Genomic DNA, 72,089 nt, shown 5'->3' with positions numbered 1-72,089 from the left:
GCTCAAATTGCCGAGTCCAGCTGAGCCCTAGGCCATCTGGGTCTCCCCTACCCCACCTTCTTTGCAAACCTCCTCCAGCCCAAGCCTGGAGCTTCAAAGCAACTGCACTGCCAGTTACTTACCAGTTTCCCCTCCTTCAGACACAAGCTCAATGGAGTCAATGCAGAGAACTGAATCCACCTTATTAGTCACCTCCTATCTTTGGCCCATGCATCTTACTGTCTCAGGTGGGAATCTCCTGCTCTTGTTCTTAGCTCTTTAGAGCTTCATTCCCTGGGAAACCCTAGGTCAACTCAAACGTGAGGGAGACATTTAGATTGCTATAAAACTAAACTTCATTTTTCTTAAAGATTTTATTTATTTATTTATTTGAGAGAGAGAGCAAGTGAGAGAGAGAACATGAGCAGGGGGAGAAGCAGAGGGATAGGGAGAAGCAGACTCCCTGATGAGCCGGAACCCGATGTGGGACTCAATCCCAGGACCCTGGGATCATGACCTGAGCCGAAGGCAGACACTTAACAGACTAAGCCACCCAGGTGCCCTTCATCTTTAGGAATAAAATTTAATATTCCCAGTTGTCTGATCTGGTATTGTACAAACCTTATTACAACAAAGCTCCTTCAGGTCTGTGGGCCAAGAAACTCTACCTACATACATAGGTAATACATACATATTATACGTAATATATGTATATAGTTTAATTATATGATTATTCCCATTAAATGAGACAATTTAGTCATGTTTGAAATAATGCAACATGAAAGAAATGAGAAACCATGGTTGTCATAGCATGGTACAACTGAAAGACAATAAGTTCCCAGATATTTTTAGTTTTTCAAAACAACACTATTTGCTGAGATTTCTTGACATTTGCCTTATGCAAGCCCTGAACTAACTTTATTATCTCCAGGAAATTTTATTTTGTTCTCACATCAATCCTGCAGGTTTGATAATATGATGTACATTTCACACATGAGGATGCTGAAGATTTCTCAAAAGTTGGGAGGATTCAGGCTGGAATCAAACATAGATTGAAGGGTAGATCCAGGGATCATGAAGAGTTTACTGTGATTATTATCTTCCAGTAAGTGTATTTAAAATATCTTCTTGGGGGTGCCTGGCTGGCTCAGTTGGAAGAGTGTGTGACTTTTGATCTTGGGGTCATATATTTGAGGCCCATTTTGGAAGAAAAATTACTGAAAAAAAATAAACTTTTAAAAATCTATCAATCAACCAATCAATCAATAAAACATTCTCTTGGGCCTGGACATATAATATTTGCATTGTATTTCCAAACAGAAGGTATTTAAATTTGGAACTCTACATGAAGGAGCCATTCAGAGTTGATCTAAATCTTTGATAAACTGTCTCTGAATGTGGTCTGAAAAATAAAGAATCTGAAAACCCCCTTCTTTCCAAAGACAGGATAGGTACTTCTTTTACAGAAGTATTTGTCTCCACAATCAGAGCTCTGTGATGGAAACACGCAATGGACCCAATACCAATGGTCCTTCTAAGAGAAGAAAATGAGGACTAGGTTGTTCATTTTACTGAAGAAGACAAAATCTTCAAATCCTCCTGACTCCCCTCCGTAAGAAAACTACTTTGACAAAGAGATAAATGATGTATTGATAAGGAACCAGATTTCTGCTGCATAAAATTGACTTTGCATTGAAGTGTTGGTCCAGATAATTTTAGTGAACTTTTTTCTTGACCTATTTATCCAAAGTTGAGAATTTGGGACCGTGTTTTGGTAGAGAAGCTTGTCTTAAAGATGGGTCACATGCTCAGAGACTCCGTCCTCCCTACTGCTAACACACTAGCCACTGCTATGTATTACCAGGGTAAGGACTTTTTAAATCCTTCTGCTGAGACCTTGCTGAGTGAAATGCTTGTTACTGAAATCCCTGGTTAGAGAACTCAATGGCCAAGCACCAAACCACAGACCGCTGTATCCCACTCTTTGAATGTGTTGAAAAGAGAATGCTCTTTGAAATATACTGAAAGGAGAAAGAAAACTGATATTTGGCACCACTCTCATCACGGAGCTTACCAGAAAGACATTTTAGCTTAGAGATGGGAGCTGTACCAACGTTCATTCATTCAGCAAACATTCTGAAGGCAATTTTACCAGCTGCTAATTCCTTATGTATCCTGGGTTTTCTGGAGCTTTTTCTGGGCAAAATTCCTGACTCATACCTATAATCATTGTTCCATGACCTCTCATTCACGCCTCAACCCCCATTCATCTGGCTTTTGCCATGACAGTGAAAAATAAGCTTTGTGATTTGTGGTTGTTTACCCTGACAATCTCATTGCTTTTTGATAAGTATTACCCTGATTTTGAGCTGAAAGATAGGCACCTTGAATAAAATGACTGCGTTTCCCATCCTTCATTGTAGTTAGGGAAAACCATGTGACTAATTTCTAGCCAGTGAGAGGTAAGCTGTGGTTTTGTGGTTGTTGTTGCTGTTGTTGCCCTGGAATGTCTGGGAAGGTTGTATAGTCAGCTGACACCTCTGGGAGTGTTTCATTGTGCCGTTTCATACTTAGCCCACCTCTTGGTCTTTAGCAGACACTATCGCTGGAAATTCAGCAACCGTCTTTGATAACAAGTTAACAAGAAGACTATGGTAACAATGAAGAAAGATAGGATTCTGGGTCCCTGATATGTAAGTCTAGAACAGGCAAAACTACTTCAAAGTGAAAAAAGGCACATTAGTCATTACCTGGATCTGGGGTAGTAAGTTTGAGTGAAAAAGGGTATGAGGAAACTTTTGAGGTTTATAAAAAAAGAAACACTGTATCTTAAGTGTGGTGATGGTTATTAGGGTGCATACATTTAACAAAATTCATTTAACTGTATACTTAGAGATGGATGCATTTTATTTTATGTAAATTATACCCAAATATAGCTTGTTAATGAGAAAACTCACAGGAAATATTGTACTTAATTTTTTAATATTAGGACTTTTTGTTTTAATTTGGGGCAAGAAAAGAATGGCCATGACCATCAGTATTTACTGGAATACTGGAGATCCTTTCAGTGGTGGAAAAGAAAAAAGCAATTAAAATGCAAGGCTCTTAAAGAAGAAACAAAATAATATTAATCATAGGTTTGATTGAAGTTGTACTATTAGGTACATTGACTGTTGTATTTTCTATAATTTGCAGTATGCTTATGATGATGAAAAAAACCAAGGATGTTACATGAGATTGTTATCTAGTGCTTTCAGATGGTAGTTAAGAAACTATATGGACATTTTGACATCTGGCAAAAAAAGTTCTTTGATAAAATATAGCACCTACTTCTGAAAAATAAAAAAAAATCAATCAAACACAACGTATTTTAATAAAGTAGAAATATATAAAAACCCTTAACTTGTTCAAAGACATCATTTGAAAGTCAAAAGCACTCATCACATAATTTTAAATTTGTTATCCATTGTTATTAAAGGTAAATAAATTGTTATACAACAGTTGTCTTGAGATCCTAAACAGTGCAATGGAATAAGAATAACAATTTAAAAATAAAAATATTTGTAATGAAGGCATGATTCTAATTCTTTTAGGAAATTAGTCCATTTTTTTTACATATATCCAAAGAAATCAATCTTCGAGTTCTTCAAACTAAAAATACTGGAAACCATTTGATATTATGTGATTACACAGAAGTCAACTGTTTTCAGATATCCGAGCATTAACCAGTGAGAAATTTCAAATAGGAAAAAAAGTCCCATTTACAAGAAACCAACAGTACACAGGTGTGACATACAAAAAGAGCAAATAAGTTACAAAACACCTGAAAATAATGGAAATCATAATTGTTCAAGATTAAAGAGAAATATTTACTTTAACTGTTCATTGTCCCAATGTTTGTCGTGTATTAGGTGCTCAACAAATATCTAATGAATGAATGAATGTAAAAGAAACATCCGAATATATGTAGAGATTTAATTGGTCTTTCATTAGTAGACCCAATATTAAGTGACATGTATTATCTTCAAAACTATGTATAAATTCAATGCAATGAGATTCTACTGAATCTGTGAGCAATATGCAACTGAATATATGGCAATGAGACATTTAAAGTCTGTTGATAATATATTAAGATTTTGATTCACACTTGGAAAAAAATGCCTTTTAGTGAGACATCAACTGACAGTAATGTTGCTTTGGATCTCTATTTTTGAGATTCATAATGTGTTTGTCATACTAATGATGTAATAATTCCAATGAAAAAAATATACTTTTATTAGTTATTTTTTAATTAATGTATTAAATAGAATTCTGATGTAGAAAAGAAATCCTAAAAAATAACTGAGATGCGTGGCTTCATTTTCTTTTTCATTATTTATTTTTTTTCTTTTTCATTATTTTCATAGGGGAAAGCCAATAGTGTTTCAACCTCAACTATAATATTGGTCATTGGCAGAGGAAAACCTTATTTTAGATTAATGATTTTTCGATTCCAATTGTGCTAGTAGTAGTTTTTGTTAGTGTTTGTTACTAAATAATGGATTTTCTCTTTAATCAAGTATCTTTTGACATCTCCTAATAGGATATTTTTCTTCTATTTTCAGAAGCCAAAGTGTCATTGTTTTCTGTTTTCTGTCAGTGCTTAAAGCAGAATTATATCAGCTTTATTAAATTAATTGAAAAGTCCATCTTGTATGGTTAAAATAATTTATATCATTTAGAAATTATCTGTTCCTTTCAAGTTTAAAATTCTTTATTAAAAACACAGTAGTGATTATACTAAAATCAGGTACAACTGAATTAAGGCAATAGAAACATTAAAGAGAAAATGCTGCCTATTTTATAAAAATAACAAATGTAATTCACAGTGATATGATAGTTATGAAATTTTATGTCCCAAATGATGTAGTATCAAACTATATAAAGCAAAACCTAAAAGCAATAAAATGAGATGATGGGAAATAAAATTATACTAACAAACTTAAATACAATATTCCAGATATAAGAAATACCAAGTAGATGGAAATAATTTCACATATAAGAATATTTCTAACATCACTATTTATGACAGTGATAAATTTAAAATGTATGATAGAAGAGTCCTAAAATCATTATGATAAATCAATAATACAGGATACTATGTGGTCTTTTAAAATCATATCCTAAATAACACTTAGAAATATGAAAATATTACTGCAATATTGTTTCTAACTACAGTCTCTGAGAGATTCTAAAGCTACAGAAAATTATGAATGAAATGAACAGTACAAAGCCACCCAGAAATGATGAATATAACCATTTCTCACATAGGTCTCATTTTTACATGAATGGAGTACCACACACACACAGCACACACGCGCATCACACACACCACATGCATCACACACGTCACACACATGTACACGCATCACACACATCATGCATACATCACACGCACACATGTCACACACGTGCACGCATCACACACGTGCATGCATCATACATGCGTGCACACATCACACACATGTACACACACACACACATTGAGTCTCTGTACCAGCTCCATTTTCTTCTTTCCCTCCATTCGGGTAAGTAGTCACTATTAAAATTTCAGTGTAGATCTTTTTAATCCATTTTATATATTCAAATGCAAACACAACTCCAATGACACATAGTGTTTGAGGTTTTTATTCACATTAATGGTAGCACACTATAATAGTATCAACTACTAATTTTTTGTTTTTTATAATCACATTTCTGAAATCTAGTCACATGGGAATATAGTTCTAACTATAGCTGTAAATTCCTACAGAGATGGAATATTAATATTTTGTGCTTTTGCCCTGCACCACACTAAAATCACAGTATTCTGCTTTTATTCCTTTCTGTTAAAAGTCATCCTTGAACATATCTTTCTGTGCATGTGTTCCAGAATTCTCTAAGATATATACTTAGCAACAAAACTGCTAGTCTCTAAGGGATATCTGTTTTCCGTTTTCTACATACTGCCAAATTGTCTTTCAGAATGGTTGTACCAGCTCTCACAACAGAGTAAGAAAGGTCCCTTTCCTCACAGCCTAGTTAAATCCGAACGTGTCACACTCTCAGATTTTTCCCCCTCCTGAAAGGGAGTAAAATGTATTCAATGTTGCACTAATTTTCTTTTTACGAATCTCTAATAAATTTGTACATTTTCTAATATGTTTTTGGTCCTAAAGCTCACAACTCAACACCCCAACCCCCATGAATTGCAGGGACAACTCTCCCATTTTCTTATTAATTTAAATCTATCTTAGAAGTTCTTGGTATAGGGGCGCCTGGGTGGCTCAGTCATTAAGCGTCTGCCTTCGGCTCAGGGCGTGATCCCGGCATTCTGGGATCGAGCCCCACATCAGGCTACTCCGCTGGGAGCCTGCTTCTTCCTCTCCCACTCCCCCTGCTGTGTTCCCTCTCTCACTGGCTGTCTATCTCTGTCAAATAAATTTTTTTAAAAAATCTTAAAAAAAAAAAGTTCTTGGTATAGCATGGATCATTGTTTTTCTTTTATGTAACTAGGCAAATATTTTCTCCCGCATAGTGGGGCTTTTGTTTTCTTTACTTTGTTTCTAGTTTTGTTTTTCAATCCATAAGTTTCTCATTTTGATGTAGTCAGATGTTTCAATGTACTCAGGTCTACTCTTTTATAGCTTATGCTTTCGCTTGTAATGTTTAAGAGTTCCTTCCCTACCTTGATATCACAAAGGCCTTTCCATCTAAAAGATTTAATTTAATTTTTTTTTTTTTTTGCTTTTCACATGTAAGTGTTAGTTTCTGTGGAATAATATATTTTGTATTAACTATTTAAGTCATTTTATAATTAACCCAACCTATTGTATTGAATGTTTCATTATTTTCCCAACTTGGTAATGATACCTTACTCATTTAAACTTCGGGATATGATCATTTTATTTACTATAGTTTCATAATGTCTTGACAGCTGACCAATTTCCCCTCTGTTTTTCTTTTCTTTTACTATTTTTAAGTCCAGAATTATCTTGATTTTATGAACATTATCTCATATAAATTTTAGAATTAGTATGTCACATGTCTTGTCATTTGAATTGGCATTGTACTGAACCTAGTGATTATTTAGGACACAACTTATATTTGTTATGATTACTTTTCTAAAGTATTCCATGATGATCTTACAAAGGTCATTTTCAAAGATGTATTTCTTCCTACATGTATAATTGACTTATTGTAATTAGAATGAGATTTTAAAAATGTATTTCCTTATTGTTCATTGCTGATATATAGGAATGTTTTTTATTTTTGAAATGTGTATTTCCAGGTACCTTTCTGGACTACCTTAATACTTTTAAGAAAATATACATACCCCTGGGTTTTCAATGTAGATAATTATGTTCTGCAAATAATGAAAATATTTTTAAATTTTTTTCTTTCTGATCCTTTTTATTTTTTGCTTATCTTATTACATGGGCTAGGAATTATATTAACATGTGGAGAAGAACTGGTGACAGTAGTCATTTACGTCTTTTTTCTGATTTTATGGAAATGCTCTAAATGTCTACAATTACATGTACTAAAATCTGAAGTATTTAAGGTTAATATACTTTACCAGGTTAAGAAAATTTCTATTTCATTTTATTAAACTACACAAACTCATAAATGGAAACTGACTTTTTCTTTTGCTTCATTAGATCTATTCAAATAAACACATTTCTGATTTCCCTTAATCTACTAAAATATTGGGATAGTCTTTAATGTTGACCCATTATTATGTATCTGAGATGTCCAAGTCTGGGATAAGCTCTATTTATGATTTTAAATGATAGTTACAATTTTAAACAAAATGGTGAATTTTGAATTGCAGAGACTTCTGTTGGGTGTTTTGCATGACTATTTATAAGCCTTATTGACCTATAATTTTGCCTTTCTGAACTGCCTATGCCTGAGTCTGATCAATGCGTTACTATTCTCTCAGAGTTTGAGCTTTTCTTGTTTTTCCATTTTCTGAAACAGTTTGTAAAAGAGAGGGATTATATTTTCCTTCAGTTGTAGAAAATTTAGGGGTCTAGTAGCTTCTAAATTTTATGATATAAATTTCAAATATTATTAATTTAATGTCTTTATTGTTAAATTTTCAATAATGATTTTCTTTTTTCCTGATTCAATTTTAGAAATTTATTTTTTTGTATTTCCAATTTTATTTGTTTTCTCATTTGTTGCCATAAAGCTATTCTGTTATTATTTTAACCTCTCTTGACCTATAGTTATTTATTACTCTCCATTCCTTTTAATAGTTAATTTATGATTTCCTCCTATTTTTCTTGATTTGTGTTATTCTTCATGTCTTTTCTACAAAACTGTGGTTTTATTAACCATATCTAATATACATGTATATTTAACATTTTTGTTCATATCTACTTTTCCGTTTATTATTTCCTTCCTCAGCTTTATTTTCTATTTTGTTTAAAAAATCTTTTCTAGTACTTTTTTTAGTTGAATGCTTAATTCCTTAATTTTGAACATTCTTGTTTCTAAAAGAATTTCACTAAAGATCTATATTTCCCTTCAAAGATCAGTTTAGGGGGTGCCTGGGCGGTTCAGTCAGTTAAGGGTCTGCCTTTGGCTCAGGTCATGATTCCAGCCAGAGTCACAGGATCAAGCCCCGCATCCAGCTCCCTGCTCAGCGCACTGAGTCTCCTTTCCCTCTCCCTCTGCACACCCCCCCCCCGCTCATGTACGCGCTCTCTCTCTCTCTCAAATAAATAAATAAAATCTTTTTAAAAATGTCACTTTAGCTGCATCCCACAATTTTTGGTATGTAATAATTTCACTTTGACTAATTCCTAAATATTTCCCTAATTATGGCATTTCCTTTTATTTTTTTAATTTGGGGTGCCAATGCAAAGCCACTACAAAGTTAATGATATTTTGATCTTTCAATTCTCTTCATCAATTAATTCATGTCTATTTGCTTAGCCTACAAGTTCCCCAATGGCAGAAATTATCTTCTTTTAATCCCCTACCTCAGGCCCTGGCAGAGTCCTGGGCAAACACCATAAAAACAGATAAATATGTGTCAATTCCTCAGAACCACTAATACATTGGTTCATTCATAAATATGCCCTCATTCATTTAATAGATATTTCTTGAATGTCTAAGGAGGAGGTATTGGGAATGTTTTAAGGCACTTGGGTTGGTTTTATTGTCCTCTGAATATTGTTGTCATCTAGCACTCAAGGACATGAGCTCATCTGTTTAACAGGGGAACTGAGATAGAGGTCACTAGACAGATGACATTTTTTCTATAATTACTTTTACTTAACCCTTCATTTTGTTATTTTGGCTACCTGTCGGCAGAATCAGAGTCCATTTATAAATTAATGATGCAACGTTGTGTTGGGGAGATTAAAAGAGAGGGGCAGCAGATCCTTTCAGACTTCCCTTTTGTTTAGGTATACATATTAAGACTATTTCATTTCAGTTGGGGTCTACTTTTTGCTCTTCTGCCATTAGGATGACCTAGAATGCTTTTCAAAACACTGCTACTGGGACACAAACACAGATTAAAAGAGACAAAAATACAAGTCAGGTGTGGGCCTGGGCATTGATGTTTTGTCAAAGATTCCCAAATCATTCTCAATGTGCTCAGGGCTATAACAACCAGAACATACGTATTGTTTAACCTGTTGTTTGTCTCTTTCTGCTCTTATCGTCTGCTCTTATTGTTAGGTTTTGTTGACCATTCTCAGGTGATTTCTGAGGGATTAAAACGGGGTAGAATTTGGAAGTTGGGTAATTGAATATACAGGCATTTGGTAAATGGTTCTCATTTTGCTTTAAAGTAAGCATGTTTGTTATACACTGGCTTTGCACATGCTGGCTGTCTTTACACATCTAAAGAGATGGCCAATCTCAGGCCCTCCTCCATTATCAGAACAAAGCAGTGTACTGGAACCTGAAAGCCTCCATAGCAGATAGCAGGTAATATTACTACGGTGGATGTCTCTGGAAGCTTCCAGAGACCTCAGACACCAAAACTAGCTCTTCAATGCCTCCCTTGAGCACCTGGAATCCTGGAACTGTGGTCAGTCAGTGAAGATCAATACAAGAAGGACACTTTTTCATATTTCTGCTGTTTTCAGGACTGGAAAGAACCAAACTTTAGAACCTTGGGTATTCATGAGCACCCTAACATGGGGCCAAATGGTGAGGCAAGAGCAGGGCTCTATTATCTTTGCTTTTTGGCCATCAAACCTTAGTAAATGAGCTTCTATGATACAGAAAATAAAATGCAATGGCGTAATAGCTTCTTGTCATACTAGTTCAGCTTTAACTACTTTTTTCAGTTGAAACAGCAGTAATAATAGCGTGCTGAATGTCCAGATTTTACCAAAAAAAAAAAAAAAAAAAGTAGAAGCAGCTGGCACAGTCTGTAAGTCAGGACCCTGTGCCTAAGTCACTATAGCAATCAATATACTTGTACTATTAGGGGTCCTCTTCCTTCAATGATGTTACTTCCTGCTGTATATCCTTTCTAATAAACTGCCATATCTTTAAGTAATCTTACTTTCTCCTGACAATAGGCATTTCCATAACTCAAACCAACTGTCACAGAGAGGGTGCATTTTATTGAGAAAATTAATAAATTTTTGAAGAATCAAATTAGTGTTAACAAATGCAGAGCTTTACCCGGAAGGAATCATCTGGAAGGTGTTTCATTTCTCCCAAATGATAAATACAGTCTCTCTCTTTGGACTCACTTTTTGGAAAAATATACAAATGATATCTTTTGAGAATCAAATGAGGTCAATTAAAAATATTAGAACTGTACCTAAATAATTTGTTCTAGCTGTGATTAAAACCCTCAGTTGAATATTCTGTTCTTTTTCTAAAATAAAAACAGCATTTTCCTATAGAGATGTGGCAATTTGAGGAAATTCTCCCATGTAGCTAATGTAAACACATTCTGTGTCATTGTTGAGTCTAGAAGACTGGATTCCCCAAATTATCCCTCTTGTAGAAATTTATTTGTTAAGTAAACTGCAGTCCACGCCACTTCCTCAGCATTGCCCAAAGAAACATATTGCTTGAACAATCAGAGAATTACAAACTTGAAAGGAAAATTAAAGTTCATCTAACTGAACCAACCGCCAACAGAAGCCACCCTTTCTTCTAAAAAGCATTCTTGTTTCCAAAGGACTGTTTTGCAAGTAGCAGTTTGGAGACATATATAAATCTGGTCTCATTTTAACTATGTTTGTTGGCATTATTTCTACACCCAGAGTCCTTATTTTCTTTTTTTGTCTCTATATTTCAAGCAGGCTTTGATCTTTTATCAATGAACGTATTCCCAAGGGCAAGCAGGAAACATGCTCAAAGAAAAATATTACCAAAGATACATATCATTAGTGCACAAATGGATAATTTTCCCGTCTGTAACCATTATAATCCAGGGTTCTCAAACTTCATAAACTGAAGAACTTTAATTTTATCCACTGTCAAATCAAGCCTATCTGGCTGGAAAATTTTGAGGCTAAATTTTTAACCTTCTGCAACCCTCCCTGCCGTAATGAGTGGTGGTAACAGAAATTGGGTAACTAGGGGTGAGTTGAGGGGACAGAGCCTGATGAATTTAGAGACATTAGTTCTGAGAATGGGAAGTTGACTGATATCTAGCTGGGGACTTCCAGGTCTGTTCAAAAATGCAGCTTTAATTGACCATTGCTGCTTTAGTTCACTCTGCATTGAGGACCACTCAACCCTTCTTCCTGTGAGATGGGTTTTCATAGAAAATGTCTGAGGTCATATCCAAAGGCTAACATATTAAAAATGTCCAATAAAAGTTTGAAGACTCCTCTCCTAGTTCATTTGGAGAACTTACATCTTAAACTTTGGGTTTTAATAACAGGAGATAAACACATCAAATCTGACAAAAATATTCATTCCCAAAAGAAATTGCAAAAGATTCATGATCTTTGTCTTCACTAGTTATTGAAATTCATATTTGTTTTGTCCTTTGGGTATGGAGTTATTTGAACTAAGAATAATTTATTAATTTAAAGGATGCCAATTATCAGTTTTTAGAACATACCTACTCTATAATTTATTAACTTTGATGATTGATACATCTCCCCCAAGCCTGCCTTAATAATGATCACTTAAGCCCAAACTCTGGCATTGTTAAAGGAAGGAGTAAAACATAATTTTTTAGTAATCATGATTTCTTTAAAAAGACTATGCTCTTTCAAAAATATTTATTTTTTTAATTTAGTAGATGAAAAACTATACACAAGATGTTCATCTCAATATTGTAAGAAGTTAGTATGTTTTTGTGTGTGGGTATGTGTACATCCTCAGTAACTATGGAAACAAACAAAATAGGTCCTAAAATTGGGGAAATCTTTGTTTTCCCAGCAGGCAAGGGAGGAGGAACTCACCCTAAATAAGGAAGCCACAAATGAAACAGTAAAGATGTTTTGAAGAAGACCAAGACTGAGTCAGAAAGCTCAGAAAGCTAAGTAACTAAAACATTATAAATCATACCAAATCATACATATAAATCATGTAATTAGAAAAGTGTATACAATCATGACTTTAATTTTCTAGGCTTTTAAGGAAACCAATTTTCCTCTTTGTTTTGTCCTCTAGGAAGCTCAGAACCAAACTGACAGCCCACCTACTGCAATTGCCAATACTTTATGATATACAGACCCAAGTGTGACTCCTAATCTAACCTTGCAATCCCTAACCCATACCTTCTATCTGTCCCAACTCATTGAGTTAATTATTGTGTTTTATTGTCTCTTTTTTAATAACCAACACAGCAAATTTATTAAGAAAAAGTGAAGATTAAAAGTAAGCAAATAATGTCATAGGCCTTTATGTGCATCTAGCTAAATATAATCCATAGGACTTTCAATTTTCAGTAGAAAAATGCACTTGCCTTCTCTGCACATATGTATATCCCCATAATATTACCTGCGGTTCCTTTCTAGTTTGAAGAAGGGCTACCCGATCCATGTACTACTTTGATCTTAGGAAGGTATTTCATCTCCGAGGGTATCAATAGCCCCCGGCTCCCCTCTGAGGCCTACAACAAGCTGAGACAGGCAGAGCCTCAAGGTGGTTTCCCCAGAATAGACACTGAGTGAAAGATGTGCATTTGGAAGTAGCTTCTTTGGAAGATGATCTCAAGAAGCACAGTGACAGGGTGGGAAGGAAGAGAAGTAAGTCAACACATGGTCATAAATGAGTTGACTCCTACTAGGAGTAACTAAGACTCAACCTCGTAAGGTGATGTTTACAATATACCTGAGAGAGATCCTACCACGAGGCCAAGGTAGCTGGGCTGCTTTCCCATGAACTGTCACCTCTCATTGATTGAGGGCTGTTACAAAGGGTATAGACTCCCCAGCACTGGCACACTGCCCTGGGTGTGGGTTGAGCCCACTCATGCACGCTTGCTGCAAGCTTGCAGGCATTTGCAGGGGAAGACTTTGGCAGGAGGAATGAGTACCCAGGCCACATGGGTGAGGCACCAACAAGGACTGCTAGAGAGCAAGACAAAGGACTACGGGCAAAGGTATCTTTGAGGGAATCCCTCTCATAAGCCTCCCTTACATAATTTGGTAACTGGCGCATAAGAACGTATTTCAAAGTCAAATGTAAATGCATCTTGGACCTGCCTCTGTGATATTTTACTGCTACCTCTTTTTAATACTGTGACTTTTGGAGAGCCAGCTACTATCAACAGTCTTGACAACTATGGGTTCAAAGGAGAGCATCAGGACTGAACCTTGTGCTCAGCCCTCCTGCAGTTGTGTCTTTCAGGACCTGTTATGGGACACAGTCCGCCAAATTCCACCTCCTTCCCATGCATTGTAATGCTTGCAGTGATTGCCCAGACTTCTCCTGAGATAAACCCATGGCTAACTTTTCCTAAGGCCTTCTGTCCTGATCCTTTTACATCTCCAACAGTCAGCTTCTGTCAAACTTGTGGGAAATAAAGGATTTTACAGAGGCTGAGAAAAGATCAGAGGCACAAACCTAGTTAAAAATTACAAAATCGATATTTAAAAAAAGGGATAAAACCCCCCAGGAAGCCCCCAGGTTGTCTAAGAAGTCCTCAGTTCAAAGCTAATAATTCAGGGATGAATCCGAGGATCTGAGTGTCAATAGGATCTTGGTTTGATAGGAAAAGAACGATCTTTTTAGGGTGCCATGGGACTATTTGACTTTATGACCGTTGTACAAGGTGAAAGTAAACCAAAGTGCTGGGGCCGACGGAAGAGCGGGCAGAGGAAAATCAGGCACCCTGTCTCTCTCCAACACCCACCTTTTAATTTTTCTGGAGGATAAAAAGCAAATGAGAGAATAAAGTTGTCAGCAGTTTATCCAAAGATTCCATTTTAATACACAGCTGATCTGGTAGAGTCAAAATGACCAACTGAATCAAGTAGTTTTATATCTGCATATCTTGACGGCCTATTTTGAGGATATTTGCATGTGGTCCTCGGGGTTCTGCAGAAAGAGTAAGCTTGGGGTGCGGTTTTTATGAAATCTTCTGGAACCTGGATTGCATGTCTCTCCTAAGCAAATGTACTAGTAACTTCACCTGTAGAGTCTGCCTGTGTTTGTCTTGGGCCAGGCAAGGCAATCAGACTGTTACAGGACACTCGTGGTGGACACACCTCTGTTGAGACAGCTCTGAATCCCAGAACCTCAGTCTCTCCACCATGCTGGCCCAGCTTGTAGAATGGATCTTGGACTCCATTTTCCAACCAAACTCTCCTGTTCTTCTGTAGGTCCAAAACCCCATCCTGAACATTCACTTTTTTGTCTTTGCCTTCTAGGTCTTTTTCTGTGACTCCAAACCCCAAATCTGTGTCCAAATAGGAAACTTGCCCAGATATCAACATCAATATCTGGCTGACTTGGAGTTTTTCTGATATCAGAGCATTCCTGGAGACAATTCTCAGCACACTGGGGTGTCCTTGCTCACAATCCTCCCCAGGTGTTGAGTCTGTGCAAAGCAGGCTCTCACTCTCTAATTTGTCCAGACGGGACTAGCCAGCTTCCCCTTGTGGAGTAATCCTTGCAAACCAGTAGCCCAGAATTCTTGACTGGCTGTGTCCTTCAGGTTTCAGCAGACTTGGTGCATCACCCCAGCTTGTTTATGCCAGAGCTCCTTATGATGGGGAGATGGGAGTCACTGGAAGGGCCCAGGCTATGGGTGGCAAGAACTTGGCACTCATGACACTACTCCTTATCTCCACATGGGGCTCCAAGCAGACTTTTCTAATCGATTGGTGTGCATTTTCGTGTTGAGGCCAGATAAAGCCACAGGATTTTCTTACTTTATTATTTTATATAGCTAGTGCCAATAGATCACAGTTAAATGAAACCCACATTCCATTCCTGATGCAAGCCTTGCTGCTAAGGCAAGTACCTAGAAGAGGGGGACACAGTGAGATGACTTTGGGACTGAGTTTATGGGGAGGGACAAAGTCCCTGGGGACAGGAGAGAGGGAGAAAAAGTTAGTTGAACCACACTGAGGGCTCATTAGGAAGAGGATCTTTATTGTGGTGATGGCCCACTGGCACTTAAATTCTTGGTTTTGGCTGCACTCAATTCTTTAGCAGTCTTGGCTCAGCAGACCAGGGTCAAAGAAAGCAGTTTGATGAACTGATCCAAATCTGGGAAGTCTTAGGATATCAATATAATGGGCTGGAAGGGCACATGTGGGTAGGAATCTCATCCCTTCCTACTGACTATGGGATAACCAGACTGGCGGTGGTACTTCTCCTCTTGGTCATGACGGTGAGCAGAGCTTATTAAGAGTTCTATTCTTTTCAGAGAAGCCCTTTTACCAAGCTTCAGAAGTGTCTCTCCTTTATTACATAGAGGAGAAACATTCTGGTGTATAATTAAAATTCAGACAAAACTGTTTTAATGCCACACTAACAAAGACCAAGTGGATCTTATGGTAATCAGCAAATCCACCACATTTGCAAAATTTTTCATATGAAGTCTACCTGATTACCCCAAGATCTTCTGCTCCTAAAGCTTTAGAAGGGTCAGTAATGTCCCAACACCAGAAGACTCTGTATTCTTCAGATCTTGAGGCAATATTGATCTTTTGGGGCATTTAGCAACAATCACAGTCCCAACATCTGCATGGACTTAGAATAAAGTCAATGTCTTTCTTGAAGAAGAGAGACACACTCCACTCCTCATATTCATAACTTTACCCGTGGGGTTGGGAAACACTCATCTTAATTCTGCCCCTTTCTCTACCCTTTATTATCACTCCTCCACCCAATAGGAAGAAGACCCTTTAAAATGTTCAGAGCTCACAATACTCTTTGGGCCATGTTTTCCACCAGATGGTAATACAGTGCCTTAAAGATCCAAAGGCAGGGAAAATCTTCATCTTTGTACTTTCTATTTAGTGACTAGGCCTCAGAGGCTCTATGTTACCATGCCCAGCTCTCTGCTTTGCCTGTGATTGGGTAAGACTGGCACAGACACAGATGCTTAGCCATTTAGGATTCAGCAGGGGGAAGGAGGAGGTCCCATTTATGCCTCCTAGCCTAAGGAAAGTTTGTAAATTCATCTTTTTACAAAGAAACTCTGCATTGTAAGAGAGGGGAAGTTTTGAGCATTTGTCTAGCTTTAAATAAACTGTAATCTGGTTCCCATTTTGTTTTTGATCCTTTGCCCCACTGCTGAGCTCCTTGCCATAACCCTCCTTGTTGATGTACATGCTCATTACCAGAATGGGGAGCTGTGGCTGAGCTGACTGAACCACGTCAGACACTCTTGGGTTCACCCAGCTCTAATCACAAGAAAAGAAAAGAAAAAAAAAAAGAGGCTCTGTCAATCTCAACCTTTGCCAAAAACAACAACAACAAAAACCCTAGCCATCATACACCATAGCAAATTCAGTATAGCAAGTTCAATCTTATGGGCTAAGCCCAATAAAAGTTATGGGCTATTTGGAGAGCTATGTTGAAAAAGAGTCTGATACCATACCAGAGATCAATGTGAAAGAATATGATTAATGAAAGACATGCTATGAATACAGGAAAGGGAGGTATTATCATCAGGGCTAAATATTTGTCATTTCAAGCCTAGAATACAAGCTTCCATGGGATGCAGCAAAAATATGGCCAGAAGCTAGATGTATCCAGAAATAACATTTATTTCCCTTATTGCTCGCAATAGGAGGTGATCACATGTCATTTTTTGCCTGAGACAGATGGGTTTACACTTGTAGTCCTCAGGTGATGGCACCTTCTTTTACTCTCAAGTGTCCCAGTTTGGACAGTACATGATATGGTCACCCTATGAGATTAGTTCTACTGTATTGTAAGTGTAAGCCCTAACATCTTAAGACTAGTAGGTAAGACTCCTCCTAACCTAGACGAATCTTGCTTATTATTCTCCTTTGTCTCAAAAAAAGCTATCTAAACTTGTCAAAAGTTGACAAAAAATTCAAATATATGGATGCTAAACTTGGTATATACATATACAGAATAAAACCAGATTTTTGTCTAGATATTTTCACAGTATAGTTCAATATTTTATTGCACTGCAAGGTTCAGGAATGCAAGGCATTATGATTTTGGCACAGGATCCAGCATGAGAACACAAATAGCTGCTTTTACAGATGTGTGACTCAGGACATAACACTAAACTCCTAGCTTGTATATGCAAGTGTCAAAATAGCTGCAAAAACTTATGAAAACAACACCCAACTCAGAGTGTGCACATGCACACACACAAACACACATTGTTTTAGCCAAACTATTAGGTTTAACATTTATACCTGAAGCGATAAAACAGATGCATATAGAATCTATTTCTGAAACAAGTTCAGCAATGTCTCCTCCCAACTCCACTTTGAGGGCCCAGAATAAATGCCTTTTTCATGTTGCAGCTGAAGCCCCGGCCAATTCTGCAAATGGTCTTGGAAAATTGCCTTCAGAATTGACTGTCCCAGGGGAAGGTTTACTGGTAGAGGAAGCAGAGACACAGGAGGAGTTTTCTAGACCCAGAAAGAAACAGAGGCAGAGGTGAAAGGGTAACTTGGTACAGGTGGCTTCAATTTCTCTTTGACCAGTAGTCCTGTTCACTATTAACAGCAACGGTTTCCACTTGTGTGAACAATTTTGCATTAATCTGTTTTAACTGGCAAAATCCACACAGTCCAGGGTCTATATCTCAGGCATTACACTGTGGGGAAGTTATTCCCATCAAGGAACAAAGATTTTCTATTTTGGAATCTGAACTCTATTGAATCTAACTCAACAAATATCTGAGGGCCTATTATGTAACACCTCCCACTCTTTGTATTTTATCGTGCCCGCAAGAAGACTAAAATTCACCAAGTCAAAATGTATAAAATAAGACAAAGTAGGTACCATGATCGGATTTAGTAACTAACAAATGACTCAGACGTGAGATCTTATTCAACTGACATAATCAGGAAAGAACAGAAGAAAACTCCATTTCATATTGACCCAAACAGATGGGTAGTTTTTAGTGGGAAGAGAGAGAAATTAGATTCTTGGAGAAATTCATCCAGCATAAGACAAGACACAGAAACAGAGGCTAAGAGGTTTGTATTGAGAGAGCAAGATTACTTCTCTGGATTAAAGATGATTTGGGGATATATATACATACATATATGTACACATATATGCAAAAATCTTATATGACTTTTGGACAACTTATTTAAAAAGTAGATTAGACTCAAATTTATCAAAATGTTATAATTTTCTGGTTATATATATTTATCAAAATGTTATAATTTTCTGGTTATATATATATATTTATCAAAATGTTATAATTTTCTGGTTATATATATATATTTATCAAAATGTTATAATTTCCTGGTTATATATATATATATTTATCAAAATGTTATAATTTTCTGGTTATATATAACCAGAAAATTATAACATTTTGATAAATTTGAGTCTAATCTACTTTTTAAATAAGTTGTCCAAAAGTCATATAAGATTTTTCTTATCAAAGTATAATATAAATAATTCTCTTTGTTGTAACAAGAATTTAAACAACTTGGCATTAAAATAGTAAATAACGCTTTGAAGAAAGAGAAGGCAAACACTGGAAAATGATGAGAAAGTGTGGTGCTAATTCAAGGTTATGGTCTAGAGGCAAAATTTCCTACCAGGAAAAATCACATCTACTGTGGTTTTACTGAATAAAAAAAGAATGAAAAAGCATGGCCTAGGTATTTAAATAAAAAAAGTATACTGAGGCGGCTGGCTGGCTCAGTTGATAGAGCACACAACTCTTGATCTCGGGTCATGGGTTCCAGTCCCATGTTGGGCATAGAACTTACTTAAAATAAATAAAATAATAAAATAAAATAAAATAAAATAAAATAAAATAAAATATAAAATAAAATGTGGGGATATTTAGGAAAAAAGGAAAAAAAAGAAATTATACACATATATACATAAGTAAAACAAAGCAAGGTAAAAGAAAGTAAGAAGAAACACCTAAAACTGAACACTAATGACTTAAAATGAAAACAAAGCAAACAAACCAAATGAATTAAAATGAAAACAAAGCAAACAAACCAAATATATATATATACATATATATTCCGTACCTAAGAAAGAGAGGGAAAGAGAAGAAAACGGTGCAAATATATGAAATAAAATTGACAAGGTGTATAATGCCAGATATTTGATTAAATAAATTATAAGAATCTCATGAATCCCTAGATGCAAACAAATTTTAATGTCAAAGAAGAGTATTTTTCGTGATAAATATTGATTACCAGAATATGCTTAAGAAAATTTTAAGAGCCTAATCAGACCAATAACCCTGGGAAAATGATGGAAGGAGTGGAGATGGACTGGGAGGGTTAAAAATTCACCTAGGATCATTGTTTTCCATTGAGTAATTAGAAATTTCAGGGAAATAAAATACTTGTGATATAGAATTAGTCATATTCCATGAAATATGCAAAGAATCCCAATTAAATTTAATCATTTGGAGGAAACCGAATAATGATAAAAGATATAGAACAATCAAATGGGCATATAAACAGCATTACACCCAATAGTTCAAGAATATACTTTCCCTTCACATACACTTGAACCATTTATAAAATCTGCCTGTGGGCTAGGTCACAGATGAAAGTTCTGTCTTACCTACATTGTTTTCCAATCGGCCTGCCCAGGGGTCATATCATCACCTCCAATAACCTATTAGCCTGGACTGAAATATCTATTACTGAGTTCTTATAATTCCAAAATAAGAAGTTGGAAGCGTTGGAAGAGATCTGGAATATTATAAATATCTTATGTCCATCTAATTGACGGTTTCCTCTTGAACAAAACCAATCATAAGGTATTCTCATGTTATTGAACAGCATTAATTATTAAATAATTTTAATGATGATTCGAAATCTATCTCCACATATTTTCTCACCTTTAGCCTTAAAGCTACCCCTGCTACCCCTGGGAAGAGCCAGGACATGGCTATCCCTCCTCCCACATTCAGAGCTTGAGAAATGTTCAGTCAATGTACACTGCCTGGATTTTCCCTCTTTCAAGCTAAAGGACTGCATTCCTTTGCAAGATCGTTATAGAATAGAGTGTCCTGTATTATAATTGGGCAGAATACTCAATTCGGATTTGGAAGAAAACAAAGTTCCCCTTGCTTTTTCCTTCAGTCTCTTGCATTCTGGGAAGAGTTTGACAAGGAAGGACTGTCACTTTGGGGAAGTACTTTCTGCCCAAGTATACACTCTGGTTTGGACATCAGTGTAGGCAGTGAACTTTGGGTAAGCTCACAGGCTGTCTATGTGTATATTCATTCTTGAGGCTAGATGGAAGTATATCAGGAGAATAATTCTACTTAAGAAAAAAAAAACTCTTAAACACTGGACATTTTATTTACTACGTGACCTTAGGCAAATCACCTGTTTCACATCTGTGTCAGCAGGTTTCTTTTGGTTATGTTACAGAAAACCCAACTCAAAATGGATTAAACTAGAAAGGGAATGCGTTGGCTGATTACAGCAAATATTTTATAATTAGTGACTTGCACATGGTCGTAGCTATGAACTCAAGCAATATGGCAGCATTCTGGTCTCTCTCCCCTCCCTCTTTTATCTCAGCTTTCCTTTCTATTGGCATATTATTGATGGTAAGATGGTTGTCATCACCTCCCCACTCACATTTATTCTCTCAAATACCCCAAGGGAAAATGAAGTTCTTGTTTATTATCAGTTCCAACAGAGGTTCCAGGAATTCGTCTCATTAATACCCAATAAAGAGACTTCTGACTAATTCTACAAACAACACAAAGGAACAAGATGGGGGGGGGCACGGGTACTGTTGCCTCGAATATGTTATTGGAGAACATCCCTGAGATCCTGAATACCTCGATATCTAGACCATTATAGACACAGACCGGGGCTCCTGGACTCTCCTATCCAGGGCCTCAGCTTTCTCATCTGTAAATTAAAGGGGTTAAATGAGGTGATGTTAAGGCCCAGCCTCCATGAGTCTGTGACTCTGATTTCCTCAGAAGTCTTCATTTTCAGTGGTTTTGTGTTTCTGGTTCATGCACATTCCCAAAGCCAAGACCCTATAAAGTAAGCTGAAGCCCAAAGAATGGAGCCTGTCCCCAGTCACCTTGGAGGCCCACAGGAAAAGCCAAAACTTTATTCTATTTATTTATTTTTTTAATTTTCAGTTGGATAAACTCTTAACCTTTAGCAGTAGGGTATTGATTTTCCTGGCCTGGCTGCTGAACTTTGGTAACACAAGACTCCCGGTCCCTGGGGAACCGCCTTGCACAGCAAGCCTAAAATGTGGCTTGGGGCTGCACAAACTCAAGTGGGGCCTTCTATTTTCAGCAAAGACCAGGAAATTTCTGATGGTCTCCTACATTCCTTTGCTCAATACCAACCCATCTTTCACCCACCAAAGATCAGGCAAATGACACATATAAATTGCTTGGGTCTGGCTGCCAACATTCCAAATGCCTCAGAGGAAATGTGACCACTCTGGGTGCCTAACCTAACTTTGAAAGGTCATGGGCAAATGTGGGCTATAAACGTCCTGGTATTAAAACTGGTCTGCTACCCTTGTCCAGAACACCTAGTACTTAGACAGCTTTACTAAATCTGCATTGGTTTAGCTTTCCTGGCTTTACAATTTAAGCCAGATGCTTGGGATATACGAGGGTATGGGCAGGGTGGCAGGATGTTACATGTAGGGTTCACATACATACTAGGTTGTCAAGGATGGTCGGTCATGATTTCATGCCCATTCTTCCTGGTGCAGATGTTAATGGAATCATCTTTTATTCTTGAAAGTGCCATGGTTAGGGAGATAAATCACATGGTCATCCTAGATATAAAGGGCTTGCTCGATGTAGCACAGCTAATCTACTTCATACTGAAAATTCAGATCACCCAATTTCGGTACAGTGTTCCTTTCCCAAGCACTACCCTTGTCCCTCAAACCACATCTTACCGGCTTGAAGGCCCAACCTTCTATCTACAAATGCCTAAGATACAACCTTACGCCTTCCTGTCTCTAACTGAGAAGGTGAAGGGCTTTCTCAAGGTTATGTCATTAGCACCTGAAAATCATTAGTTCTACTGAAATGGAAACATCCAAATTTTAGCACATGCTAATGATTTCCCTACTGTAATGGAATCTGATTTTTATCTTTCACCAGGAAATGTGATTGCTGGTTGGCAAAGGAAGGAAACCTGATGCTTTTGTTGAGGGCAAGGGGGAAAATAATCCAGACCTTGGTTTTAGCATATAACTTCGGAAGAATGTAATCAGAATCCTGTATACATACAGGCATGCACACACATACACATACCCTCCCACACACACACCTGTTTTATCTCAGCAGCTGTGTACATAGGAGTTGCCAGAGGTGAATAATCCATTAATCTCCCTTAAGAAAACTAGCCAGTAAATTCAAACTAATCAGCTAGATTTGGGTTGAATCAAGAGAGCTGATTGTTGGATCATAGAGGCAAAGTTAGAAAGAGGTATAGTAACGAAGCCATGGTGGATAGGTTGGAGACTCTAAGTTCTACAAAGTTGCTACATACAGCTCTTTTGAGGGATGCCCCTGACCTCTAGGAATAGGCTAAATGACCAATTTTTACTGTCCTTTGTATTCTGGGACCAATTCCAACATTGGGGAGAGGGGGTCCCCCACCAATAAGCAATTCTCCAGACACCAGCGGGGTGTTCTACAATTCAACTCAATTCTGTTACTATTTACCTAGAGATAGCATCAGAGTCCACCTGTTAAGGGTTACCTCCCACAGGACTGCCCCCCTCTCCCTGTACTTCAGACCCCATTCACAATCCCAGGTTAATCATGTGTGCTTCTGACCAACTGGCTGTAAATCAGAGGTTCCCAAGACCTCCTTCTCAAGTCTGATAATTTGCTAGAGTGGCTCACAGAACTCAGAGAAACATTTTACTTAACAGATCACTGGTTTATTATAAAAGGATATAACTTAAGAACTGCCAGATGCAAAAGATGTATAGCTAGATATGGGGAAGGGGTGCCGAGGTTCCATGCCCTCTCCAGGAGCACTAATTTTCCCATGTCTCCCCATGTTTACCAGCCCAGAAGGTCTCCAAACCTTGACCTCTTGGGTTTTTATGGATGCCTCATTACATAGACATGATTAATTAAATCACTGGCCATTGGGGACCGATTCACCTGCCAGCCTCTCCCCTCCCTGGAGGTTGGGAGAGGAGGGGCAGGCTGGACTGAAAGTGAAAGTTCCAACCCTCTTATCAGCTGATTGGTTCCCAGCCCCAACTTTCAGCTCCCTAAGGGCTTTTCAAAAGACACCGTATTAACATAACAGAGGCACATTTATCATTCTTTTTTTTTTTTAAATAATACAGGCGGAGTGAAGAGGAGGGCCATATGCACCCCAATGTTCACAGCAGCATTGTCCACAATAGCCAAATTGTGGAAGGAGCCGAGATGCCCTTCAACAGATGACTGGATTAAGAAGATGTGGTTCATATATACAATGGAATATTACTCAGCCATCAGAAAGAACGATTACACAACATTTGCAGCAACATGGACGGGACTGGAGGAGATTATGCTAAGTGAACCTTTATCACTCTTACAAAGGAAATTCTGTGGGTTTTAGGAGCTCTGTACCAGAAAAGGGTTGAAGACCAAATATATGTATTTCTTACTATAACTCACAGTATCACAACCTCAAAGACATTTGGTTTGCAGAGTACTATCATATTCCTTGTCTTTGTTGTACATTCTGGTGGCTTTGAGGAAGGTCACAGAGCGGAATGACTTCCCAACCAATCCCAGAGAGGAAAGAAGGAGGAAAATCAAGCTCTGTCCTAAGGAAAGGAGATTTGGGTACCTAATATATGTCAGTCACTCATTCCTATTAAACAGATAGGAAAACTGAGTCAAAGAAGAAAAATGACAGCCCAAGATCCCCAGAATAGTTAGGATCAGATCCAGAAGGTTGCAGCCCTGTCCTACTACAGCCCACTCTCACTGAGAGCATTCTTCTTAGACTCTGTGCTACATCCAACCTACTAGCTCCCAGGCAGGTCCTAATGTATAAGAACATAGAATGAAATGGTACTGAATTCATTCAAGAGTCAGCACATCTGTGTATTAACTGCATGGCTTTGGGTAAGTCCTTTCAGCTTTCTGAGTCTCAGTTTCTTCATTTGTCAAACAGATAGAAATTATTCCTCCCTCATAGAGCCACTGTCAAGTTTGGATGAATCAGGATGACAACAAACACTCCTCATACTTACTATGTCCCAAGCACTGTTCTGTGTACTTTACATATAATAACTCATGGGACTTTCACAATGTATCTACTACCAGTTTTTTTTTTCTTTTTCTTTTCTCTCTCTCTCTCTCTCTCTTTTTTAAAGCCAGTGACTGCTTTTGAGAGTTTTGAAAAGAAGATGAAATTCAGCCTTGCCCTTAGACATTCCAGGCCCCCAGCTCTGAGCTGTAGGAAGTGTGCCTGGGAAGAGGACCTGGTGGTCATCAACCCTCTCCCCACTACACCCTCAGGGCTGAGGAACATCTAGCTCTGTCCTCTAACCCATCAACCACCCCACCCAGGGGCTGAGTGACACCCAGTCCTGTCCTCTAATTCAGCTTGCTGGAGCCCCTCCCTACCACCAACAATTTATAAAGCAGAAAATGAAGACATGGGGAATTTAAGTCAAGCAGCTATTTAATGACCCAAAGGGGATTCAAGGCTAGACAGTCTGATTTTGGAATCTATATTCCTCTTTTGCCTTTTCTACCTAGCGCACTGGCATTCAGAAGAAATCTAATAAATCCTCCTTCATCCACTGATACTTTTTTCATTCAGCATATTGAAACCCAGACCAGAAAATATGTAATCCTGGACACTTAGCATATACTCCTTTTTTGGAACTCAAGGTGAAGCAACTCTGTCCATGGACCATGTCCCCTTCCCATCACCTGTGTTAGCAGGTATGGCTGTCAGTCTTTCTCTTGGAAACCTGGCATAGAATTTAGTAAAGCTTCAGTGAACCAAAGAAAATGAAAAATCATCAAAATCTCACAGAGTTCTTTTGATGTAGGTTTCAGGCACTAAAAGACAGAAACATGTGATAAGGCCTATCACAGGCTTGCAAACAGTAGGGACTAAAATTATATTTGTTTAGATAAAATAAAACATACATAACTAATTCCATGGGGATCTTGGTTCTGGGATTATCTCCTTTCTGTCTCTATTCATTTAAAAAAGTCTCCTCTTTTTTCTACATACTCTCAGATTAGGGGATGGGGAAATACCTCTTATGGGGGGGGGGGTGTATCTGCTGCTAGTGGGCCCATCTCCAAATATCACTGTGTAAGTTTTGCAGTTGGCCCAGCACTCATTAATAATCAACCCCAAGCAAAGAGGCAATAGCAAGAGCTCTTTTTGGGGGGTGAGGTGGGGGCTGGGGGGATGGGGAGGGAGGTCTCTTTCCTCTGGTTTCCATCATGCCACATGAGATGGTTCCTAGTCCCTCCTAGTAGACACATCAACCTACAAGCTCAGCCAAAATCCTGGCCAAACAAAATCCACTTGAAACCTCATACCAGCTTATCCTGACTATAAGCAGAGTCCATCAGAAGTATTCCCACTGCACAGAGATAGATGTACTGTATGTGTTACGTTGTAAGATCCTCACCATGATCCTGTAACTCAGATTGGGTCATTATCTCCATTTTACAAGGGAAAACACTGAATCACAGGATGACAGTAAATTGTTACAGGTGACACAGTGTAAATTGTGTGGCTGCGATGTGAGTTTAGGTCAAACCCAACCCATGCAGCTATCGCTAAATGAGGTATCTGCCATTTATCTCACTGCCATTTCTATGCATCATATTTAAATGTAAATGTCTTTGCTATAAGACAAACCAGGGGTCAAAATGTATCACATTTTCATCCTCTGTGACATATTGGATGCAGAAGAATTTCAATATCATAGGAACTTGTTTTGAGGTGGGAAGGGAGATAGGAATGGGAAAAAGAGCAGCAAAGAAACACGGAATCACCCTTGAATTTCTAACTTGACCTGAGCCAACCCTACTAAAGAGTTGGTACCCACTGTTAAGGAATCAGACAGATGGAAGAGTATGCTATCAATCACTAAGGTGAAGATTCCAGAATCCAAGGTTTTGGGTCTGTGTTTACTAGTGAGGGTAACTATTAGCCACATAGATTTTTGCATATTTTATTGTTGTTCTACATCCAATAAATGCAGAATACACATTTATATGAAGTGCAAATGGAACATCTACCAAAATGGAGCAGATGCTGGACCATAAAGAGTCAATAAATTCCAAAGTACAGAAGTCACATCAAGTATGTTCTCTGACTATAGGAATTACACTAGAAATCAATTAAACAAAGAAAATAGCCAATAAAAATCCCAAAATGCTTGGACAAGAGGACTTTTAAAAATTTAGGTATAGCTTATACACAATATAATTTATCCTTTTTGGCCTACATTTGTAAGTTTTGAGAAATGCATACATGCAAGCATGGAAAGGTACCATAATCAAGATGTGGGGCAGTTTCATCACTCCCAAAGCACACCCACCCATGTCTTTTTGTAGACAACCTCTCCCTACAACCCTAACCCTCATAACCACTGACCTGATTTCTATCCTGACAGTTTTGCACTTCAGATTTGGCTTAAGTCTGGCATTTTGCCTTTGAGGTCCATCCATATTGTTGAGTATATCCATAGTAAGTTCCTTTTTGTTGGTAAATAGTATTCCATTGTATGGATGTGGCAAAGTTTGTTTATCCATTCACTAACAAAAGGATTTTTCCAGTATTTTTTTCCAGTATCTGGTAGTTGTGAATAAAATCAGTATGAACATTCTGATATAGAATTACTGGATCTTACCGTAGTGTATGTTTAACTTAATAAGAAGCTGCCAAATTCCCCAATGTTGCCTCTAGTTTGCATTCCCACGAACCTTGTATGAGAGCTCCCTTTGTTCTACATCTTCACCTAAACATGTTGTTACCAACTTTTCCTAAAGCCTTTCTAATAAGTATGTAGTTGTATCTGGTTGTGGTTTTAATTTGCATTTTAATTATTAACAGCCTTTTCGTGTCTTTTATTTTCACTATTACATCGTCTTTGGTGGAATGTTTATTAAAATATTTTGCCCCTTTTTAAAGTGAGTGTTTTTCCTTATTCCTGAGTTGTTGTTTTTTTTAAAGATTTTATTTATTTATTTGACAGAGAGAGACAGCCAGCAAGACAGGGAACACAAGCAGGGGGAGTGGGAGGGGAAGAAGCAGGCCCCCAACGGAGGAGCCTGATGTGGGGCTCGATCCCAGAACGCCGGGATCACGCCTGAGCCGAAGGCAGACGCTTAACGACTGAGCCACCCAGGCGCCCCACCTTATTCCTGAGTTTTGAGAATCCTTTATATAGTATGAATATCCTTTATTAAACATGTATTTTCCAATTTTTTTCCCAGATAAGTGGCTTATCTCACTTCATTAACCAAAATGAACAAAAACCTTTCATTTTGATGAAGTCCTTTTCATAAATTAAAAAAAAAATTGTTTTGTGATTTTCATGCCCCACTAAGAAATCACTGCCTACTACAAGGTTACAAAGAATTTCTTTTAGTTTTCTTCATAATCTTACAAAATTATACTCCAAATTTCTCCTTTCCATTCTTTACACAATTGTTGTCACACATTTTACTTCTACAAATGATATGAAGACACAATACACTGCTAGCCCTTTCTACTTGAGACAGCCGATTATCCCTTTTTGTGTAAATCCAAATTTCTGATTAGTATATTTCTTCTCCCTGAAGAACTTCTTAGCATTTCTTGTAGTGCAGTTTTGCTGATAATGGAGTCTTCCAATTTTTGTTTATCTGAAAAAAGTCTTTATTTTTCCTTTATTATTGAATTTGGGGTGGGGGGATGAACTGAGTGTATGAGTCTAGGTTGACAGTGGTTTTGTTTGGTTTTGTTTTGTTTTTTTCCTTCAGTCCTTTATGGATGTCATTTGATTTTCTTTTTGCTTGCATAACTTCTGATTATAATTCTTATATCTGTTCCTACATATATGACAGATCCTTTGGTTTCGATTTTCTCTTTATCTTTGAATTTCAAAATTTTGAATGTTATGGTTTAAGGGTGTGTGAGTGTGAGTGTGTGTGTGTGTGTGTGTGTGTGTGTGAGTACGCATACTACATATGTATGGGTTTCCTAACTTATTCTGCTTGGTATTCTCTGAAGACCTTGGATTTCTGCATTAGGGTCTTTTCCTTCTGTGATTTCAATTTCATCAGTTACATACACGTTAGACAATAAGATATTATCCCATACTTATTGGATAATCTATTCTTTTTTGTTTATTTGTTTTGGCTTGTTTCTCTTTGTGCTTTCATTTGGATAAACCGTTCAACAGCCATGGATGATGTCCATTTTCCCTTACATCCAGTTTCATTTATATAACTTCTACTGACCTATCTTTCAGTTCACTGTCTCTTTCCTTGACTGTGTCAAGTGCACTAATAAACTCATTGAAGCCATTCTTCATCTCTGCTCCCATGTTTTTGATTTCTAGCATGAAACCATCCTTCACTCTATTGAAATTCCTCACTATTCATGTAAGTCATCCGTTTTTTGCATTACAGCCTTTGCTATATTAATACTATTTATTTTATATTTCCAGTTATTCCAACATTTGGGTGATGTGTGAGTCTAGTTCTCTTGATTGCCAGTTAGATGAATACTGCAAGTCAAGCACCGTAAGAATTTCATTGACGCAGAGACTGAGGCTAAAGGATATTAGATGAATAGTTCAGAATCTCAGAGATGAGGATGATACAATGAAGGACAACATTTCTTCAAAAAAAAAAGATTTATTTCTTTTATAGAGAGAGAGCGAGCTAGCCATGAGAGGGGCAAGGGGAGACAGAGAAAAAGAATCTCAGGCAGACTCCACCCCCACTGCAGAGCCCAATCTCACGACCCTGAGATCATGACCTTAGTGAAATCAAGAGTCAGACACTCAACCAACTGAGTCACCCAGGCACCCCAAAGGCAAATGTATTTCCGATGCCATCCTCTATCCACCATAATACGGACACAACAAAAAGTTGCTGAACAGATGATTAAATGACTTGAAACTACTGAACACGGAAAATCTGTCCAAAGTCTTGTAATAGTGATTATCTCACACGGTGACGCAAACCTTGGGACAGAGCTGTATGGGAAGCCATGAGGAGATTATACCCATGTTCTGATGTTGTTGAACTATTAGAAAACCAGGCAAGGAGGTAGACATTTAGTAGGTGGGTGCCACCATGGCCAGTGTATGTCTATATCTTGATCACATCCCAAGCTTGCTCACCCGGAGCAAACAAAGGACAGAGTAACATTTTACATAAGTCATGTAGACCCCTAACTCACCCTGACTCTTCATTAAGAAAATGCCATTTGTTTTTTCACTGAATGATCCTTTGTAGCTTACAAAATAAGCCCTGTGATTTGTCTCTTTCCTTATTAAAACAAACAAAAACTGCAGCCTTGCACTATCCCACAGCCAGGGAAATGCTGGCTGCAGGCCAACACTCTGGCCCTGCAAGTCCAGGCAGTGAAATGAGCTGGGATGGGGCCTGTGGGGTTTTCCCAGCTCCAGAGGCACAGCTGTCCACAGATTCCTCATGGATCAAGGAATTTGGGGAGGGGCTGAGCACAATACAATCAATGCTCTTACAAATACCTTCTTCCCATTAAAGCCAGTAGACAGTGTAGAACATGGCAAAGCCTTTCACATAAGGTCCCAGGGCCTAGATCAGGCATTGAATCAGATACACCACCTGCCAGACAGGTAGAGCAGAGAAGAAACGTTAACCTCACAGGTGTCTGTGGTCCACATTAACTTCCCTGACCAGAGCATGTCTGCCTCTCCAAAGCCTTTGCGGTCGCGTCTTTGTGGCCCGAATTCCATCAATGATCAGTCACTGGCCCCAGACTTGCTTCTTCAGTTTAGAAGACACTCTTCAAAGGGGGCTTCTCATACCAGAGGTCTCAAGCAAGTCTACATAAAAGCCTCCCAACCTTTGACCTAATAAATATTATTCCTGAGGAAATACTTGAAAAGAACAATATGCAAAGATGTTAGAGCAGCCTACATTTATAACACTGGGGCCATGGCCTATATATTTAATGGACTGTCATGCAGCTATTAATATAATTATGCCCCATATTTAAAGTTCCAGGAAAAAAAAGAAACTAGGAGTAAAAATAACAAAGTTTTAATATATGAGAATTTCGCAGAGAAATAAAGGTCATAAGCATTCATATTGAAATGATACATTAAGAGTCTGGTGTGAAAGGAAAGGAATGTCCAAACCTAGGTACATTATTATGAAATCTCAAGCACTAAGAATATAGAGGAGTTCCAAACTCTCACCAAGGTGTAGTTTCCTATAAAGGAGTAAGAATTAAGCTGACCTGAAACGTCTCATCACCAATACTGGATGCTTAGGGCTATTTTATACTTTAGACGTTAAGGCACAGGGTCTAGAGCCTATGAGTTTTTTTAAGTTCTGTGAAATGTTTTATGGAAGGGAACTTTATTGTAGAGATAGACATTATATATCTACAACTATATATAATATGCATGAAGAAATGTATCATATGTTCTAACATGTGATATTATATGTAATATACAATATGAATGATGTAATATATAGAGATATTATATCCATATGAACTCTGTGTATGTTTAGAGACAGAGACTAAAATATATAAAAATCAAAAATGAGAGATTAAATAAACACACATAAAATACAATATTATATCATTATATGATGGTACTTTGTATCATGTTTCATACAATGAGAGCGGGACTTCCAACATCCAGAGTACCCAGGATCTACAAAAATTCTAAAAGTCTTACAAATTCTCTAACTCTAGTCCTAATAACCTAACAATTATGAGGGAAGTATCCCCTCCCCCAGCAGATTTGTATCTCCAGCTAAACGATCAATTAATTGCAAGGATCTCATAAGGAGATTTTTAGATGTGACAGGACTCAAAGATTTTAAGTTAATTTTAAGTTGCTGTTGGGATTTGAGTAGTGAAAATTAATTACACCTTTCACCTCTCCCCAAGTTAGTAGCTAATTAAGAAAAAGACACAAGAAGCTGAATGACATGTTTTAGAATTGTCTTTATTGCTGATAGTACTACACTGGATCTACGTATGGCCATTGGGTCCCTTAATAAACTCTAGACGGATTTGAAATCTGGAGTTTAGGATCAATCCCCTGAGGGTTTTGGTGAGCAGATAGTCTTATTAGAGTCATGGCTCTGTCTCCCTTCTTGTAGAAAGGACCTCCATATATACTTTCAAAGCTGGGCTTGGACCCTGAGCCAGGTGTGCTTATAGGTCCAGAATGCCAAACCAGTGTGGGCCAACTTGAAAAAGAAATCCTAGGACAGCTAAGCTCTAGGTATTGATGAGTTCTTTCTCTCTGCATCATTCACCACAAAGTCATAACTTCTTCACAAGAAACAAGGAAGTGAATGGGAAAGAGAGTAGCCAGGAGTATTTCCTCCATTCATATTCTGTGTCTCCTACTGCAGAGGTGATCCAAATGTAGTCCTCAAACTAGGAGCATCAGCATCACCTGAGAACTTGGCAAAAATGCATTTCAGGACCCACCCCAGACCTACCAAGTCAAAGACTGGAGGTATGATCCAGCAATCTGTGTTTCCACAAGCCCTCCTGAGTGAGTGTGATGAGCAATCATGTCTGAGAATCACTAGCCTGTAGCATGTAAGGGAAATTTGGGGTATGTATGTGTGTACGTATTATTCAGCCTTAAAAAAGGAAATCTTGCCATTTGCAACAACATGGATAAACCTGGAGAACAGTATGTAAAGTGAAATAAGTCAGACACACAAAGATAAATACTGCAATGATCTCACTTACATAAAGAATCTCAAAAAGCCGAATTCATAAAAGCAGTTAGTAGAACACTGGTTACCAGGGTGGGGAAGTAGGGGAAATGGGGAAATGTTGGCTAAGGGGTATATAGTTGCAATAATTTTAGAATGAATAGGTCTAGAGATTTAATGTGTAACATGATGACGATAGTTAAAAGTCGTTGAATACTGGAAATTTGCTCTGAGTAAATTTTGGCTGTTCTCGTCACACAAAAAAGGTAACTATGTGAGAAGATATATCCATTAGCTTGACTATAGTAATCATTTAACTATGTATATGTGTATCAAATCATGTTATACAACTGAAATATATACAATTTTTATTTAAAAAAGAAAGAGAGAAAGATGGGGAAAGGCCGATTCTTGATGAGGCCTTCTGAGCAACTGCATCTTAAAAAGGCTTTGTCCATCCCATGTCTTCTCACTTTTTCCTGAGAGAGAATAAATTAACGCCATCTAACACAATGGTTTTCAACCTTGACTGCTCGCTGGAATCACCAAGGAAGCTTTGCAAATACTGATGTCTCAGTCCTACACCCACTGATTTGGATTTAATTTGTCTGGGGTGTGTTGTGAGTAAAAGGATTTTTAAAAGCTCTTCATGAATTCTATAATTTATAGCCAAGATGGAAAACCACTGGTTCATTAATTCTGAAAATCTGGTTTCCAGATAAGCAGCAGGGGCATCACCTGCAAACTTATCAAGAATGCAAGTTCACAGTTCCAACCTACATCTATCAAATCAAAAGCTCTGAGGGGGCCCAGCCAGTGGTGTCTCAACAAGCCCTCTAGTTCGTACTGATGCGTGTTCTGATTTAGAGAGATGGTTAATTGATAGTTACATTTAGAACCTCTGATACAGAGAGATGATTTGATAGCTTTAGTCACTAACAGGTTTTCTGCCAGTATCAGAAACTCACTACTATGAAGAGATGTGGGTAAAACATCATCAGCTCTTGCCATGCACTGGAGCTAGGAAAAGGTGAAGGGGCTGGTGGTGAGTTTCCTGCTACCCTGCCAAGATGAGGGAGTACAACTTAAACAAGTCTATTCTAATCCGGGGCCAAGTTTTAAAGAAATCTCCCTTTCAGAGCAAAGTAAGCATCACTTTGGTAATGGTAATGAGAAAGCAGAGCTTAGAAGATAGCCAGTGATGACACTGGACAACCCTGGAGGAGGGCTATCCTCTGGCGTAAAAGATGAAGAGGGATAAGGTGGTGCCTGCAGTGGGGACCAGAGAGGGTTTACAAAACCCTCTTGCCTTCGGCTGGGAAAGACAAAAGGTCAGGCTTTGGTGTTGTTGTGCCATTACTCACTGTATCCTCTTCACCCTCCACCTGACAGACAGAGCATTACTTGCTAGGCAATAAGTAGCACATTAAAGGAAAATTATCGAAGAATGGGGAACACTCCCAAATTCATTCTACAAAGCCGGTATTATCTTGATACCAAGACTGGATAAGGATACTATAAGAAAAGAAAACTATAGACCAATATCTCTGATGATATAGATGCAAAAATTCTAACCAAGATATTAGCGATCAAATTCAAGAACACATGAAAAGGATTATACACCATGATCAAGTGTGGTTTATCCTTGGGATGCAAGGATGGTTCGACATGCACAAGTCAATACATGTAATTCATCACATCAATAAAATGAAAGATAAAAACCACATGATCATTTCAACTGATGCAGAAAATGCATTTGATTAAACACAACATCCTTTCATGATAAAAAAGCCTCAATAAATTGGGTATGGAAGGAACATACCTCAACATAATTAAGACCATATATGACAAATCTACAGCTAACATTTTACTCTATAAAGAAAAGTTGAAAGTGTTTCCTCTGAGATTAAGAACAAGACAAGGGTACCCACTTTTACCACTCCTATATAATACAGTACTGGAAGTCCTAGCTAGAGCAATTAGGCAAGACAAAGAAGTAAATCTAACCAAATTGGGAAGAAGGAAGTAAAATTGTCACTAATCTGCAGACAATATGATCCTATATATAGAAAATCCCAAAGAGTCAATTAAAAAAAAAAAACTGTTGGAATTAATCAGTGATCTCAATAAGGTGGCAGTTTACAAAATCAACTTATAGAAATCAGTGGCATTCCTTTACATTAATGATAAAGCATGAGAAAAAGAAATAAACTATCCCAATCACAATAGCATCAAAAAAATAAAATACTTAGGAATAAACTGAGCCAAGGAAGTGAAAGAGCTATACAATGAAAACTACAAGATTTTGCTTTGTAAAGACATCCAGGGTTCATGGATCAGAAGAATAAATACTGTTAAAATGACCATACTACTCAAAGCCATATACTGATTCAATGCAATCCCCATCAAAATACCAAAAACAATCCTCACAGAAAAGAAGAAACAATCTTAAAATTTGTGAGGGTCCACAAAAGCCCCCAAAGAGCCAAAACAATCCTGAGGAAAAAAGAACAAAGATGGAAGTATCACATGTCCCGATTTCAAAGTATACCACAAATCAATAGTAATGAAACAGTATGGTGCTGGCACAAAAACAGACACATAGACCAGTGGAACAGAATAGAGTGCCAAGAATTAAATCCCAGCATATAAGGTCAACAAATATTTGACAAGGGAGCCAAGAATACCCAATGAGGGAAAGATAGTCTTTTCCTGTGGTGCTGGGACACTGGAGAAACACTTGCAGAAAAATGAAATTGGACCCCCATCTCATGCCACTCACAAAAATTAATTCAAAACGGGTCAAAAACTTAAACAGAAGATCTGTACCATAAAACTCCTAGAAAAAAACACAGAGGAGAAGCTCAATGATAGTGGTCTTGGCAATGGTTTTTTTGGACATGATGCCAAAAGCACAAAAAACAAAAGTAAAAATCAATAAATAGGACCACATCAAACTTGAAAGCTGCCATACAGCAAAAGAAACAATTAACAAAACAAAATGGCAGAATGCAAGAAAAATTCTGCAAACCATAGATCGGATAAGGGGTTAATATCCAACACATATAAAGAACTAACACAACTTAATAACAGCAGCAAATCTGATTTATAAATGGACAGAAGGACTAAATGGACATTCCTCCAAAAAGGACATGAAAATGGCCAATAGGCACATGAAAAGATGCTTAACATCACTCATCATCAGGGAAATGCAAATCGAAACCACAATGAGCTACTACCTCCCACCTGTTAGAATGGCCATCATCAGAGAAGACAAGCGATGACAAGTGTTCGTCAGGAAACAGGGAAAAGGGAGCCTGCACACACTGTCAGTGGGAAAGCAAATTAGGCCAGTCACAGTGGAAAACAATATGGAAATTCCTCAAAGAGTTAAAAATAGATCTATCATGCAATCCAGCAATTCCACCTCTGGGTATATATCCAGGGGAAAAGGAAAACAGATTTCAATGAGATACATGCACACCCATTTTTTATCACAGCATTATCCACAATAGCAAAGATATGGAAACACCCAAATGTCCATCAACAGAGGAATGGATTAAAAAAATGTGATCCATATACATACAATGGAATATTATTCAGTCATGAGAAAAAAAATGATATCCTGCCACTTGTGACATTATGGATAAACCTGGAGCTCACTGTGCTAAGCAAGATAAGTCAGACCAAGAAAGACAAGTACTTTATGATATCACCTAAGTATGGAATCTAAAAAAGTCAAACTTATTTAAAAAAAAAACAACCAAACAGGGTAAAATGGCAATTACCAAGGGATGGGGGATGGGGGGACCAGACTGATGATGTTTAGGGGTACAAACTTATAAGGAGTAGTAAATAAGCTAAGGGATCTAACGTACAGTATAATGAATGTAGACAATAATATTGTACTATATTGATGTAATGTGATAACTATTGCTTCAATGGCAGTCATATTACAATATATAAATGTATCAGAGTATCATGCTGTACTTAAATTTATAAAATGTAACATGTCAAATCCATTAAATTAAAAAAAAGGAAAGGAGAGGCAGAATGTCATGGTAGAAGGGTAATGTAGTGTCAAGCTGACCTGGGGTCAAATCCCAGGTCTGTCACTATTATCAATGCGGCCAATTTACAGAAGTCATCAAATTCAATTTGGTCACTTTAAGTGGAGGGTAATAAAATCTACCATCTTGATTTGTGTCGGGATTAGAAATAGTGCTTGGCATAAGGACTGGCAGCTATCAGTCCCTTCATAAACAGTAACTTCTATAATATAATTATTGCAATTATTTAGTGTTTTCTGTTCTGAGCACCCAATCTCACCGTGGGGCAGAGGGAGGGGACTCAAACCTCCCTCAAGCAATGCTGTGACACCAGCTGGAGGCCATATAATTCAACTTTAATTCTAATACTATCTACTCAGAGATAATGTCAGATTCCACAGGTTGAGGGCTCAATCCTACAGGACTGCCCCCCACTTCAGAAGCCTGTCACCAGTCCCAGGCTGTAACCTGTGCTTCTCACCTACCTATTACAAACTGGAGGTTCCAATGACCCGCTCCTTGGGTTTGATCAATTTGCTATGGTGGCTCACAGAACTCAGAGAAACATTTTACTCACTAGACTACTGGTTTATTAGAAGAGATATAACTGAGGAACAGCCAGATGGAATTAACTGCACAGGCTCAGGTATATGGGAAGTAGTGTGGAGCTTCCATGCCCTCTCTCTCCAGGTGTGCCACTCTCCCCAATCTCCAGGTATTCGCCAACTTCGAAGCTCTCCAGACTCTCTGAGTTTCAGTGGATGCTTCCTTAGATAGGCATGAATGATTAAATCGTTGGCCATTGGCAATAGATCTCAATCTCCAGCCCCCCTCAGTTCCCTAGAGGTTGGGAGTGGGACTGAAAGTTCTAACCCTCTAATCACATAGTTGGTTTCCTAGGGAACCAGCCCCCATTCCCAGGGGCTTTACAAAAGTCACCTCATTTGCATAACAAAATACATCTTTATTGCCCTCATCACATAGGAAATTCCAAGAGTTTTCACTCCATGCCAGAAAGACGCTGAAGACCAAATATGTATTTCTTATTATAAATCACAATACCACATTTAGCCACTTAGTTAACAAATAACTATTAGGTGCCTAACTATGTGCCAGGTTCTGGCAAAATCTCTAAAAAGAAAATGGTGAAGGAAAGCAGACACAGTTATTTTCCTTGGACAGTGGTATGCTGTAGATGCCCCAAATATTAATCAAATAATTATCACACAGATAAATACAAGCATATCCACAATAAGTGTTATATATGGCAGGGCTACAAAACTATGAGTGTGGATGACAAGCAGTGTGGCCTAATCTGGGAGGAGGCAATCAGATACCACAGATTTCCTGAGAAGGTGCCATTTGAACTGATGTCTGAAGGATAAATGGAAGTTGGATAGGCATGGGGAAAGCAAATCAAAATTTTTCCAAACAGTGGCACAGCTTGTGCAAAGTCCTGTGGCACAGAGGGACATCAAGGAACCCAAAACGATCAGCGGGTATTGAGTTCAGAAATCAAAGGAGGATGCAGTCCAAGATTAATTTGGAGAGAAAGGTAAGGGACTAAAATACAAAAGTTCAGTTTTTCTCTGTTGTTGCTATTGGTGGGGGTGGGGGTGGGAGGGGTGGGGGTGTGTATGTGTATTTGCAGTGTGCTTGCTGGCTAAAAACATTTCATTGCCAATATCTGCTCCTGCCTTGAATTTTGTCAAGATTCATGTTCAGCCACATACACTATGAAGACACGCTGAGGGGCATGAGGCTACCCTAGTGACACCCTGATATTGTCCTGTCTACAGCGCTGTGGGAAGCTCAAGTCTATCTGTGAAGCAAAGGTGTTGCCCCTGCGCATGGGGTCCATGGCCATGAAGTCATGCTCCTTTCTCATTTTCTGTCTCTTAATGAGTTTCGACAGTACACGTGGAGGTTGGATTAACATATCACTTTGCTAGCCATTCTCTAGCTACGGCTGTGTCCTGGAAAATTCTGAATCTGGTACCAAGATGAATTAAACCTTGATCGTTTTCCATACAAAGTTCTGAAGGTATTTACACATTTGGCCCCTGGTCCTTCCAGTATCCACAGTGACTGGTACTGGTTGGTATGTTTCTTCCCTAGATCATTTTTATTGCCAGTGTCCGCTGTTGCTGGAAGACTTTCCAGGATCTTGCATGCATATGGCTTTTGATGGAAAAATGTCTCCCTTGGCACCTCCTCGTAGGAACCACATATATCAAAACCCAGCTCCCAGACCACCCTTCCAGCCAAACATTCATAAATGTCCAGGAGGGAAAGAAGTTATGCAGGAAGACTATATCTCTTAATAAAATCTTGAAAGAGTTTCCATTTCATTTCTCATAAATCCTCTGTAAGTGAGTGTCGTACAATACTTTCTTAAGAGGCAAAATTGCCTCCAAATCTTTTCCTGGATCACGACTACAGAATCATTTGTACCCGTCCAACACATCATGATCCATCGTTGGCTTGACAGTAGAAGACACGATTTTTTATTTCATTTATTATATTATTATTCAAGCTCATTTTTAACAAATAGGCTTTCACTGAACACAGCTTCTTCTTAATATAAAAGTCTAATAAAGTTTAGCATAAATCTCACAACTTCCCCAGATAGGAGAACTTGTTTTAGGAGCCTCAGCTCTACGTTTTTATACTCTAGAAAAAGGTAGGAATTTGGGGGAGTTGGCATAGCATTGTGGGTAAGAATGTAAACTCTGGAATTAAACAGACCCACACAGGGTCAGATCCCAACATCTCTCTGTGACTTAGAGCAAGGAACTTAACTCTCTTGGCATGCTTTGTTCTCTCATTGATAGGATGGGAATAATAAGAGATCACTGCAAAAATTAAAAAGGATCGTGATCTAAAAGCCTAACGGAGTGCCTGGCACATCATATACACTCACTGAATTGTATTTTATTATGTCCTTATACCATCTAATCTAATAGCAGCCTCAGGCCCTCCTACTTAATTATAGTAAGAGTTGCTATTTTTTGAGCACCTACTATATGCTACGAACTGCCAAGCACTGTATGTGAATTATCTTGTTAAATGTTTCCAACAACTCTGTAAGATAGGTGTTATTATGACTGCCATTTCACAGGTGGGGAAATTGAGAGGCAGAGATATTAAGTCCCTTAGGCAGGTCACATGGCTGGCGAGCAGGAGAACTGCAGGACCCTTTAATGCCAGCTCTGTGCTATAGGGAAAGGCAGAGCAGTGAGGATGCCCAAAGCTCCTCTGTTAAGAATGGAGCCCGAAGGACCTCCTTACGATGTTCTGCGATCCACCCACCCCCACCTAAGGGCATGCAGCACATCTCAGACATCGGAGCTTGGTTTTGGTCACTACACCAGAGCTGCTCGTGGAGGGTCATCTCATGACCCAGTGACACATTGGAAAGTGCCTGAAATTTTGACTTGGTCAAATCTGCACTCCAATGGGCTAACAAGGTACATGAACTTGCTCAACTGTTTCAGGTGTTCTGACCACCAGTTTCTTGATGGAGAAAGGAATGGTAACCAGCTCTCAGGGACTTTTAGGGGAGGCTATACTGTATTGCAGTTGAAGCCATCAGCTTCTGGAATCTAACTGCCTGACGCTCACCCTGGACCACACGTTAGCAGGTAGCTGTGTGACTCTTAAGAAGTTAATAGATCTTTCTTAGCCTCCGTTCCTTTGGCAGGTCAATGACTCTTACTGATACTAGAGAATCAATGGCATTGTTGCAATAACTTCAACAGAATACATAGGATTGAAATGAGGGTCAGGAACCTATTTTGCCTCGTTTCCTTATGTGAGGAATTCTTCACTATGCCCCAGTTGCATGTTATCAGTCTCAAGGAATTTAATTTCACCAGCCAAAGTACATCGTTAGTTACATTAGTTAGTTATTAGTGGTCCTAAATGACAAATATGAGGTCATCCAAGGCTCCTGCATCACATTTGGCAGCCTCGGTTATGCGGTGGGAGTGCCAGGGGGTGGTGATGGAGAAGAACTGCCTTTTGGGTCCATGCATTCTGGCACAGCCCCACAAGTGAAGCAATTTGGGATTTAGTCTATGATACTTCTCAGAGAAACAAGAGCCTTACATTTATTCTCTCTGCAAACTTTCTCTGTAAAGGGCCAGATAACACATGTTTTAGGCTTTGTGGACCAAGAGTGAATGTCTTCAATTCTTGGAATAGCTGTTCTTACCAAAGGGCCACCACCCAGCCTAACAAAAGGAGGCAGGAGGCTGGACTGAGTGGGTGGATGTAGTTTGCCAACCCCCCTCTCCGAGTGCTGGGTGGGAGCATGCATTCTGGAGACAGACCACCCAGGTATGTGGTCTACATTTGTTAGTTTATAGCCAGGTGACCCTGGACAAGTTATTTCAACTCTCGGTGCCTTTGTTTCTCCATCTGCAGAAAGGGAATAAAGGCTTCCTGGGGATGCTGGGGGTTTAATGACTAAACACATGTGTAGCACTTAGAACAGTGTTTTCCACGCAGTAAGTGCTAAATGTTTCCTGTTATTGTTACTATCATCCTCCAGTTTTTCCTGTTTCTCCTAGTTTTGCAAACGCATCTAGCATCAGTCATTCCTCACTTTGGAGCATTCTGTTTCTCCGTAGTCCTGTAAGTGGGTCTATCTATACGTGCCTCCGTTATTCTCTTGCATTCAAACCACCTGGGAAGCTTGTTACAAATGCAGATTCCTGGGCCTTGCCCCAGACTTGCTGAACCATGCCTTCTGGAGGTGGGTCCTGGGAATGAGCATTTAATATGCTTCATTGGTAGTTGTTCTCCTCCTAAAGTAAAGTTTAGGGTTCACTGCCCTCAGAGTTTCCCACATCTTCCTTCTGATCAAGATGCCAGGCTGGAAGATGAATGGAAAGGAGGAATACCAACCACTGAGTTAACCTTAACTCTAATCCATTGGAAGCCTTGCCTGAGGCTCAAAACCCTGTGGTTGAATACGTACTTCCCAATTTCCTCCATGCCCAGGAGGGAAAGTAACTCATGTTTGGGAAAACCAAGCACCATCCCTCTGTCCAGACTGTGGTTGGACCTGCATGCTAACTCCATGTAGAAAACGAACTTGGTTGAACCTTGTGGATTTGGAAGTCAGCATAAGAAGGCCAACCCTAGAGTGGCCCAGGCCTCCTTCCAGAACAGTAGGTTTGGGAGACACACAAGCCCCTCTGGACTTCCAGAACCTTCACAGTGAAAAGCAAGTATACCCCAGGAAGCATCTGCTCAGGGAAATTTCCCTGAGGGTTTTACTTTTCTTAAGTGCAACAGTTGTCATTTGTTTTTCAATTTAGTCCATAAAGTAAACATGTGGGGGTAGATGACTAGTTTCTGTTTTTCTAAGGTAAAAACTTCAAAAGGCAGCAATTTGTATAAAATAAAATTTAAAAGCCCTCTTCTATCCTCGGTCTCTCTCACCAAAAATAACCCTAATTATTATTTTCTTCTGTGTCCTTCTAGAAATGTCTTAAGCGTATGCACAGAAACTTGCTGGATGTGTTTGCTAGAAACACATTTTGCTTGCACTAATAGAGTCATACAATATTTACGCTAGGCTACTAGCTCTTTTGACTTAAATTATATTCCAGGCCAAATGTCCACTTTTAATTCCAAATATCCACTTCTATCACTTTTATCCTTTCCAATATGCCCATTTCCTTCTCCTTCCGTTCTGTTAGGGTAATTCCCTATATTGCTTAGAAATTAGACTAATGGAGGTCTTATTATCATCCAAGAAAGGATGAATGCCTATAGATAGAGATATATTTCTTAAAACACAACAAAATGCATAGGCAAAGCTCTCTGCCCACTCTCTAAATCAGTCTGATGTTTCCCTGGGCTTTATCAGCAAACACCATACTGTTTCCCACTGCTGTTTCCCTCTTGTTCTAGGGACAGCTTCCAGAATAGGTGATGTGGCTATCGACCAAGAAGAGACAGTGTGCTGGCTCAGAGATACACCCAGGCACCTTGTCACCTGGGGGCTTCCCAGCTCACATGTGGCTGTTCATAATGAGATTTGAAAATCTATGCAGGGTAGCAAAATATTGATTTGCTCACAAAATATACTCCATCCTAAATGCCACCATTCATTCGGGGAGTCAGTAAGGTGATCATCTCCAGTGGAGAACAGGAGGACTTCAGAGGGCTGAGGACAAGCAAATGGAATCTGAATTTACTAAAAAAAAAAGAAAAAAGAAAAGAAAAGAAAAGAAAAGAAAAGAAAAGAAAAGAGAAAAAGCGGACACTCACCCATGGACCAGATGCCTACTATAGCTTATCAGAAAAAACTTGACAGGGGGCAAGCTAGAGGAAACCTTGTAAGCACTTAGTAAAGGAGGAACCAGCATGAAGTCACTGCGACGATGCCATCCTTTGATACCCCAATAACCACATTCCTTTTTTTGGTGCTGCTGCCAGATGGCAGACCAGGAAAATGCCACAAACATAGGGGATCAGAAGTTCAGCAAAGGGTTTTACAAAATCCTTTATAAGTACACGATGGCATTTCATTTAGCTTCGCTTGTTCTCAGAATGTCTGACTGGCCATAGGTCATTAGTGGTGCACCTCAAGATTTTCTGAGATGCTTCTGGGGCCACGTGGATGACACAGCCTCAAGGAGAAGGCTACTGAGGATTCCACTCCTAGGTGGGAACAAAACAGCATCTGAGGTCGGCTGGAGCAACGCACTGCTGATTACAAAACGTGTGTTGGAACTGATATAAACCAGCAAAAATAAGCACGGGTCATTGTCAGTGATGGAAAGACATGGAGACTTGGGGGAAAAGGAAAGAACAGCAGAGAGCCCTTCTGCTTCAGGAGGTGGTGTGGCAGAAACAATTTCCCTCAGTGTCTTTGATCTCCTCGTGTCCTTAACCCGGTGTGAGCGTCATAGAGAAGAAAGGAAAACCTCCAGATACTGTAGAAGTAACACGAGGCAGGCTCTTTAGGAATAGGAGCTGCTCAAAAGAGGGGACAGATTTTTAAAAAAAGGATTCTCATGGATTTTCAAAATGCCTTCACAAAGAGTAGTCCACACAACTGGACCCCAGAGAGTCAAGTGGGACTTTAGTACCTCCAAAAAATTTGACCTCTTGCCTCTCTTGAAATAATGTCTCTGAGTGAATGAGAAGGTGAGTGATGGAGTCATTCATTCAATGCACTCCACATACTATCTACCTTGGACCCAGCCTTGTGACTTGTGCCGGGCAGATAAAAATGTGTGAGACATCTCTTAACTCAAAGAATCTCACCTCCAAGATGCCGTTTCCCAAGGAATGGTGCACAGATACCTTAAATCAGAGTTGTCCGAATGCTTGTGTTAAAAATACAGATTTCTGGAACTACCCTTGATTTGCTAAATCTATATTTTAACAAGTCCCTTGGTCACAGTTACGAACAGGAAGGTTAGCAACCACTGCTCTACAGGAGATGTGTGAGTAGAATCTGGCTCTAAGTAGGAGAGTGAGTGCCCATCGACGGAGGTGGGGGAGGAATGTGTGTGCGCTCTAAGGCCACGAGGACATGCAGTGAGAGTCCAGTCATGAGCATCTGTGAGTACATGCGGTAAGAGGGGATGCTCGGCCGTGAGCACAGTTACACATTGTGCCCGATTACCTAATCAGATGAGAACAAAGGACCATACCCTGAGTTTCTGCTCCACCCAGAGCTAGTTTGAGGATGAGAGGTATGAAGTAACCCGTCTTTACAATTTCACCTGTGATCCACAGGGTAGAAAAGAAGGGAGCATTTTTGAGACTATCGGTGTGCTATATAGCAGCAACAGCAGTTTTGGAGGCACGTGCATCTTGTGTTTGGACGTAATGCTTACCACCTGCGTGCTCTTGGAGCCTTCATGTTCCCTTCGGTAGAAAGGGGCTGGGGGCACTGTAGTTCTGGCGTTGCAGTGTGTGATGCGGCCCTGATGGCTGGATTCAGAAGACCCAAAGGAGGGCAAAGCCGCTCGGCTGGAGGGGTGAGATCCAGCAGGGGAGGACGGCTCTGAGGGTCCTGGGCACAAACTCAGGAATTCGCAGTGAAGGTGGCTGCATCTTTCTTCCTTCCTCTGATGAAAGCCTGGCTTTTCCCTGTCCCTTACAAGAGTGATGCATCAAATGATGGACTTCCTTAAGGGATGCTGTGCTCCCTGTTAAGGTTTGAGAAGAAACTGGACAGCACAGACGCATGCCTCCTCCACCAGCAGAACTTGGACTTTGGGCACCTGTCATCTCCCCACACAAGGATCCCACGGTGTTGAGACCCTGGGATTCTGTAGTCTCCCAGTGTCTTATTTATCAGCCGAGGCATGACGACATGCAGAGTCTAGTTCTTGCCCACTGGCACCACTAAGAATAGCTCTTAGGAGTCGATCAGAGATTGCCAGGAGAAGGTCATACGGGCAAATGCGAGTTTACATCCAGCTCCCCTCCCCAGTGAATGTGCCACATCAGGTTGGAAGAGATGTGGTCCTCACCACAGGACCTTTCCCAAATGCACCCCAGAACAGGATGGGGGCAGTGCTCAGCTCTCCTTACCATGTTCCAACAGCTTCCTACCTACCAGGTTGCCATATGTTCAGGATCATTCTATTGCCAGATGTATGTCAAAGTTTTCCTTTTTAAAATGTAATTTTCCCCAGAATTTATTGGCATCCTACAACGCTGCTTCTTGGCTGCAGAAGCGGCTTTTCTGCCATTAGGGCCCAAAATAGAAACCACACGCAACCTTGACAGTAATCATGACCAAGGAGAGAGAACGCACATCTATTTATAAGGCACCTGAAGGTGAATTCTTCTTTGTGCTACTGCTTTGAAGATAAGGTCAACAAAGCTGGGAATATCAGCTTTATTGACGGTGTGACTTTATTAAAAATGGACACAATCACAAATATATAATAAATACCAAAACATTATATACTCTGGGTAAAGTTTATTACTTTGAGTTTTAAAGAATTCATGGTATTCATAAATGAGAGCTTTGTTGAGAAGCCTCTTATTTCGTTCTTTGTCTTATCCTTCATTTTCTACTGTTAATGTCACCTGCAGGGTGAGCCCTTAGCATCTCACGACTTTCTGTATGTGACAGTATCCAGACATGAGTTCATAGGGGTGAGTGTGCAGCACAGATAGATGGAAGAAGGACTCTCAAGAATTTTATCCAACGAAAGCACCAACGTGTGTTTTTGGCATCCAGAAAGCACTTCTTGAAACAGAATTCACATTCATGTTTAAAATTTCATACTTATTTTCACTTGAAGGGTTCAGACAAATAATCGACATTTTTGTTTTACTTTTCATATCCGGGAAATTGGGATGGCAACCTTAAGGGACCCATCAGGTAACAGTCCACCCAGCTCGGAGGACAAAGGTGTCCGTATATCCCAGGATACTAATGTTCACGTCCACCTCACTGCTTCTCGAAGCTGACTCTTCTTTCTTTTCTGCTATCAGCCTGAGGTTGCCGCATTCCTGGGTTGTTGCTACCTGGCTTATTTGTTCAAGTGGTTTTGGAAGGAAAAAACACGCTGGCTATTCAAAAAATATATACTGTTGGGGCACCCTGGGGTAGCCACTGGAAAATGCACTATCCTGAGACTCTATTAATACCAAACTTGAGGGCATTTAAGGAAGAACACATATATAGGGACATTTTGGACTTTAAGATAATGTCAGCCTTGTTCACACTTATGCTGTCTCTGCTGAGGATCTTGCCGGAGACTAATTCGGGGGCTCTATAGCAGGGTCTGCCTGCCAGCTGGTGTGGAGATGGAGTTTTCCCTCCTGAGTAATCAATTATCGTTTCCCAAGACGAGCCTGTGGAATGCTGCCAGCACAGTGGGTTGCAGAATCTTGGAGCTGGAACTCCTTCCCAGACGCAGAGGTCACCATGTACGTGTGGTGGTGATGAAACAGAGAGTCAGGGAGAAGAAACAGAGGCTACTGACAGTAGGTCTCATGCAAGGAAAAGTTCTAGAACAGGGAACAATGATATACACATAAGTTGTTGTCAGCCTGAGATGCTGAAGATCACAGATGGATTTCTAGGGACCAGTGGAAAGAATACATATGATGTATAATCTGCTCCAAAATTCCCTAATTAACAGACGACAGCTTTGGTGGAGAAACTCGAGGGGGTAAAACACTACATCACTGCAGAAAAATGCAAAGGTAGCAACCACAAATCTTCCCTCAAGGAATTGACGGTAACCTTTTTGAGTAACATTCTGAGAAACTATAACGTATTAACAAATAATTATAAACCAAGGTACTACACAATCGTGACAATCACTTTTTTTCTTTTTTGAGCACTTACCATGGGTCAAGTACTTTGCTAACACTTCGTGCATACAATTTCCATTACAGTTGACCCTTGAACAACACGGGGGTGAGAAGCACCAACCCCCGCCAGTGCAGTCAAAAATCCACATATTAACTTCTGACTCCCCCCAAAACTTAACCACTAATGGCCTGCTATTGCCCACAAGCCTCCCAATGACACAGTCAGTTAACACATATATTGTGTGTTCTATGTATTATATACTGTATTCTTACAGTAAAGCGAGCTGGAGAGAAGAAAATGTTATTTAAGAAATCATAAGGAAAATCCATGTAAAGGACTATACTGTGTTTATTGAAAAAAAAATCCACATGTAAGGGTGTCCACACAGTTCAAACCTATGTTGCTCAAGGGTCAACTGTAATTACTTTTGCAAAAGCCGCAATTACTAAAAAATATTTAAAAACCAGGTAGACACTATAAAGATCCCACTTGATAGACGAAGAAACCGATATTCAGTGCAGCGCCAGAACGAGGTGGAGCTACTGAGGCACTTGCCTTGGGTGTGAAATTAAAGGGGACCCCCCCAAAAAAACCCTAAGTTGTCAGGATTTTTAAAAATCAGAAATAATGCAAAAAAATTCACAATGAGCAAAACCTCACCATTTTTAAAAAGACAGGATCAGTATTGATTTTCCAGGCTCCAGTCTGGTGTGAGGCAATGCTGGTTCAGGGCACTGGTTAGAAGACTTTCCAAAGCTCACAAGTCAGTAAGTGGTGAATTTGGCCTAAGAGATTTGACTTTCCAGCTTGAACTTTTTAACCACTGTTTTCCAAGAGGAAAGGTCAAGTGTCTAGCCCTGCTGATGTGGGTCCTGGGCAGGAGCTGTCAGGGGAAGCTTCTCTTGCCCAGATCTGCAAGTGGGTTAAGACAGAGCAGATGTGCAAAGCTAAGAGAAAAGTGGCCACAGCCGAGTCCCACCCACTGAAGAGGAAAATCCAGCTGGCCTGGAGAAAGCCAGTTGTGAAACATCAAGACTGAAAGGCAATTGTGGGGAACAGAACAGCAGCTGAGGACGCAAATGGGAGTCAGGACTGGACACATCCCAGAGTTAAGCAAGGGCTTCTAGAAACCCCAAGAAAAATGATGTGCAGAGGAGCAAGCAGCTCCATGAAAGGGCCCAAGGATGTAGTAGTTGGGCGTCTTAGACCAGAGAGCTTTGGCTCAAAATCACTCCAGATTGGCAGTCATAAAACCAGGCCTTTCAATTTAACAGCCACACCACACTTTCCTGCCTCCAGAGGAAGGGTGACTGCCTTATTCACTTACATGATTCTGCCCACACCCCTGCCCCCACAAATATGTGACCCTGGGAATGGGACAGGGTGTGTTGATAGCCCCCTGGGGAGAGGGTGGACTTTGGCCTATAAACACAGAAAGATTCCTTTCTGCTAAGCCTCTGAGAGCTTGGTCAGGGCATTTCACTAATTGAGGCTCCTGACCTACACGTCTTAATTATCCATTGGTGTTCAACCAATAGCACTTGTCTTAAGAGGGGCCAAAGTTATTGCTCTGAGTACAAGGGACAGACCCAGCAAGGGGTTGCAGGTGGGGAGGGAGGGCTGGGGATGGATTTCGAATGGAGGAAATATGGGATTTCACTTACAAACTAATGGAATGCAAAAGCTGTTGGAATTCCATACCAGAGAACACCCCAAGGAGCCCCTCCCGAGTGTCCTCACATTACTGCCTGTTGTGGTAATATCCAGGTTAACACGAGAGATGTTTCCCCAGATACCCAGGTAATCTAAAAAACATGTCATTCTGATTTCAAGAGGGAATCACCTAATAGGCCTGGAGATGTGAGGCTCTAATTTTCTGCTTTTCTCACCAGTCCACTGACCTTCACAAAACAAGTGACTTCAGTGAGGAATATCTCCTTTTATTTTGCATCACCAGACTTCATAGCTCTCAACGCTACACGAAGCACGGAGGCCCCTCTCTCTCTCTCTCTCTCTGGCTCTGCCTCCCACATGAAAAAGCTTAGGCATGGAGCCAGCTCACTTGCTTGGCTATTGGCACCTTGAAATGGAAGTAAATCCCCAATCTTCTGATTTATTATTTCCTGTTCTTCAAAGAGAGGGACAGGCAGCAATGCTTGAAGTCTTTAGGCAGTTAGTCACCATACAAATCCATCTCTTGTCTCACCCCCAATTCAGGGGAATAATATTTTTTTTTTCCGGAGTTACATAAGGCATGATAGAAAGCATTTCTGAACTCTCTCTGCCTCAGGACCGATTTCTTGCGGTAAATCTCTAGAAAATCTTTCACAGTTTCTAAAATAAGTGCCCGGGCTCACAGCATGAGTGAGCTCTGGTTTTCTCGTGTGTTAACCTTGCTATCACTTCCTCCCCTTCCATCATCCTCTGTCTTCAGTTCTAATGCAGGTCCATCCAAACCACAGGTGCAGCTGCACGTGTGTGTGTGTGTGTGTGTGTGTGTGTGTGTGTGTGTAGAGGTATGCTTATGTCCCAGGGATTTTCGACATTAAAGCTCAATGTTAAGTCAAAAACAAAAATGTCATGGGAATAAATGTGACAATTTCATAATTGGCCAAAGGACTGAGATGGTTACCAAGCAGAATCTCCCAAACACAAGCCCTGGCTGAACAAGGCAGGTGGTGAAGACATTAATCTCTTGGGGGTTTATCTATATCTGTGTTGGTGTATAAGTACGTGTCGTCACTAAATGACCAGGAGAAGCAGGTAGGAACCAAGACCAGTTGGCTCATCTGTAACTTAGCCCTGTTTATGGCTGTGGGATGGAGGGTGATCATTTGATAAGGCTAAAGTGGTCTTTGTTCTTGGGGTAAACGCGTAATAGTTCTTTGAATTCCACCAGATGTGCTGGGGCAGGAACCATGGTCCATCAGGCTGCAACAGTAGGAATGGCTAAACCTGGGCCCGAGCATTCTCCTTGCTGCCTTTTCTCTTCTCCATTTGGGCCCTTAAACAATTCTGTGCTCCTGCTCAGCTCTGAATTCACTTATTTCCCATCAGCTCTTCTCTTGACTTGGCCTTCGTCTCTGGATCTCAGAACCCAAAGCCACAATTCCAGGCTGGTGGCTCACAACTTAATTCTCTGCCCTTCATCTCAATATGACCACCTTTCAATTGCCATTTTGGCTGTCTGATCTGGCCTTAACTAAGATCTGCTTCTTGCTTCCAAGAATGCCAGTTTCTGTCACAAAAGATCCAGTTGTCCCTCATCTATGGCTGTTCAACTTACAAGCACCCATATGGCTTAACAAGCACTAGGACAAGTTAAAGCAGACCCCCTGCCATACACATGCATACACACACACTGACTCTTGATCATAAATGGAACCCATCTGGACAGGGACTGGCTGGGGCACATGGCCTGTGCGAATCCAGAGGTGTAGTCCCCAGGTTTGTGGGCCAACATCTTCTAACCCTGGGAGTGGGATATCCAGTTGTAGCATATGGTTCATTTTTGCCTCTAAGTCTGGGACAAATCAAATTCCAAAGCTATTGAGACCATGGGTTACCATTTGAACTTGATTCCAGGTCAAGTCCCTCTTGAACCTCTCTCTTCCTGCTCTGACCTTGACATCAGCCTCCTGAGAGATGGTGGTCACCTACTGCCTGGCCTCTAATCCTGATGGACAGTTTGGGATTCCAGGTACACTCTGCTGTACTTATTATACCTCTGCCAGTAGCCTGGCTGCCTTTCTGGATGCCCCAGACCCTGTGTGTTAATTTGACTTCCCACATCTGTTCTTGGATGTTACCAGTGTGGTCCTAAACCTGCTGAGGGCCGGTCATTATCAAGAAGTGACTTCTCTACAGCGGGTGGAGGAAGAGTCACATGTTCTCAGTCATGAAAGGACGAGAGAGAAAAACAAAGAAGATGTATTGGTACATGACCTGAGTGACCTGTCCTGAAACATCCTCCACACAACACATTTCCAGGAAAACGTTGTTGTTGTTGTTGTTTTCAGTTGTTGGCCTTTAAACCAATGCCTCAGAGTGGCTCCTTCCACAGATTTTAACTACTAAAGTACGTAATACCACTCTAGAATTTTTTAAAAGAAAGAAAAAATATTTATCAAAGCAAAATATTAGTTCCCTTTGATCTTGTGTTATGTCTGAGGAATCAGTATGGGGTAAGGGACTCTGTTGAGACAGAGTGAAACATGCTCAAAATTTCACCAACAGAAGATGGAATTTTGCCAGGAGCTGCTAATGATTGAGATGGCTTAGCATTTGTTATCTGATGGAGAGAGTTCCAGAGAAGATTTCCACTAAGCTGTGGGAACACTCCCTTTCTGCTCAGGCTACTTGCGAGGCTATGGGATGAGGTGGCAAAGGACATAAAATGGGGGGAGGGGCTTGTCCCCATGGAGACTGATGCCTTTTCCTGAAGTATGAAGTCCAGTGGTTTCTCTAAGACAAGCAAACATGGGAGCCTGGATCAGGGTGCTCATCAGGGTGCAGACTAATCTATAGAACCACCGTCCCAAGAGGGGCAGAAGCTGAAATCATTTATTTATAATTAGAGATGCAACGGGCTGTGCAACTTGAAATTTCATGATTCAATGTTCTTAGTGAAAATGTTCAATAATAATTCAGAAAACAATCACAAGCTTGGGCAAGAAACATTTGAATTTATATCAGGTATCCTCTTCTCAAGCAAGACCAATGAAGGTCTTTTGGTAAGTCACCACTTTGAAGACTAAAATTAAACATAACCTTCAAACTCTCCCTTCAGGGCCCCCTCTGTCATTAGAGTTGGTCCTATTCAGGGCAAGAGACCCCGAGGCTAGGGTGGGGCTCAGGGAGGCAGGTCTGGCTTCTCTGGACTTCCTATCAGGACCACCTTTGAAGAATGTGCCCCCTGTGATTCCAGAGTCTGGAAACGAATATAACAAGGAGAATTAGAGACCAACTCAATGTTTAGAAAGCATCTGGGGACTTTTGATCCAAAATTTTCATTGAAAACAAGAAATATGAAAGCATGCTTACAATATGATGTTAAAAGGGGGAAAAAAGGCAGAATATCTATCTCCTGATTTCAAATAGAGAGGCAAGTAGATAGCACCAGGAAAGAATTTGCAAAGATGAAGACAGTTAATTTAGGGCTAAGACATTTAAGACATTATGAGGAAATGTTTTATCTACTGTCATTATGCATTGCTGTTTTATTGATTTTACATTTTTAAAAGTGGATCGAAAAACCATCCGTGGTATAGAACTGAGTTATCTTCAGTAGATTGGTTGAGAGGGAGCTGGGTGTGATCTTCAGCCATTCCCATCCCCCAAAATTTGTTAAGAAGAGTAAGTAAGTTAACAATACACAGCAATTAGCATTGCTTGGCACTGAGTGGGCCACCTTGTTTTTATTGTCATTATTATTGGTAGAGCCCAAGGGGACATACCCATTAAGCTTCTCTACAGGATCTGGTGTCCCCAGGGGTAGTTGGCTTCACAGCTAGGATCTCCCCCTTTCATTAGGAAAATCCCACCCTAGTTAGCATAAGCCTACCCCAGTGAATTCTGACAAACTTGATCGGTCCTGTTGCTGCATGTGTGACAGGATATAGGTAATACATACTAAGTGCCTTACTGAATGGCACTGTGAATGTACTAAAAAAGGAGAAAATATGCAGGAGATGCCCACCTTTGCCATTACTTTTGTTAAAAATATCTGAAGGCGTTTTCTGTGTTCACTGACATCTGTGGTGCCTGCTATGCTGGAGGTCCATTGGACCAAAGCTAAGGGACATTTGCAGGCTTCATTTGATGTCTCTTCCAGGGGATTTTCCCATGTCAAAAGAGTCCTCAGTGGAAGGTCCAGCTTCATTGGTAAATATCCCCCATGCGCCTTGGGCCTGCACTCTAGAAAGTAGCTATTAAAATAAGTATTTTGTTCTCCCTCACCCTCTCCAGAGGCCAAGTGTTCCAAGCTAGCAACCAGGAGGCGTCAGAGCGCAGTCTGTGTGAGAATAGAGTTTGCCGGTGCTGGGGACTGCCCCAGCAGGGGCTGGAGTCCATGCAAGATCCGCAAAGAAGCACAAGCCCAGGATCTCCCCGAGCTTTCCCATCACTAAGGTACACCTAGGATGCTGTGAATGCATTCAATCAGCGCCCTGATTCTGATGTCCTATGGGGGAATCTGCAGTGTGGGCTTCAACACGGAAGCCTCATCAGCCTTCCACCAACACACCGTTACTGATCATGACTGCATCGGATGGGCCCTAAGACCAACTGTGGCTGTGTTTATTTCATATTTCAACCCTCTGAACTCAAGGGTGCAGAGAAGCCAGGCAGCTGATGGACATACGCACTTCTATCACCCACACATGACCATCCACATGTTCAGAATGTGTGTCCGTGGCCTGAGGGAAAATCCCCAGGACAAGAGTTGATCCCTCTTTAAGAAATGTTTCTTCACCAATATAACCGATATACTTGAAAGCCTAGAAGACAATATTGTGTGAGAAAAACCTGAGCAACAGAGTATGAGCCAGAGAGTGATTCACAAGACTCAGACTCAAGTATAAAATGTTTTAAGAACACCTTAAACAATTTATTGGGCAACTATTTCCCTTTTTATTTGCGCACAGGCATGACTATGGCAAAGATCTATACCTAAATAACTCTAAAAAGGGTATTTACACTAAATAAGAATTATTCTTTAAAAATAAAAATTGCCTAGTTTAAAAACAAGAAAAACTGTTTTTAAATAAAGGCTATTCTATTATTCACCTATAGAATATAGTCTGTTCTCAGGTTTAAGAACTCCATAGGTCAATGGTATGAGAACAAAACAAAACAATGTGTACATTACACGTGGTTAAATACCCAGAAGACATCCAATTAGCCAATACAGTGGTCTTCCTATAAACAGCCCTACATGTGAGTCCATGGTCTGATGAGTCTTCTACCTGGTTTGAGAGTAGTAACCTCTTCTGAAATGAATTTTGGAGCAACACAATTGGAGTAAACCACTCACAAAAATTCACTCAAAATGCACTTACTCAAAAAAAAAAAAGGAAATAAGAAAATAGCATATTTATTGAACACATGCTAGACATTGTGCTAGGCATTTTGTATGTATTAGCTCATTCGATCCTCACAAGGAATTTGTGAGGCAGATATCAATCTCTGTAAATTACAGATGAAAAAATTGACCAGAAGAGTTTTCTACTTGCTCCAAGTTGCACAACTGGTAAAATACAAATATGGGGTTTGAACTCCAAACACTATGTTCTTTATTATATATTCTTAATACAAAGTATTGAATTATCCCTCAATCAATCTACGCCAAGAATCATCCCACACACAAACACACAAACTAAATTGTGAAACCCACAAACTAAGAGCAAGTAATGAAATGTTTATATAAGTCAAAAGAAATATTGAGCCAAGTAATCACTTATTTCATCAGCAAATGCATTAAAACATAAAATGATTGATGATGATGTAAAAGAAAGTGATCAGGGGACCTCAGGATCTTGACATTGTGTGATACATGAGCCCCGCTTGTTATGGAAAGTCCTGAAATTGTTTAACCTGTGTGAGTGAGGGGTGGAAGGTCATGCTTTTCAGGTTGGTGACAAATTTTTCTATTTAAGAGAAAAAAACACCTCCATATATGTTGTACTCTCCTCCCTGACATAAGGTCAAAGTTCATGAGGAAGGAAACACTTTCATAGTGTGTTCATTTAACCTTGTTCTGATCATAAGTTCTCAGAACTCGAAATAAGCTTTAGGTACAATGGCTCCCATTTTAAACACCAGGTACAATGACTCCATCATGAGAAGCTGATCTCAATCTCAATGTTAGACCCACCAGGTAAAAGAAAGAGTTTGAACAGAGAAATCACTCTAATAAGTCATGCTATTTTAAGAGAAATATTAAAAATACTCAGCTTTGATGGCCTTCAACGAGGAAACATGAAACTAGAAAAAGTGAAATTATTAATATACAGCATAGGTAAGGATGTGGCTAACCTTATATGTACCTGTGTTATATGAAGGGATATAAATCATATTCTTTATAAATATTGATATTAGGATTGAAATCCAGACTTCTTAGTCCCGCATCATCTCCGTCACAACAGACTGCGTCTCTGTAATACTGAAGAACCTTCTTTTGCAGAGGGACGAAGCCAATAGTTTACTATGTATTAAGTAAAAAAGCATAACAAACTCAGGCTTTGTTCAGACTGGTGTAAACCAAAAGAAAAGGCAAATCTAAAAAGGAGGAAAAATGGTATGGACCTAGGTGGATGAACATCACTAATGTTAGCTGGGAAACAGCTCAGGAGACCCAGAGACAGATCCATGACGCCAGGGTCTTCTTTGCTGGTATCAGGTAGAAACAAACTTGTATAGATAGATTGTCTAAGAAGGAGGTTGTAAAGAACCAGGCAGAGGGTCAGGGGATGGTTAAGTGGGCTTGGTGTCAAGAAATTCAGAAGGGAAATGGAATGCTGACCAGGGAACACATTCAGAAGTCCAACTGCAGGGTTTGGCCGGAAAAAAAAAAAAGGAAAACTTTAGAAAAAGACTGAGATAAGCCCACACATCTGCTTCCAGGCCAGTGGCAGACAGACTCACTCTAAACCTCTAGGTGCCCCTGCAAAGGTAAGCACCCTGTTGACCTGAGGTTGTAGTAAAAGGCTTTAGCTGTCCCAAGTAAGAAATAGGTTGTTAGACTATCCTGAATTAAGTTATCCTAAATATATATGTACCTTCTGGAATGCACCCCTCTGCCTTTTTGTCCTTGGCTGATCTCTGGTGTATTGGAGGAAGACCATACGATGCAAAAGCAGAATGGGGGATCGCCAATGCTCTGTGTCTGAAGAAGGAAGGGAGACTTCCTCTTCCTTCAGATTCCTGCCACAGATATGCTAGTGTCTGGAATGTCGTTCTCTCTTTGGGTTATTGTCAATTTCCAAAGATCTCATCTATCTCTTACATAGCTGTTACTCTGCCCACCTCTCTTCCTATCAGATCCATCTTAACTTGAGATAATGTCTGAGAAGGACGACCCCTTTTGCCAACATATATGATTCTCAGCTTCCACAAAAACAATTTATCACATGAGAAGAAACGGACAGGTAGGTTTTTAAAATGGAAGAGGAATCAGTTAGAAAGCACGAGAATCTAGAATGAGAGAGGGGAGAGAGAGAGACAGAGGGACAGGAAGAAGGGGAGGAAGCGAGGGGGGAGAGAGAGGCCTATGTTATTTGGGGCATGTGAAGCTGCAGGAACAGTGGAAAAACAGTACAGCCTCTGTCCTTTCCAGAATGGCTGTTTGGTGCCAGGCACTGTGCCATCTGCTTTCTATGTAGCATCACATGAACAACCCCCTCAAGTAGTTGTGGTTTTATTTCAAAGATGAGGGACTTGATCTGAGAAGTGAACACTGGTTACTCAGTGAATGAGAAACAGATAAAGTTCTCACCAAGTTCTGTTTTCACTGTTCCAAAACCCTTTCCTTCTCCTCTGTTGGTCTCTTTCCAAAACATCCCCAAAGACTCACCCTGCCTTGCAGAATCACATATGATATCTCTGAAAGAAATGTATGATCTCTACAGCCCAACCCTCCCACTTTACAGATGGGAGGCCAAGGAAATCTTATGAGCCTCATGCATACTGAGCAAGGCCCGACGCTGGGCAAGAAACCAAGCCTAACCCCTTCACTTCCACTCTAGAGTGTTCTTACTGGGTCCAAAGGGAAGTGTCAAGACCACAACTGAGGGAAACTTGCAGCCCATGCCATGGGTTTTTCATGGCATCCCCCTGCTATGGCATGCACGGATTAGACTGCGCACTTTGAGAACACTGCATCCAAACATTTTTTAAGTTCTTTTGTTTTGCCATTTTTTTTTAACACTGCACTCATTTGTAGAAACTATTATTTTCTATTTTGTTTTACTTCTGTCCTTATAATATTGGATAAATATTGAATTTACACAAACAGTGACAACAATATCCAAAGAAACCATTTGGCTCACTTCTGCTTCTGTTGTCTCCTTGCTTTCAAGTTTGTGTTTGCTCTAACCCACAAGTATTCTTGAACTCAAAAAAAACATTTTTTTTCAGCTTGAGAAGTTTGCTCATAAGTGCTCTGAATATGTTTACTGGGAAAAAATTTTAAGAAAAAATCATTGTTCAGATGTCATTCATGTCAATCATTTTTCTGCAACAGCAGGAGAGTAGAAATAATTGCAATAGTGTGCCCTGTACTTGAAGGATGTAAGGCGGGGGAAAAAAATAGATTATTTCAATAAGAGTCTGGAAGTGCCCAGCATTTCCAAAGACCATCTTCTGCTCGTCCATTTCTCCAGAAACACTAGTGACTATTCCTCCGCAATGTTTCCAATTACACAACACCCACATTCCTAGTAATCATTCCCTCCCATCAACACCATAAGCATACCCACACAATCCCACTCATTGCTCATTTCACCAACTCTCCTCATGCCAGACACCCATCCTTGCAGAAGGATCAGGCTGAATCAACAGTGCTTGAAGCAGCTGCAAAGCCAATTCTGTACGAGATCCGACCTGCATCAAGGCCAGTGGGTCACATGGGGTAACTCACCATGACCACATGAAATGTGAGATGTATTCCCGGTAACTTTCTCCCCACATAGGCTTCGCCCATACAAACTACAAGGTCCTTGAGAAGAAATTACCAAGGAGTACAAAGAAAACAGCTAAGGGGCTGATGGCTTTTATTGAGCCTTTGCCCCAGCTGGAGAAAGCTGACTTCTAGCCATCTAGAAGAATAAGCTCAAAACTTGTGCTGGAGGACCCTGTCACCTACCATAGCACTCACAGCGGTAAAAACTATCTGACTACTAAGTCATTTTCTTGGTCGGCATTTTACCCACCTACAAAAGAAGGGCTCACACCCTTTCCCTCTTTTCTCCATCTCCTTCATGTACCCAAGAACTTCCTGAAGCTCAAAATCCTCGTCCTTATTTAGTTGCACTCTCCGTACAAGAGAAGTGCTTTGTGGTGTTTGGGTAGGAATTGGGGAGGATTGATATTAGACTTCGCACTGGGGCTCATTTTTACATTTCATGACACTGGCTGCAAGGGGATTTCAATAATCGGAACCTGTTACTTCTCTAACAGGACCAAGTACCAGCCAGTGATTTTTCACAGACATTTATAAAAATAATTTTCACAACACCCCATTGTAGAAATGAAGACGTTGCCTTGGAGATCTTACTAGGGCTTATATGAAGTCTTTAATCATCTACTTGTTTGACGTTTACTATAAACATGAAGGTGCTCCACCCGGATCCCTCTTCAAGGAAAGACTAGCTGTCCAGCTGCATAGACTGCAGTCAACAGAGAGCTTCCTGCTGTTACCTTCTTCAGCATCTGCTCTGCTGCAGGAAGCTGCCTTGTCCTACAATCCCCTTTCCCACGGCATCGTGAATCCAGGGGACTGGGCAAGGTCAGAAAATAAAGACTTGGCCACTTTGGCCCAACACCTAACACACTGATGGATGATACTCACTCCAGAGCTCTCTGCCAGCTTTGCCAAGGCTATGGCAAGTCTACATGGCAGTTTGATTTCTACCTCTGCCCAATCCTGCTTTCCGTCTCTTCTTTCACAGGTGTTACTCTCTACTAAACATCTTGCATCTCAGCTTCTATCTCTAGGTCCGCTTCTCGGTGACCCAATGGCTGACATCCACACAACTATTCAACCTCTTTCTCTTTACCCAGATCCAGCCTAGACTTTAGTACTGAGCAGGCCTGACAAGGAATATACAAACAGCGCGTAGGCGAATCCTTATCACATCCAGCTGCCTCCGGTGCTACCCCAGTTCCACTGCCCCAGACCCTTGGGGGCAGGCTTCTATCCCAGAAAGTGAAAGCCAGCTTTTCTGCCAGGTTTCCAGGGACTCTGCCCTACTGCATCCATGGCTTCTAAATTCAGGTTGTCTCAGAATGGATTTGTCAATATCAACTCTAAGATGGTGCTAATGATGGTCATTATCTTTTATTGGGTCTCAAACAAATGCCTGTTGAAAACTGTCCAGTGAACTTAGCAGTTCAAGGTGGTCATGTACAAGACAATACACTTTTGCAATTAAGCATAGCAACATCCTGTCTGCGTTGCCTGACAGAACACCGTATGAGTGAAACCAAATACATCACATGCGCCACCATTGGTTTTATCCCTTGCTTTGAGGTTTGTCAAATGGCTACTAATAGACAGACTCAATCCTTTACTGAGGATTCCACGTCTCCCCTTTACCTTCTAGATGAACTGGTCTTTTAATGGCGGATGTTCTTTGAATACGCCCTATGTGCATACTCTTGGAATACCAACTCCAGGCCTTGTTCCCTGTACTGTGACAGGAAGACATTGAATCTATAATGGAAAGTTTCCAGAAATGGCTGCGGTTGCCTAGTGACCAAGAAGGACTGGCCCAAAAGACGAAAATTGTCAAAAACTGGTCCAGATTACAACTCAGAAGGCAACATTTGTGTTTGCTACATCTTTGCTGATAAGTTGGAGTCAGGTCCCCTTGTCTTCTCACCCATATGGTAATCCCTCGGCAATAAATGCCTCCTGAAGTTGTTCTCTGTAGCTCACTTTTTCTTCCCCCCATAGATAGAATATAGCTGAGGCCCATTCCCTGAGCATGATTTCCTATTTTCAAGTTTACTAATAACTATTGTCCAATGATTTATTCATTCATTGTTTCATTTCTTTAACAAATATTACTTCATAATCAACTTAGGTCCTCCGGTAGAGTTCTCTTAACTAAGCTCCCCTCCATAGGATTCCCACGCCACCCCTCCCATGAAAATTCTCCATCAGACTCAATAGATGTTTAACTTTTAACGTTCTTCCCTGTAGCATCTCTATTTCCCTAAGGACTACGTTCACTTAGTTGCTCAGGCCAGACACAGGGTATCATCCTTGATTGCTCCTTCTCCTCCATTATCCACATCTATCCATCCATTTATCCATCCCAAGATCTTTTAGTTATAATGTTTAGATCTCTCCTAAGTCCATATCCTTTTCTCCAGCCCTGCAGGGACCACCCAAGGGCAAGCCACAATATCTCTCACTACTGCAATAAAATACATTCTGAAATGTTGGCTTCCTCTCCTGTCCTGCTCAACTCCTTTCTCCACCAAGTGAGCAGACAGAGGGAACAACTTAAAAGCTATAGCAATTTATATAACTTTGCTGCTTCATTCAGTTTGATAGCATCTAGTAGCACTTAAAGCAAAATCCAAAATCGGTGCAATGGTCTATACAGTCTTGAGTAACCCAGTACTTGCCTCCCTCTCCTGTCCCTCCCTGCCCCCTTCACTTGCTCCTGTGCAGCCATAATGACCTTCTTCTAGTTTCTCAAACCAGCCAAGCATTTGCCAGCTTCCATGCCTCTGTGTTTGGTCTTCTGTCTACCTGCAATGTCCTTCCCCTGGATGCTTCTCATGTTTCAGATTTCTACCTACATGTCATTGCTTCAGAGAGCTTTCTCCAACCACCTTATCCAGAACAGGCCACTGACCTCCACACCTGACTATCCTTTATTATAGTACCCATTACTTTCTTTCATAGAATTTCTTCCAATTCTTGATTAACAAATGTATTTGTTTCTTTAATCAAAGTCTGTTTCCTCCACCAGACCATGAGTTCCAGGGTGTAAGCAGCACCTTTCTTATTCAATGCACATTCTTAGCACCTAGCACAGGGTCTCACCCATCACTTTTCGAATGAATGAACCTTCTTTCTCCTCAGACCCCCTTCTCCAGGTTCCCATCAAACATCATGGTGCTGCCCTCACATTTAATTCTCTCCCCGTCACTGCAATCCCATCTTCATAACGCTGATGTCACCAGTCCCTTTTCTCCATCCCCTACGCTATGGCCTTAATTCAGACACTTGTCATTCCACACTTGGACAATTACAATACTTTCCTAGCAGGTCTCCCTGGCTCTCCTTTCTCCCTCTCTATCCTCTATACCCTGTCAGAGTGACCTTTCCAATATGCAAATCACACCCAGGCTAAAAACCTTCTAACGGCTCCCTGTGGCCTATAGGATAAAGTTCAAACTTCTTAGCATGACATGCAAGCACTCTGTGATCTCACCCTGCCTTCTCCCATTCATCTCTCAGACCTCTCTGTCCACAGTTGCCAAACATTCTTTCCTTCCTTCCCACCTTCCAGCCGATCCTACCTCCTACATGCCTCCTAATTCATTCATTTCCCTGCCTCTCCACAGTTACCAGGCTCACTTCCTCTGGCCTGGACGACCACATCCTTCTCTCTAATTGCACATCGCCCAACCAATCCATTTCCTAAATAGTGAGAGAGCTTTCACACACCCAATTTAATCATGGAAACATCTGCCAATTCTCCTCCTTGCTTAAAATCAACGGATAGAGGTTAACAGGTCCTGCAAGAAACAACTCCTGGGTATTCTTCCCACACTACCCTTCCTGCTCTCTCTGTACTCAGAGCCACTGTCATGTTCCTTCCTGCCACAGGGCCCTTGCTCCTCCTTTCCTCACCTGCCTGAAATGCTTAGGGATACTTTCTCTCCATGGCTACTCCCACTTCACCAATTTTCTTCCTAGACAATGCCAAGATTCCCTAAGTGTCCTCGTAAAGCTCGCTGCAGTTTTCTTCAAAGCTCTTATCCACCCACAGAGGCTTGGGATATGGGAGAGAAACAGATTCTCCAAGAGGATACAATGAGTTCCAGACCATAAGTTTGGGGAAAGAGTAGGAGGATGAGGGTCACTGGATTCAAGACTCTAGAGGCTGTGTTTTTGGCTCTGGGTGCTCCGGGTTCCATGGAAGATGCTAAAGAGGTCTTTCAATCATTGTTATATATATTTTCCATAATTTCTAGGGGTTTGATATAGCAGAGGAAGGCCGCGGCATGTGCTCAATTCAAAGTGGAAGGGATTAAAATCATGGCATTTGGGGCGCCTGGGTGGCACAGCGGTTAGGTGTCTGCCTTCGGCTCAGGGCGTGATCCCAGCATTCTGGGATCGAGCCCCACATCAGGCTCTTCTGCTATGAGCCTGCTTCTTCCTCTCCCACTCCCCCTGCTTGTGTTCCCTCTCTCGCTGGCTGTCTCTATCTCTGTCGAATAAATAAATAAAATCTTTAAAAAAAATTAAAAAAAATAAAAAATAAATAAACTGAGGGCTACAGAGGGGAGGGGGGTGGGGGAATGGGATAGACCGGTAATGGGTAGTAAGGAGGGCACATATTGCATGGTGCACTGGGTGTTATACACAACTAATGAATCATCGAGCCTTACATCGAAAACCGGGGATGTACTGTATGGTGACTAACATAATATAATAAAAAATCATTATTAAAAAAAAATAATAAAAAAAAAAAGAAGAATATAACTGGGTCACTTTCTTACACCACACACAAAATTTTTAATGGATGAATGATTTGAACATAAGACCTGAATCCATAAACCTCCAAGAAGACACAGGTACTAAGTCTCTCGACATTGGTTTTGGCAAAGAGTCTTCAGATCGGACACCAAATGCAAAGGCAACAAAAGCAAAAATAAACAAGTGGAACAACATCAAACTGAAATCTTCCACACGGCAAAAGAAACCATCAAAAACTTAAAAGGCCACTGACCCAATAAGAAAAAAATATCTGCGAATCATATAGTGTGAGAAGAGGCTAATATCCAAAATGCACACAACACTCATACAAATCAAAACAAAAAAAACTGTATAAAAAATGGGGTGAATATGTGAATACTGTCCAAAGATGGCACACAGGTGCCAACAGACAGAAAAAGTTGTTCGACATCACTAATCATCGTCAGGGAAACATCAGTCAAACCCACAATCGGCTATCCCCTCACAACTGTTGCAACAGCAATTGTCCCAGAGACAGACACCAGGTGGGGTCAAGGGTGTGCAGATGAGGAGACACTGTGCGCTGTTGGTGGGAATGGAAATTGGTGCAGCCACTGTGACAAACGGTATGAAGGTTCCTGAAAAAATAAATACAACTACCACATGACCCATAAATAAATAAATAAATAAATAAATAAATAAATAAATAAATAAATAAATAAAAAATAAAAAAATAAAATCATGGCATTTTTGTCCATTTTTTTAGATTTTTTATTTTTAAGTTTTCAGAATATCTTTCTTCATCTTTTTTTTTTTTTTTTTTGGAGGGGAGAGGTCTATTAATCAAAGGGATTTTTCATCAACTCCCCTAACCTATTCATTCATTCAATAATGATATATTCACTCAGCAAGCACTCACTGGATGCCACATCCTTTTCTAGCAGCAAGGAGGAGAATGGTCTCCACTTTGACAGGGGCACATGGATGAAGGAAAAACCACATTTGCATCCTAAGTTTCCAAGAGACTGGAAAGCAGGTAAAGATCAAGTTGTTCAAGGTCAGAGCAACAGGTAACAAATAAGAGCCCTCTGAAGGGGAGGGTGAGGTAGGTACAGAAAGGCAGGGTCAAGAATGCTAGGTGCAGGACTATTCAGCTGGACAGAGTCTCATGCCCCTTTAGCCAAGTCAGTGGTCAGAAAAGTATCTCTTTGAGGGCTTGGCAGGTTCCTCTAAACAAATGCATGAGATCAAGCCCCACCAGGCAGTGTCATTTGGCTCCAGATGAATACTGTATTCCTAGCAGAATTAAAGTTAGTGGCCAAGAATCCTGGGGACTGCAGCTATTGCTGAGAGGGAAAGCAGGCAAGGATTGGTCAGGAGTTTGGATCCCTGCAAAATTCGAAGAAGACAAAAGACTAGAGTCCCAGATAAGGACACTGGACAGAGTCCCAACGCTATGGATTTAGCCAGCAGGACAGGGGTGTGTAACAGGAATGCGTAAGAAACATCCCCAAACTGGATCCATTATCATCTCTTGGTTCTAAGTACCAAATACAAGCAAACTCAGACTGGGTTAGACACCCAGCTCTAAGCAAATCTGGCTCCAGCTGTGGCAAGGCGAGGTGGCGGATGAAAGAGCTGGGAAAACGAGGCTGACGTGGTGCCCGTCCCTCTGCCCCCTCGCCAGCCTGTCTTCCCGCAGGAGCCCCAGGGAGGACAATCATCTCTGTGAATCAGGGCCTACTGCCTCCATTTGTTAAGACCTTCCTTCTGTCCTTTTTAAATATCACTGTTAATACCCCCTTGTGGCACTGTCTTGGTCCTTTACCCTTTCATCCAGATATTATTAAAAACTAGTGTCAAAAATGGAATTCTCCAAAGACCTTGTAAAAGTCAGCTGTGAGGCCAGCCGTACAGGAGCACAGCGCCATGATAGGGGTGAGCCACTTCCTAAGCTGTGATTTCTGCAGCTCACACTTTTCCTTTCTGACCCTATGATGGAAAACCTAGAAGTAGCCCCCCTCCCATTCCCTCTACTGCACCCTTCCTGGGCTTGAAGCCATTCTTAGAATTCCACTATTTTCCCCCCAACCTTCTATAAGCTTCAAACTCACTCTTTCCATTTTTTAAGCATAATATCCTCCCAAAGTTCCCCCACCACCAACCTCACCCCCCCAAAACACACAAATACTGTTTTATACATTTTTGGAACATCAGGTGTGCATCCTGCCTTAGGACTCCAATGAGTGGCCCCTTTAAGATTCACTGAGATATTCTGGTTCGCAGATCAGAACATTTTGAAGGAGCAGTTTTAATTCAGCAGTTTTGATGTGGAAGCAAAATCTATAAAATGGTATTATACAGCTAAGTAATGTGTTGTAACGCCATGAATTTAATCCACAGTAGCCAGGTACAATAGATAATTACATTTATTTTACCCCCAATTAAATTAAACCTAGCTTCAATATGTTTAAAAGAAAAATCAATCTCTGTTATATTTAGTGACCCTCCCACCTCCCCAAGGTCATGAAGTAATGGTAATAATAGTAATTTTTATTGCAATTAATGAAATACAGTAAACACATGACACTCCCTAAGTTTCAGGCACTATCCTAAGTGCTTTGTCTCACTTATCACAACAACTTGATGAAGGTTAAGTACCAGAATTTTTATCCATTTTACAGATATTGAGGCACAAAAGACTTTCAGCCCAAGCCCACAAAGTAAATGGCAAAGATGGCATGAGACGCTTGTTCTAGAATCTGCTCTTACCAACCATGGAGAACAAAAACCCTAGCCCTTAAAGATTATCTGGGAAAAGGAAGAAGGGCTTTACCCTTAATCCAAGGTGTCACCCATTATCAGCCTTACTCTCCTGTTCCATGGGGTAGCTTCTGACCTCTAGCCCCTCATGGGGTCCTCCCCCTGACCACAGGCTCAGCCAGAGTCTTGGTGAAAGGCTGTGGGTCTTGGTGTCCAGCTTCCCCTGTCTCCCACTGAGACTCCCAGTCCAGGGCACCATGGATAATTAGGGCGTGGGTCTTCAGCGCTCATGAAAATTCCCAGTGACCAACTTTTCCCTCATTTGCAAACTGATGCTAAGGCTACTCCCATCCTTGACTCAAAGCACCAGCCTCTAGAGTCTCACCCTGTGTGTCAATCCAGAACAAACTCCCTGAGGGAGCCTGAAACACAAAGACTATTTACTTCCTTCCTGCTAGGGTGGATTTGGGAGTGGGGGATGAGATCCCTCCTTCCTGAAGAAAATACCTGATTCACTCAACCACGGTGAACGTACAGTATTTTTTCCTTGTCTCTAAGACGGGGGAATGTGGGACAGTCCTCCTGGAGCCATACCATACCCCTCAGCCCCTCGCTGAACCTGACTCTCTCCCTTCCATGCTACCCCATCCCATCACTACTAAGCCTCCTGCACCCCACAAATTAAAGAATTGCAAAAAAACCCTGCATTTGCATTTTGAAAATGGTAGATAAAGGGAAAGAATCAAGCATTATTTATTCTACTTTTTCTATATAAACTGCTCCTTCTGGTAACCAAATAGCTGAGGATGGGCTGTATGCCTATGGAGAAGTATCGCAAATAAATGCAGGTAGAGTGACAAAATAGCACCGCTTTGTAAGCCCTAATGAATTAGAAGATCCAAACCATGACCGTGAACGGCTGCCAACATCATTCCTTCCTTCCCAGCAAAACAAAAACGAAAACAACCAACAAGCCTGAATCTGGTCAAGTGTCCAGGTCTGTGCTCTTCAGTGCGGACGCCACCAGCCACAGGTGGCTACTCCTAATTGAGATGAATTCTAAGCGTAAAATACACACACTAAATCTGTAAGATTTAGTACAAAAAACAAAATGTAAACTATCTCAATAATTATATTGAGTATATGTTGAAATGATAACATTTGGGGAATACTGGGTTAAATAAATATCTTATTTAAAAAACGGGGCGGCACCTGGGTGGCTCAGTTGGTTAAGCATCTGTTTCGGCTCAGGTCATGATCTCAGAGTCCTGGAATCGAACCCCACTTCGGGTTCCTTGCTCAGTGGGGAGTCTGCTTCTCCTCCTCCCTCTGCCCCTGCCCCCCATGCTCTCTCTCGATCTCAAATACATAAATAAAATCTTTAGAAAAGACTAAAACACAATAAAAAAATTCATCTGTAAACATTATCCCATGCCTTCCTTCTGTCTGAGCCTAGAGTCTATTTGGTTTCGGAAGCAAGAGCAACACTCAAAATAAGAAATAAAGGCCAGAATTGGGGTAAAACTTGGCAACAGGTAAAATTCAGCATTGTAGTCAGGTTTGCTTTTTTCAAATGGTAATAATGTATCAGGTTCTATCCAAATTGCCCCGCTTCAAAATGGGAATATACAAACACCATGTGCTCAGGGTAGTATGACTAATAGGAGGAGGTGGAGACAAGGGGAGAAATCTTTAAGAAAGGCCCCATGGCAAAAAGAAAAGGTCAATAGGGATGGTTTGGACTGTTCAGGTTGCATTGCCAAACAGGCCTCCTGTTAGCTCCCACTGCCTTTGGCCTTGAATTCCTTGTTGGAGTTTCCTCTTCCCATCCCCCAGCCAAGTTCTTGGCCTCTGCCTCATCTCCACCTCTGCGATGGAGAATGCTGCTTGGGTATTTGTTCCAAGACAATTGCAAAACTCAGAAACGCCAGTGCAAATTATTACTTGGCATGAACATCACACAAGCAGCTAAGCTCAGTGCTGGGCTACAGATCTCTGTTCCATTCTCAGTAGGGGGAGCATGGCACCGGGGGTGTGCTGCCGAATCTCCCAGCCTGGCTCTGGATTCCTGTTCCATCACTTACCAGATTTTCCACATCAAGCTCTCCTAGATGTGTGCAGAGGGTGAGTAAAGATAATATCTAGAGTACGCTCCGCAGTCCCTGGCTCAGAGGTGATGTTGCTGTAATGCTCACAGAGCTTGAGTTTCCAGGACCTTCATGGGCATCAGCCCCTTCCAAGACCCTGGAAGAGGCCTTAGGAAGGAAGTTTCATTAATAATTTTATTCTCCTTCTTCAAGGGCTTAAAAAATTTACTTAAGCTCAGGTCCCACAAAACATGGACCTATCCCAACTCTGGCCCATTTTAGCGCTCAACAAATGTGTTTATCTATCCTGTCCTCACATATTCCTTTCCATCTTCTCCCAGTATCCTTCCTTGCTCTTCTACATGGTCAAATAGTACCTGCTCTTCCCATTTTCCATCTTTCCTAGGACCTGCTTATGTATGTGGCAGGCAGAATAATGGCCTCTCAGAGATGTCCATGGTCTAATCCTTGGAAACTGTGAATATGTCACCATGTGTAGCAAGGGGCTTTGTACACATGCATTAGATCTTGGACCTTGAGAGGGACCTTGAGATGTAAGACTATCCTGGATTACCCAAGAGGACCCAATCTCATCACATGAGTCCTTTAAGAAGAAAATTTTCCTGGCTGAGATCAAAAAGAGATGTACCCTTGTTGGCTTTGAAGATGGAGGACATGGGCACAAGCCAAGAAAGGAGGGCAAGCCATTAGAAGCTGGAGACTGGGTTCCCTTCTGAAGCCTCAGAAGGACCACAGCCCTGCTAATATATTAATGTTAGACCTCTGACCTCCAGAGCTATAAAATAATAAATTTATGTTTTTTAAAGTAGCCAACTTCATGGCAATCAGTTATGGCGGTGATAGAAAACAAATACAATGCCAATATCTGTTTTCTGTTTCCTCCTGGTGCCTTGTCCCTTGTTTATCGATCTGTGCCTTCTAATAATTCTCTTTTCTCTTTGAGTCGCACAAGGTGGGAGCTGGGCTTACTCCCTTGCACCCACCCTCTTGACATGATTTGTAAGAGTCCTCCTCTGAGATGGGTTTGCCCGAATTCCAGTTTCATCGGTGAGCACCCTTTAAAAATCTATTGCCAAGAGGCAGCCCTGGTTTAAGGGACAACGCTGTGGCATCAGTGAGAAACTCAAAGGTTCAGTCTCCAACTTTCCACCTTCTCCCCACGTGATCCTTGGTGACTTCACTAACCAGTCTGAGCCATGTTCTCCCTCCCAGAACAGGAGAACCTTGGGGCATTCCTTTCCATTGCCTTGATTGTGAGTCCTGTGAAGATACCCATCCCGCTAGGGAAAACAGACATTTTACAAGACTCTGAATTTAAAATCTGTTCTATCTTCTTTACGTCTTGCTTTACACCGTAGTCTTAAGTGTGTTTGCCAGGCTGGAGTTGATGCTAACGGTGAGCAACGGGGATCGCAGCTTGTTTACTGCAGCTATTTCCCTAGAAGCTCTGAAAAAGCTCTAAGTCGAGTTCGACACCTCGCCATTATGGTGACCTGAGGTTAGATAATGATACCCGTGTCACCAAGTTGTTGCAAAACGAAGTGGGATACGTCATGGAAATTGTGGGGCCCACACGTGGGAGGCTTCTGCTGATGGAATTCCAAGTCAAGGAGTAAGCGTGTCACTCTTTTGTCAGGAGCTTGAGTGTATTTGAATACTTACAGAATCACTTCTTGGCCTTTGCATTTGCAAACTGAACTATCCGAATCCTCTTAGTGGATCCTCTGAATGAGAGTCTATATGCAAAAGTGCTTTGGGAAGGTAACAAATGCTAGCTGTTACTGTAAATTCAACTTTATAATTATCTATTCATCCTTGTAAATTTTTTCTTCCCAGAAGAGAAGTGCCCTGTTAGTGGAGTGTAGTATGCAATGATACGACCTGTTGGGAAGGAATCTAAATTTTCATTTTTGTCAACCGGGTTCTTCCCCCTGTGATATCTGAGGTTCGCACCTGGAATGCTGCACGGAAAGCTTTAGGGAAAGGTGGAACGGAACTGGCTTTCCTTTCTGCCTCCCTAGACGATAAGGAGACAAACAGCAGTGAGTTGTGAGTGTTTCTTTCTTGTCTTTGAAGAGTCGGTCACTGTTGAAGAGCCCGTGCTGGGCCGTTGTGGGTTTTGACATCAGGCTGACCTGAGATCAAACCACAGGACTACTTCTTGAATGATAACGGGAACACTGACTAACCACTCTAGAGGTAAACTTTCTTTAGTATAAAATAGGAATTATAATCAAACGATGGTGTAAGAGCAAAATGAAGTCATTTCTGTAAAGCAGGGCAGTATGGGGCCTGCACAGGGGTGCTCCATGGACATTATCTTCTTTACTCTTGTTTTGACCTCTCTAATCAGATTACTCAAACGAACAAAGTATTTGCTAAGCACAGTGGAGACGGGGTGAAGGGAGCACAGGTTACACAATTCCTCCAGCCAGCACCACAACGAATGCAATACCTGGGGGGAAACGAGTGAGTAAAGCAACAATTACGATCTGCTTTCATAAATACTTGATTACTGGGATCAGAAAAATATTAAGCACCAAGGGAACACATAGGCAAGACACCTCGATCCCACGTGAGGTCTCCAAACGGATTCCTAAACGTTGTGTCTGAGTTGCCCAGAGGAGACAGGGTTCAGGGAGGTTTGAATTCCAGGCACAGGGATCATATGGGTGTCCAGGGACCAGACACAAGAAGGCAAGGTGCTTTCGGAAAACCCGAGATCTTCATGTAAGACGGAGGATGGAAGGAATAAGTTAGGTGTGGATGGGTTAGGTGATTTGGGGAAGGTACTAAAAGTGAGGCTGCAGAGCTAGGGAGATCATGCATTATAATTATGAATTGTCATTAGAATGAGGCTTTTGGATTTATCTACATGGGAGGTACTGCACAATTGTATATATGAAACGACACGATTAGATGTTCTCTTTAGAAGGTCACGTTGGCTGCCCTGGAGGGTCGAGGCTAGAGGCAGGGAGAGCAGGGAGGAGGCCATGGCATGAATCCAGGTGCAAAGCGGTGCTGGTTAAATTAAGTCAATGACAATAGCACTGGCAAGAAGCAATAGATTTGTGTGATAATAAAGCCAAATCAACAGGATTTGACAACTGGATGTCACCTATGTGGGAAGAAGCTGTCAGTGGCGATACTTGGGTTTCTCAGTTGGGCAACTGGGTGAAAGGTGACAATTTTTGCTGTGACACTTTAAGGGCGAACAATAGAAAACGTCTGGTATATGAGCTGAAGAGGAGATTAGTAGAGCCAAGGAGAACCGTAAAGAGAGAAAATTGGCTATGTCTCTGAAACATACGAACATTCAAGGCACTTCATGATAAAGGAACATCCAAATGAGGCTGTGAAGGAGTGGACAGAAGAATATGAGAAAAATCTGGGTGTGGGGGCTTTGGGAGCTTTTTACTCACTAGTTCTACTTGCAAGCAACGGAATCCAACTCTAGTTGAAAAAACAAAACAAAACAAAAGAACTTATTGAAAAACCACTGGATAACTTAGGGAATTACTGGGAAATCCTGAAACGTAGGCTGAGAAGCACAGAATGGGGTTCAGATGCTGGGGAAGCCCCAAATCTGTATCGTACGAAAGCCCAGAATTCAAATTGCTGTAAAGAGGGTCGACATTAACAAATATTTTTGAAAGATCAAGAAAAGGAAGATCTGCTTTGGCACAAGACTGCCGCTGCTAGATTTGGTGGAGGCCAAAGCCACATTTCAAATGGTTGAACCTGGGAGTGTGAGGCATAGACAACAGGTTCCCTATGCTTTACTTAATTGTCGTGATGTTTGCAAGCACTCTCCCCACTTCTATTCCTTTCGTGATTTGATTTGAGGTTTCATTTGTTATATGCCCTGGGAGATGCTTTCCCAGGGAGAGGGAAGGGAACCAGCAGAGAGACCAGGGAATCTGATTCCTCTACAACAAACTATCATCAGGAAGAGCATCTATACACCAATTTCTCTCTGATGCTAGCAACATGATCCTTTTAGAAAATTAAGAATCACTTGGAGAAAAGAGAAGTCGGTATTTCCCACAAAACAGACACCATTCCCTGAAGAATAGCTTTTTCAATTTTGTTGTGCATTTGCTTCTCTTAAGGACTTGTGTTATAAACACACTTCTCTGTGCCCCAGTGCTGAAGATCTGATTCAGCAGCTGGTGGTGGTACCCCAGCACCTGTATTTTAACATCCTTTCCAGGTGGTAAGGATGCATAGGGAAGCGTGAGTACCCCTCCCCTGTTGTGCGCAATGCAGATGTAGCAGGCTCTTTTACAAGGTGCACCCAGAGAAATAAAGATCTGTGAGGAAGCACCCTTTACTTCTGCCAGGCAGAACCAGGGTTACCTTTGCTGAGTAGCCTGACATTCTGCTCTTGGCTATAAAGATGGCCGACTTCCTTCACAGTTCTTCAGATGTATAAACGTTTCCCCACCTATGGCAAAGCTGGTGCAGGTCCATGGGATGTTACAGAGATGTGTAAACTTCCCCGGTTGTCTACAAAGTCCTGCAGGTGTGCTCAGCTTTCTCCAGGTGTGGGCAAGTCCCCAGCTGGCCTCGCCTTTTCTCATCATAAGTTCACACACTTGGATTCACACACCCATGAGCGAGGGTTCCCATTTGCCCTTGCTCTGTGGCCTACACACGAATTTCTCTGCCTGGTGTGTGTCCTCTCCTCCTGCAAACAGCTATCATTCTCACTAATGTCCTCCAGAAAGTTAAAGGGAACCAACCCTGCCTTGCCCTGTCTCCACTACAGACAAATTCATCACTGAATTTCCCTGAGGATACTGTTTCCAGATTGGTGTGTGCAAAAGCAAAAAGGGAGGCTCTGAAATAAAGAAAAATCCTTCCCTAACCGCACTGTCCTGCACCTGTTTGGGCTGGTCTCAACCTATAGCCAGTGAAAAATTAAAAGTCCTGACTGGGTCTGCGA

The sequence above is a fragment of the Ursus americanus genome, chromosome 22 (assembly GCF_024610735.1).
Source record: "Ursus americanus isolate L20-20 chromosome 22, mUrsAme1.1.p, whole genome shotgun sequence".
Classification (NCBI taxonomy): Eukaryota; Metazoa; Chordata; class Mammalia; order Carnivora; family Ursidae; genus Ursus; species Ursus americanus.
Note: the sequence above shows the minus strand (reverse complement) of the source record.